We start from the raw sequence: 70,973 nt of genomic DNA on the forward strand, positions 1-70,973 counted from the left end.
CATGGCCTCAAACCATTTCGCGGAATCTGGGCTCATCATCGCTTCCTCATAGTTCGCAAGTTCGTCATGGTCTAGTAACATGACTTTCAGAACAGGATTACCGTACCACTCTGGTGCGGATCCCACTCTGGTTTACCTACGAGATTTGGTAGTAACTTGATCTGAAGTTACATGATCATCATCATTAGCTTCCTCACTAATTGGTGTAGTAGTCACAGGAACAGATTTCTGTGATGAACTACTTTCCAATAAGGGAGCAGGTACAATTACCTCATCAAGTTCTACTTTCCTCCCACTCACTTCTTTCGAGAGAAACTCCTTCTCGAGAAAAACTCCGAATTTAGCAACAAAAGTCTTGCCTTCGGATTTGTGATAGAAGGTGTACCCAACAGTCTCTTTTGGGTATCCTATGAAGACATATTTCTCCGATTTGGGTTTGAGCTTATTAGGATGAAACTTTTTCATATAAGCATCACAACCCCAAACTTTAAGAAACGACAACTTTGGTTTCTTGCCAAACCACAGTTCAGATTGTGTCGTCTCAACGGACTTAGATGGTGCCCTATTTAATCGTGAATACAGTTGTCTCTAATGCATAACCCCAAAACGATAGTGGTAGATCGGTAAGAGACATCATAGATCGCACTATATCTAATAAAGTATGGTTATGACGTTTGGACACACCATTACACTATGGTGTTCCAGGTGGCGTGAGTAGTGAAACTATTTCACATTGTTTTAATTGAAGACCAAACTCGTAACTCAAATATTTTACCTCTGCGATCATATCGTAGAAACTTTTATTTTCTTGTCACGATGATTTTCCACTTCACTCTGAAATTCTTTGAACTTTTCAAATGTTTCAGACTTATGTTTCATCAAGTAGATATACCCATATCTGCTCAAATCATCTGTAAAGTTCAGAAAATAATGATACTTGCCGTGAGCCTTAACACTCATCGGACCGCATACATCAATATGTATTATTTCCAATAAGTCAGTTGCTCGCTCCGGAGAACGGAGTCTTAGTCATCTTGCCCATGAGGCATGGTTCGCAAGCATCAAGTGATTCATAATCAAGTGATTCCAAAATCCCATCAGCATGGAGTTTCTTCATGCGCTTTACACCAATATGACCTAAACGGCAGTGCTACAAACAAGTTGCACTATCATTATTAACTTTGCATCTTTTGGTTTCAATATTATGATTATGTGTATCACTATGATCGAGATCCAATGAACTATTTTCATTGGGTGTGTAACCATATAAGGTTTTATTCATGTAAACAGAACAACAATTTATTCTCTTACTTAAATGAATAACCGTATTACAATAAACATGATCAAATCATATTCATGCTTAACGCAAACACCAAATAACACTTATTCAGGTTCAACACTAATCCCGAAAGTATAGGGAGTGTGCGATGATGATCATATCAATCTTGGAACCACTTCCAACACACATCATCACTTCACCCTTAACTAGTCTCTGTTTATTCTGCAACTCCTGTTTCGAGTTACTAATCTTAGCAACTGATCAAGTATCAAATACTGAGGGGTTGCTATAAACACTAGTAAAGTACACATCAATAACATGTATATCAAATATACTTTTGTTCACTTTGCCATCCTTCTTATCCGCCAATACTTGGGGTAGTTCCGCTTCCAGTGACCAGTCCCTTTGCAGTAGAAGCACTTAGTCTCAGGCTTAGGACCAGACTTGGGCTTCTTCACTTGAGCAGCAACTTGCTTGCCGTTCTTCTTGAAGTTCCCCTTCTTCCCTTTGCCCTTTTCTTGAAACTAGTGATCTTGTCAACCATCAACACTTGATGCTCTTTATTGATTTCTACCTTCATTGATTTCATCATCATGAAAAGCTTGGGATTCGTTTTCGTCATCCCTTGCATACTATAGTTCATCACGATTTCTACTAACTTGGTGATGGTGACTAGAGAATTCTGTCAATCACTATCTTATCTGGAAGATTAACTCCCACTTGATTCAAGCGATTGTAGTACCCAGACAATCTGAGCACATGCTCACTAGTTGAACGATTCTCCTCCATCTTTTAGCTATAGAACTTGTTGGAGACTTCATATCTCTCAACTCGGGTATTTGCTTGAAATATTAACTTCAACTCCTGGAACATCTCATATGGTCCATGACATTCAAAACGTCTTTGAAGTCCCGATTCTAAGCCGTTAAGCATGGTGCACTAAACTATCAAGTAGTCATCATATTTAGCTAGCCAAACGTTCATAACGTCAGCATCTGCTCCTGCAATAGGTCTATCACCTAGCGGTGCATCAAGGACATAATTCCTCTGTGCAGCAATGAGGATAAACCTCAGATCACGGATCCAATCCGCATCATTGCTACTAACATCTTTTCAACACAATTTTCTCTAGGAACATATCAAAATAAACACAGGGAAGCAACAACGCGAGCTATTGATCTACAACATAATTTGCAAAATACTACCAGGACTAAGTTCATGATAAATTTAAGTTCAATTAATCATATTACTTAAGAACTCCCACTTAGATAGACATCCCTCTAATCCTCTAAGTGATTACGTGATCCAAATCAACTAAACCATGTCCGATCATCACGTGAGATGGAGTAGTTTCATTAGTGTACATCATTATGTTAATCATATCTACTATATGATTCACGCTCGACCTTTCGGTCTCCGTGTTCCGAGGCCATATCTGTATATGCTTAGCTCGTCAAGTATAACCTGAGTATTCCGCGTGTGCAACTGTTTTGCACCCGTTGTATTTGAACGTAGAACCTATCACACCCGATCATCACGTGGTGTCTCAGCACGAAGAACTTTTGCAACGGTGCATACTCAGGGAGAACACTTCTTGATAATTAGTGAGAGATCATCTTATAATGCTACCGTCAATCAAAGCAAGATAAGATGCATAAAATATAAACATCACATGCAATCAATATAAGTGATATGATATGGCCATCATCATCTTGTGCTTGTGATCTCCATCTTCGAAGCACCGTCGTGATCACCATCGTCACCGGCGTGACACCTTGATCTCCATCGTAGCATCGTTGTCGTCTCGCCAAGCTTGTGCTTCCACGACTATCGCTACCGTTTAGTGATAAAGTAAAGCATTACATCGCGATTGCATTGCATACACTAAAGCGACAACTATATGGCTCCTGCCAGTTGCCGATAACTCAGTTACAAAACATGATCATCTCATACAATAAAAATCAGCATCATGTCTTGACCATATCACATCACAACATGCCCTGCAAAAACAAGTTAGACGTCCTCTACTTTGTTGTTGCAAGTTTTACGTGGCTGCTACGGGCTTAAGCAAGAACCAATCTTACCTACGCATCAAAACCACAACGATAGTTTGTCAAGTTGGTGCTGTTTTAACCTTCGCAAGGACCAGGCGTAGCCACACTCAGTTCAACTAAAGTTGGAGAAACTGTCACCCACAAGCCACCTCTGTGCAAGGCACGTCGGGAGAACCGGTCTCGCGTAAGCGTACGCGTAATGTCGGTCTGGGCCGCTTCATCCAACAATACCGCCGAACCAAAGTATGACATGCTGGTAAGCAGTATGACTTATATCGCCCACAACTCACTTGTGTTCTACTCGTGCATATAACATCAACATATAAAACTTAGGCTCGGATGACACTGTTGGGGAACGTAGTAATTTCAAAAAAATTCCTACGCACACGCAAGATCATGGTGATGTATAGCAACGAGAGGGTAGAGTATGATCTACGTACCTTGTAGATCGACAACGGAAGCGTTTGGTTGATGTAGTCGTACGTCTTCACGGCCCGACCGATCAAGCACCGAAACTACGGCACCTCCGAGTTTTAGCACACGTTCAGCTCGATGATGATCCCCGGACTCCGATCCAGCAAAGTGTCGGGGAAGAGTTCCGTCAGCACGACGGCGTGGTGACGATCTTGATGCACTACTGCTGCAGGGCTTCGCCTAAGCACCGGTACAATATAATCGAGGACTATGGTGGTAGGGGGTGCCGCACACGGCTAAGGAATATATCACGTGGATCAACTTGTGTTCATGGGGTGCCCCTTGCCTCAGTATATAAAGGATGGAGGAGGAGGAGGCCGGCCAAGCCCCCTTTTCCCTAGTCCAATTCGGACTAGAGGGGAGGGGGGGCGCAGCAGCCCCTTGGCCCTTTCTCCTCTTCCCACTAAAGCCCATCAAGGCCCATTGCTTCTCCCGTAACTACCCGGTACTCCGAAAAATACCCGAATCACTCGGAACCTTTCCGATGTCCGAATATAGTCGTCCAATATATCAATCTTTACGTCTCGACCATTTCGAGACTCCTCGTCATGTCCCCAATCTCATCCGGGACTCCGAACTCCTTCGGTACATCAGAACTCATAAACTCATAATATAACTGTCATCGAAACCGTAAGCGTGTGGACCCTACGGGTTCGAGAACAATGTAGACTTGACCGAGACACGTCTCCGGTCAATAACCAATAGCGGGACCTGGATGCCCATATTGGCTCCTACATATTCTACGAAGATCTTTATCGGTCAGACCGCATAACAACATACGTTGTTCCCTTTGTCATCGGTATGTTACTTTCCCGAGATTCGATCGTCGGTATCTTAATACCTAGTTCAATCTCGTTACCGGCAAGTCCCTTTACTCGTTCCGTAATACATCATCTCACAACTAATTCATTAGTTGCAATGCTTGCAAGGCTTATGTGATGTGCATTACCGAGAGGGCCCAGAGATACCTCTCCGACAATCGGAGTGACAAATCCTAATCTCGAAATACGCCAACCCAACATGTACCTTTGGAGACACCTGTAGAGCTCCTTTATAATCACCCAGTTACGTTGTGACGTTTGGTAGCACACAAAGTGTTCCTCCGGCAAACGGGAGTTGCATAATCTCATAGTCATAGGAACATGTATAAGTCATGAAGAAAGCAATAGCAACATACTAAACGATCGGGTGCTAAGCTAATGGAATGGGTCATGTCAATCACATCATTCTCCTAATGATGTGATCCCGTTAATCAAATAACAACTCTTTTGTTTATGGTTAGGAAACATAATCATCTTTGATTAACGAGCTAGTCAAGTAGAGGCATACTAGTGACACTTTGTTTGTCTATGTATTCACACAAGTATTATGTTTCCGGTTAATACAATTCTAGCATGAATAATAAACATTTATCATGATATAAGGAAATAAATAATAACTTTATTATTGCCTCTAGGGCATATTTCCTTCACAGATCCATTATGTTATTTAATACCCCTCTGGTCTTGAGCATGAATATTAATTGTGAGTAATTACATTTGTTCTTGAGGCCACAGGAGAAATCATGTTGCAAGTAATCATGTGAATTTGATATGTGTTCGACATTTTGATGATATGTATGTTGAGATTCTCTTAGTGGTGTCATGTGAACGTCGACTACATGACACTTAACCATCTTTGGGCCTAAGGGAATGCATTGTGGAGTAGTTATTAGATGATGGGTTGCTAGAGTGACAGAAGGTTAAACCCTAGTTTATGCGCTACTTCGTAAGGGACTGATTTGGATCCATACGTTTAATGCTATGGTTAGATTTTATCTTAATACTTTCCCGTAGTTACGGATGCTTGCGAGGGGGGGGGGGGGTTAATCATAATTGGGAGGTTTGTTCAAGTAAGAACAGCACCCAAGCACCGGTCCACCCACATACCAAATCATCAAAGTAGCGAACGTGAATCAAACCAACATGATGAAAGTGACTAGATGAAATTCCCGTGTGCCCTCAAGAACGCTTTGCTTATCATAAGAGACCGTTTGGCCTGTCATTTGCCAAAAAGGGATTGGGCTACCTTGCTGCACTTTATTTACCGTTATCGTTACTTGCTCGTTACAAATTATCTTGCTATCAAACTATCTGTTACTGACAATTTCAGTGCTTGAAGACATTACCTTGTTGAAAACCGCTTGTCATTCCTTCTACTCCTCGTTGGGTTCGCCAGTATTACTTATCGAAAGGACTATGATTAATCCCCTATACTTGTGGGTTATCAAGACTCTTTTTTGGAGGGGCGGAGCCTAGGAACGGCTGCTCACCGCATGTGGCGGCGGAGCTGCTAGATGGATAGCTCATAGGAGGAAGAAGAAAGGAGAGAGAAAATGGATCCGGTAGGGGGAGGAGGTGGATTTGGTGTGATTGGAGGTGGGGTAGGGCTATCGGGTGCGACGTGGCGGACGCGCCCAGACGCCCCATATCTGCCCCATATTTAGACTGGATATGAGGGGTGTTGGTCTGCCCAGACGTCTTTGGTTTAATTTTGGCGTAGCTTGTCCGAATGGGTTCGCGGCCATCACAAGTAGTTATCATAGTAGTAGGAGCTAGAAATGTACCTAACGAGTGATGCTTACTAATTAGTTAGGGAAGTAATTTTTTGACAATAGTTACGAAAGTAATTATCTAGCAATTAACTCAAAATAAATTAGAAAATAAGCTAGTAATTCTCAACTACAACAACAACAGCAATAAACTACGTGAGTACTATCAGGACTAGGTAGCTAGTGCTTGTACACAAAATCCACATAGAAAAAATAAAGTCCCAAACGCTATACTATTTAGTGATAATTAGCTAGCTGATGAATAGTGGGCAGAACGTGGTGTGTATATTCGTCTCATAAAAAAGTTAATAGCTTTTTTTTTTACAGTTAATAAAAAGACGAACAAAAAAATGTTGTGCTTTTTTAGTTGTGATAAAGTGTTGTTGATGTCATAACTTAGATGTGACATAATGTCTAGATGAGGATTAGACAAACCCTATATCCAATATTATGCTTGCCGTTAATGGACTAGCAATGAACACTCTATCCAATAACACATTTGTCTTTGTCAATTCACATGTGTTGCTAAAAAAAGGTCTACACGGCATAGATTTGTAGTGACACACTGAGTGCCCAGTTAATGCTATATTGATCTTTTTTACTTAATCACAACTAATGTTGCAACTATATCTTTGCTGTTTTTGTATTTACACATTATTATTTATACATGAGTATTTATGCATTATTTAATATACTATTTTTAAAATATGACATGCAAACTAGCAATGCAATCAAGACATTTTATTCAAATACACAAAAGAATTTTCATGTGCAGAATAAAAATAACATTTGTCGCAAAAATATGTGACTTTCACATTTGACTTAGGGTATTTAATTTTAAAAACTAAAGTTCTTCTATAGATTTTACCCCAAATATAAGACCATAAATAGTATCATATCGACCAACAAATAATTTCATGTGTCTTGATGTATTATAGTGTGTCTATATTTGTCTTCATCCATTGTCTCGTTAAATATATATATAAACTTAGTAGAGTATTTTAGTTTAATCTAGCAAATAAGTTGGTAGAGATTTCTAGAGAACTCCCTCCGTCCCAAAATAAGTGACTCAACTTTACACTAACTTTAGTACTTATTTTGGGCGGAGGGAGTAGTATATGGTTTACCTGCAAGAAGATAATTCAGAGTGTACAAAGTGTGAACCGAGTCACACATTAAAACAAAGTCTGTTACACGATATAAGAAATAAAGAGTGTTTATATGTACCTTTGATATGTCCTTCTCTAGAGACATTTGTTCGGAACAACCATATGACATACACCATCCCCGCTGCATTTAAGGGCGCTGTGATCCTTCCATCACTTCAGAACACAACTCATCCTTAGGCCTCACGAGCTCACTGCTGATGATCAATCGTCCATCGTGCTTTGTGACGTGTAGGCTTCAAGTTGGAAATACAAAGATTCATTTTGAAAAAATTACGTGGATACATGGTTGGTGACAAGGCCTGAATGTTGTGTTAGAAATTCTACGTGTAAGAGAAGACCACTCAAAATGAGTGGTTAGAAATTATCAAAAACAATGAACTGTAAGATAAGAGCTTTTGATGATAAAATACCTTGGGCAGATCAAGAGAAACAAGTTTGAACGTCTTTCTCTACAAAATTAAGCTGGAAGAGAGAAGCTATATAGAGAAATTCAGTTGACAACTCTAGTTGTGTAGACACGCCTGAATTGAACAACTGATATGAAAAAAAACTACTGCAGGGACGAGCTAGCAGCTGGTCTGTTTTTCATTTATGCTCCATAACAACAATTCAATTAGTACAATCCTTACATTCAAATTCAAATTTGACATGAACTGAAATAAAAAGACTATTTTTGTGCTATCTAAAGGACATCATCACAAACTATGATATATGCGCACGTATGACTCCTAGTCTCACTTATGGACAACTTATGCTAATTTACACTTACTATGCTTTACACCTATTACCACTGTACCCTAGCTGGTTATCAGACTATGGACAACTTGTGCTATTGCTTGGGAGGCCAATCAGATCTTCAGAGGTCGGCCTTCCCAGGGTACCTGGGGAAGGGGATGACATCTCTGATGTTGTCAAGGCCCGTGGCAAAGAGGAGCATCCTCTCCAAGCCCAGCCCGAACCCGCTGTGCTTCACGGATCCATAGCGTCGAAGGTCCAGATAGAACTCATAGGATGCCATCGGCAAACCGGCCTCCAGTATCCTACATACACAACATGTTGTTAATTAGTCCACTACAAGTGCCTTAATTTGTATTATTATATGCAGACATGGATTGGTTGTTACAAAGTTAATTTAACATTTGTAGTATCCTGCAATTTTGAAAAAAAAAACAATTATAAGAAGGTGATGGTACCGTTGTTTAAGGATACCGAAGCGCTCCTCCCTCTGACTACCACCAATCAATTCACCAACCTGAGAGGTACGCCACATCCAGTATCAGTTAAGGTATCATAGAAATTATCAATTCTAAATTAAATCAATGAACATTGTTCAATAATTCAACATATTGCTCCTCCCTTATACACCTTGGGAACAAGAACATCCATAGCAGCCACAGTCTTCTGGTCATCGTTGAGCCTCATATAAAACGCTTTTATCCCTCGCGGGTAGTTATAAACAATGACAGGCTTCTTGAATATCACCTCAGTCAAGTACCTTCAGGTTGCAAGAAATTCAGAATCACCACAAAAACCCAAACAACACGGCAAATAACAGAAATATCAATGCTTATAACTGTATCTGCACAGGTGTATACAACTATATATACCTCTCATGCTCGGACGCTAAATCGATTCCCCATTCAACTTTGGTCTGGAACTTCTTGCTACCAGCTGAGCCCATCAGTATCTCAACAGCCTTCGTATACGAGACACGTTCGAAAGGCGTCGACGAAACTAGCTCTAGACGCTCGATCGCAGCCTTATCATGGGTTTTAGCCATGAACTCCATGTCCTCCATGCAATGCTCCAGCAGCCACTTGCAGAGGTACTGCACGTAGCTCTCTGCATAGTTCATGATATCCTGTATATATGTGACAAAGTTCAGCATGGATATCAGTAGGCATCGCAGAAATAAACACGGTTTACACAAGTACAATGTATACTATGTAGAGAACATTGTGGATCAATATTACCTGCAGGTCTGCGAACGCGATCTCCGGCTCGACCATCCAGAACTCGGCGAGGTGCCGCGAGGTGTGCGAGTTCTCGGCACGGAACGTGGGGCCGAAGGTGTAGACGCCGCTGAGCGCGCAGGCGTAGGCCTCGGCCTGGAGCTGGCCGGAGACGGTGAGGAAAGCCTGACGCCTGAAGAAGTCGCTCTCGAAACCGACAGTTCCTTCTTCTTCTTCATCGTCGGCATCATGGTGAGGAGCAAGCTTCAGCCTGAGGTCCCTGTCCGCCTTCTGGGCCTGGCTGAACAGTGTTGTCACCTGGAACATGTCGCCGGCGCCCTCGCAGTCGTCGGTGGTGATAATCGGCGTGTGCACGCACACGAAACCCATCTCCCGGAAGAACGAGTGTGTGGCGAACGTGAGCTCGCTCCTCATCCTCGCAACCGCCGCGATGGTGTCGTTGCGGGGCCGGAGGTGGAGGAAGTCCCGGAGGCGGTCGAGCTTAATCCTACCCTTTGGCAGCGGGTAGGCGGCCGGGTCGTCGACCTCGCCGGCGTCGATGACGGCCTCGACGCCCAGCTCGATGCGCTCCTTGCTCTTCCCGGGCGGGACCCGGAGCACGCCGGAGACGAGCACGGAGGTCCCCGTGGCAGCGAGGCGGGCGAGCGGCGGGTGCGTCACCCAGGCCGCTTCGACGACGAGCTGCAGGCTGGCGTGGCAGGAGCCGTCGTTGACGGCGAGGAAGGCCACGGTGCCGCCGCACTGGACGCGGCCGGCCCGGACCCAACCGCCCACGACCACGCGCTCGCCGGCGAGGGCGTCCGTGGCGGCCAGGATCGCGCGGATGGGCGTGCGGGACGCGGCCATCGGAGGCTCCAGGTGGTCGGCGGCCGGGAGATCGGCCGGCGGTGCTGCCATCGTGGAGGCCGCCATGTTTGAATTCTGACTCTTTTCCTCCTCGGCGGCAACTAAAAAGGACTCCTTTTCTCTTGAAACGTCAGGACCAAGGCAGCTGGCAGCTCCATACGTCGGGGCCAAGGCAACTGCAGGATCGCCTCTACACTATCTACACCATTCAGTTTGCGTCAAGATTCGTGCTATCCTTATATAGAAATTTTCTTTTTCGTTTCTTCCAAACAAGAGAACATTTGGCCTTCAAAATTTTCATATAAACTATAGACAAGTGTCACACATGTGATAAGCAATCCAAACAATTCAAAAATATATGTGTATATAGACAAGTGTCACTCACTATATACAATATTTTTTTTAGAGTCAATTACACCATCGGTGCTTCAACTTGGTGTGGAAAGTCATTTTAGTGCTAAAACTTGCAGTGTACATCCGAACCGGTGCAACAAGTTGGCTTAGACGTGCAAATACGGTGCAAAAGGTAGCTGAATATGCCCACAAGGCTGACTAGGCGTGACAGCATGGCATGGATCCACTGTCAGCTACGAAAAGTTGGAGACTTGTGGCCCGCTTTTTTGTGAAAACACCCTCAACAGTTTTCTGCTCACAAAAAAGCCCCCGGCGTGGGTAAAAGTAATTAGTTGTCTCAGCATCCTAGATACATTATATGAGAAAAACAAAATCAGTCAACTGTGGACTCGAACCGAGGACCTGTTGGGACAGGGCGTGCGCAACTAGGCACTCAGCCTAAGGAATTCATTAGCTCATATGAATACATATCTTTTATAACATTTCCGTTAAATAATGTAAATTAAGATTTTTTATACAAGTTTAAACAGATGGCTTAGGGACTCGAACTAGCGACCACATAAACACCTGCAACCGATCCTTCCACTCCAATTAAAAAAATTCATATAATTTCATAAAATATTCAATTAAGAAATATACAAATATTTGTGTAAGTCATTAAAACAAGCTCGTATATATTCAGATAAATTCTCATATAAATTAAAAAAATCACAATTTGAATAAAATAGTAATCCTTTAGAAAAAATATGTTGCTTCAAGAAGTTGTTTTAATAAAGATTCTGTGTTTTCTAAAAAAACATGTATTATAACACATGAATAGAAACAAAAATTATACTGGTGTGTTATATCAGTGTGTTATCAATATTATACATACTAATGAAATAACTTACTTAAAAATGGTCATGTATTATTTTGAAATTTTCATGTACTTAGTTTATGAATTATAAAAATGTTTAATTAAAGTATACAAATATTTCTTAAATTATAATTCATAAATATTGTTTTTAATTATAGAAACGTTTAAATAATTATACACATAATTTTATAACTCATAAGTATGTCGTTTAAAATAATTTTTGTATACTAATAAAATATTCATAATTTAGAAAATAAAATCTTGATATGAATATTCAACAGTGGTAATACTTAAGTTATGTAAAAAAATGAATATAGGCCACAAGTGAAAATTATACATAAGTTGATGGTCATAAATATTTCATAAATGTTTGTATTCATTATTTTGTATAATTTAAATATGAGCCACGCCTGTACAAAAATGTTCGTATTCATTGAACATTTTGAATGCTTTTATTTACTAATCATAAGTTTTTATGTATAATATTTATAGCATACAAATATTTGAACATTGCTTTATTGCTTACTACATGTATTTTGCAAATATCTTAAGAAAATAGCGCGTACAATGGGCCGCACTAACTGCTGTCCATGCCCAGTGAGCGTACTTGTTATAACATATTTAGGCTAGCTACCAGTATGGCTTGTCTCAAAAAAAAAAAGCTATCCAGTATGGCAATGGTAAATGTTGGGGCTGATCGTGGCTAGTATCTTCAGCGTGCACACTCTAGTTCTCGCGTTCAAGACAGAGCATGACTAATTTTTATGATCATATACACTTTGTACTGATAGACGGGACCCACCTTGCTGCGGCTTTCTCGTGATAAAAAAATTTCTGAGGATATTTTCGCAAAATTTACAGGCCACATGCCCTGCATCTTCTGTCCTGACAGCGGCCCTATGCCAGGCTGGCATGCCTACTCAGCCTTGCAGCGTATTCAACTGTGATTTGCACCGTATTTGCACAAAGAAGCCAAGTTGTTGCACCGATTCAATGTACACCACAAGTTTTAGCACTAAAGTGATTTTTTGCGTCAAGTTCAAGTACCAGTGATGTAATTGACTCTTTTTTTTATGAAACAACAATTTGTCAAATTTCAAAATTAGAATGAATAGTATCATTTAAAAAAAATATGTTGCGAGTTTAAATGTTCTTTTATTTGGGATGCTGATCTGCAAAGTTTCGAGTTTAAATGTTCTTTTGTGATGTTAATCTGCAAAGTTTCGAGTTTGTCTGCAACTGATAGTATTTGTACAATTTGTTTCTACACCTGATAGTACTTGTGTGATGTTGATCTGCAAAGTTTCGAGTTTAAATGTTTTCTTTATTTGGGAGAAAAAAAGAAGAAGTTTTCTTACACGAACTTTATGCAACAATGGATGATGAGGATAGATGGTACACTAGTATGAGGATACAACCGGAACTTTCCCTACCCCTTTACTAATTCACCCCCTGGTTCCCTAAATCCACCATGCAAGTGCAAACAACTTGACGTTATTGAGATGACTACCCTCGGCGGCACGAAATATGTTAATCTAACAGCGATCGCCACAGGACAAGATAGATCGTAAAAAAACCTAGAGGTAAAAACACACCCTGAATAGCAAGAGGCTACGGTGAGAGGCTGCATTGCAAAGCAGCTAATTAATCAGTGATTTCGTGAGATTTATGCCCGCTACTGGAGTGAGCTTTCAGGCTCGCTATGGCCTAGCCCACTAATTACCAAGTCAAGTGCTCCTATTATGCGGGCATCTCTTTATCTCCACCGCATAGTATAAACAAATATATATTGAAGATTATGCTTCCCGTTAATGTACGGGAAACGACCAGTCTATCTGATAATGTAATACATTGGCAGCCTTTTTCAATCCACACATCTTAAAAATAAAATGGTTTACACACACGTATTACAAATAAAACCGTGTACACAACATATATTTGTAATGAGACATTGAGAACCCAGTTGGTGCTATAGAGCACATTCGGTCTTATATACTTATATTGATCTTTTTTACTTAATCAAAATTAATGTTGCAACTATACCTTTCCTGTTTTTGTATTACACATGATTATTTATACATGACTTTTTATGCATTATTTAACATACTATTTGTTCAATACAATATCCAAACTATCAATGCAATGAAGACATTTATATTCAAATACACAAAAGAATTTTCATGTGCGGAACTAAAAAAATTGTCGCCAAAATATTTTGACTTTCACATTTGACTTATGATATTTAATTAAAAAAACTAAAACTGCTTCTATAAACTTTACCCCAAATATAAGCCCATAAATAGTATCACATTGACCAACAAATAATTCCATGTGTCTTGATGTATTATTGTGTGTCTATATTTGTCTTTATCCATTGTTTTGTTAAATATATAAAAACATAGTAGAGTATTTTAGTATGAATCTAGCAAATAAGTTGGTAGAGATTTCTAGAGTATAATAGTATATGGTTTACGTGCAAGTAAAAGATAATTCTAAAGTGTACAAAGTGTGAACAAGTCACATAGTAATACACAGTCAGTTACGAGATATCTAGAAACAAATAGTGTTTATATGGGAAATAAATAATTTAGTGAGGTACTTCCTCCGTTCGGGTTTATTAGGCCTCCTCTTATTTTGGGCTAAAGTTTGACCTAAAGGATTAACTAACAAAAAATAAACTATATGTCACACAAAAATATATTGTCAGAAAGCTCCTTCAAATACAAATCCGACAATATAAATTTTTGTAGCATATATTATATATTTTTGTAGTCTATAAATGGTCAAACTCTGGCCCAAAATACGAAGGGGCACAATAAACCCGGATGGAGGTAGTACTATAAAGTATTTGCAGTCAGTCAGTCAAGTCAATCTATCAATAGTACTCCCTCCGGTCCATTTTACTTCGCATATAAGATTTGTCTGAAGTCATACTTCATCGACTTTGACCAAATTTATATGACGAACTATCAACATGTACAATATGAAAGTTATACGAGATGAAAACTACATTCATGATGCACCTAATGATATTGATTTTGCATTGAGAGTGTTGATATTTTTTTTCTATAAAGTTGGACAAATCTTATATGCAAAGTAAAGAGGACCGGAGGAAGTATCATGTGGATGCACCTATGAGTCACAGACAAAGGCAATCTTATTTTGTGCTTAAGGCGGAATAATTCCTTGCGGTAGAATACCCTATCCCTGGAGCTATGGGCCGCCCATGCATGATACAAGTATTGGTTTTCAGAAGGTTATCAAAGGTTCTGTGCTGTTTTTTTGTGTGTGTTTCGTTGTCAATTTTTCCAAGGTTTTTTCGGTTTTGTTTTGTTTTTTCCCTATTTATAGTTTCATTTAATTTTCTTTTCATTTATAATTCATAAAATTATGAAAAAATTAAACAATTTTGGAAATCCACGAGTAGTTTTTAAATAAGTGAACTTTAAAAATTTGTGAACATTATTTTTTGATTCATGAACTGTTTTGAAGTCTTTATCATTTTTTTCTGACTATTTTATCAAGTCCTTGAATATTTTTCGAATTTTGAAAAAAATTAAATTCTTGAATATCTTTTAAATTTGAGTATATTTGTCAAAATCCATGTATATTTTCCTAAATTCATAAATATTTTAAAATCGCAAACAAATTTTAAAAACCATGAACTTTTTTAATCCGTAGAAAATGGTAGAGTTTTTCCCTTAGCGAGGAAATGACTTTTTTGTATCTTTTTCCCAGCAGGGAGCGACAGAAAAGAAAAGAAATGAAAAGAAAAGAGAGAGATCAGCGAGCAAGGAGCAATGCTACACCTACGAAAATATTTTTACGTATCTTACGAATGAAATGAGTTGGCAGCCTTCAATTGGATATTAGTGGAGGCTGGGGCCCACCCTGAAAATCAGGGGGGAGGGCGTTTGGTTAGGGAAAAGAAGGATTACGTAGGATACGTAACAGCATTACGTAAGTCTAGCATTTTTGGGAGCAAGCGGGGCTGCGAGAAGAGGAGCGGGCTGCTTGAGTACCTCGTAGCTCGGACGAGGGTCGAAGCTACATCGGCCGTGTGTAAGACGCTGAGCAGTGCAACAAGCATTTCAAAAAGAAAAAGGGAAAACGTAGTGCACCATGAAGGTAAAATGCATCTTGACCCGGCCATGGGGTTATGCCAATTATTGACTTTACAAGATGGTGAACTCTGATATCCCACTTATATAGTACTTGCTTCGATCCATATTATTTGTCGCTGGTTTAGTACAAACTTTGAGGTAACTAGGTTCGGTCTACATACTTGTCTTGAGCAACCAACTACCCCTTATTTTTTGTGGCTGGTAGACTGGCGGAATAGACTAGTATTCCGATGAACCATACCACATGCATGACGTATATCAAACTCAAAGATAGAGATGAGCAGGTAGCTTGGGAGCGGCGACGACCTTCAGCGGGTACTTGCGGCTGGTGGTTAGCCCAAAAACCTCCTCCATGCTCAGCTCCTCCTTGGGCATCCCCACAGGCAGTGTCCAGGTGAACCCATGCAGTAGGTGCGCCAGGCTAAGGCGAACCTCCTTCAGCCCGAGGTTGTAGCCGGGGCACATCCGCCGGCCAGACCCGAATGGAAGAAGCTCCAGGTCTTGCCCTTTCACGTCGATCTTGCTCCCCATGAACCTCTCTGGCCTGAACTCCTCCGAGGCGTCCCGCAGCTCCGGGTCCTGGCCGATGGTCCACACGTTGATGAGCACGCGCGCACCCTTGGGCACGTCATACCCGCCGACGGCGGCGTCCTCACGGGCACGTCCACCATGTCCCTCGCCGCCTCGCCCTCACGACGGCGGTGCTCGCCTACGCTGTGCTCGTCGAGTACGTGCTCCATGAGCGCGTCAAACATCTTCCCCACCTTCTTCATCCGCCGCACGTACCCCTGCAAGTCCATCCAGGCCAGCCATGGGATCCAGTCGCCATCATCCACCTGAACACCTCTGTCGACGGCACCGGCCCCTCCGACGAGCCGTCGGCGAACAACCGCTTCCCCATCACCATTCGCGTGATCACGTTCAAGCTCAGTGTCGACATGTGGTCCCTATAAAGATGCACAACGCGCTTGGGCCCAGACGCCGCAAATATGTTGCGCACCATGGCGTGCACGTCGTCCACACGAATGTGCGCCATGAGTGCGAGGCGGCGTGGGCTGAAGAGCTTGGTGAGGCAGATGCGGCGCGCCTGGCACCAGTAGGCGCCGTAGGGCGACCATGTAATGTCAGCGTAGTTGTAGGTGGTGTACATGCCGGAGGCAAACTTAGGGCGGTCGACGTAGAGGATGTCCTTGGTCTTGAGGAAGAACCTGGCCATGTCGACCGACGAGAGGCAACAATGAGAGGGAAGGAGCCGAATCGAAGGTGCATGAGCGGGCCGTACTTCTTGGAGAGCTCGTGGATGGAGCGGTGTGGGAGCGCGCCGATGAGGTCGAAGTTGCCGATGATCGGCCAAGCTTTCGGGCCAGGCGGGAGGTTGTACTTCTGGCCGTGGCGGAAAGTGGCTTTGAGAAAGAGGAAGAGGAAGAGGGCGGCGAGCGCCATTGTAGGGAGGATGGTGTTCTCCATTATTGACTCGCCAAGGGGGGCTAGCTAGACTGATTTGGAGATCTATGCAAGTGTTATGCAGATGAGCCCGTGTACTTATAGGAGCGGGGCTAATTCAAACTCTTCGGACGTAACTTAAGTCAGGTCTCTAATAACAACTATGAAGCCAAGTCCGTCTAAGTTCTTATGTATATATATACGAGCCACTCTCAAGTAGCTATATATTTTTCTCCCACGGGCTTGTATATTTTCGAGCTTGGATGAGGAGGTGACCCGTCATTTTTTTTTCTTTGGTGGTTGTTGTAGTGGTGCCGAAGGCAGGTCACAGGTGGTGGTGTCAAGCTCAGTGAATTATTCAGTCTTGAGTGTAAAAAAAAAATTCTTCTTAGCTAGTGTTTCTTTGTGCAAAGACTAGTGTTTTGCTGTCTTTTTTATTTTGGCGGGTCGATGTTTACGTGGCTTGTACCATGATCATTATGTATAAATGAGACATATATTATCATGTAAAAACAAGTTGGCATGTGGCCGGTAATCAATCATCTCCTCTTCCTATTTCCTATTGTTTTGACGCTTGCAGTCTACCTAATATAACGTGACCAACATGACGCGTACATGTAGAAGAGTATTTTTTTTTCTATGCAGGATTAGTTACATGAGTACGTACATTAGGCGCTAAACGACATGCATCAACTCCATGAGTCAGATCTTAACGAGTGACGTATGGCAACCAGCATGCGACAAAAGTACAAGTGTGCACAATCAATCCGCAAGCAGTACACAGTAAAAGCAATAACTAAGCTAACAGTAAAACCCCAAGCTAGCTTTTACTCTGTTATACCCTTTCGAGTCTGCAATTTTTTAAAAGTTGAGAAGAAAATAGAGTAAATGGAGACGCTTGGCAGATGACACAAGTGGATTATTTATCAACGTTCTGAAGAAATAGCAGGAGCTCTGCCATAGCTAAAACCAGCAGGTACCAATGGACCAGGGTTATATGCAGAAAACAAATTGGCATACATACTCCCTCCGTTTGGAAATACTTTTCATGAAAATAAATGTATCTAGACGCATTTTAGTTTTAGATACATCCAATTTTATCTATTCATGTGACAAGTATTTCCGGACGAAGGAAGTATTACATTGCGTCTTACAGACACCGGTCTCTATATCCCCTACAAAAAAGGAAAAGAAAAAAAAAGACACCAGTCTCTATATAATCATGGAAGAAACAACAGTGCGCTGACTGAACGAGCATTATTAGTCAGGACCAGCAAGCTGGGATGACAATGGCAGCAGTTGCGGAGCTACGTGGTAAGCTGCAGGTGCCATGGCCCCCCAGCTTTGGTAAAAAATGCGAAGGATTTTTTTTTTTGAAAAGGAAGATTAGGAAAAGTAGAGTCTTTTGATATTGCCTAGCTCCGCCAGTGAATGGCAGTGTGGAGATAATCAGCATTATTAGCAGGTGATAACGGAAGTTCATCACGAGGAGTACCGTGGATCTCACCAACCGTGCACGATCTACGACGGGAGACTCCAAACTACGAGTATGGTCTCCTTATGTATGATTTTTCAGCTGACGTGTTACCTGCTACGGCTACAAAACTGCTGACCGAACACGAGTCATTAACACACTACGGATTACATTCATTAACCGGTGTTTATTCGAGTGTCTCGATCCTTAATGATGTATAAATACCAAAACGCGGAATAAGTTAATACATTATCATAATATAACACACTCAAGGCAAAATGAGTATACATGTATTTTATTTTGCGGGGGAAATAAGTCCACATCTAAATATATGAATGTTTGTATGACATTACACATATGTTATAACACACTATGAAGATATTAATATGGACTAGTTGCATATGTATGTTATATTCTCCTAAAAAAAACATATGTATGGACCATGTGACACGTATGATAAGCAATCCAAGCTATTAAAAAAAAACACATATGTATGGGTCTTAGAGTTTCTCAGCCCGAGCTCAAATGAGCTAGGGTGAACAGGATAATCGTAAGAAATTCAGGAAAAATTCAAAAAAACCCTGATTTTTTGACAAACATTTACAAATGTTCTAAAAGCTTGTAAATTTTCATAATGGAATTACAATCCTGAAAGTTGTGGCAGAAAAATTTGATTTTCCGAAACAAGTTTTGAAATAAGTCTCTAAGGCATATTTTATATGGAGATTCACTCTGTAGCAATGCAGAGAAAATGAGGCCCCTTTGGGGAAGTAGCTTGAGCGGTCATTGCTTTACCCTTGCCTTGTGTCCATCTTCCAAGATATTGTTGTGGAAGAAAGTAGGCCCGCTCCGAGTCACTTATTGTTCGCTAGCATACGTTTGTTATTTGGTCTTATCTATACAAACAATACATATACGATGTAATGACAGTTGCGAGAGAGAAGGGGTAGGTTACGCGGCACGCAATTTTCTGTCAATATATAATCATTGTATATTCTTATATTCATGCACCATGGCTTGAGCGACGAAACATTAGCAAGAAGTGTGATGTGGGTCGGAAATCTAATTCGCCCCCTGTGTGCATGTGCTCCTGCGCGTGAAAGTAATTTTTGAAATGTCAAAAAGAAATTTCCCAACAGAAATTTGATCTATACATAGTCACAAGCTACGTGCAAATTTGTAGGCAAAAAAGTTAAGTAGTTTGGCCTGTGCAAAAAAAAGAGAAAAAACTAAACACCAAATGTCACCTGAAATTTGTTTTTTTGACTTATGAAATACCGCTGCTCTGTTTCACATGAAAATTATCAAGCATGCTTGTCACAATAACATGAACATTTATAGAAAAACACATATTTTTTATTTTTTGAATTTACTTTTCATGCGGAGCGAATGCTCCTCGGAGCCAATACGCCTTCCTGATGCGCGTGATATATTTTATAAAGTACTTCATCTGTAAAGAAACATAAGAGCGTTTGGATCACTAAAGTAGTGCTCTAAATGCTTTTATATTTCTTTGCACAAAAATCAAATATGTTGGGTGTGTAAAAGAACAAAAGATTTCAAAGTAGGCATTCATTCCTTTTTTTTTTGCGGGAAAGTAGGCATTCATTCCAAAGTCAAAAATTTCAGCTAAGAAATCAGGAAGGCTAAAAACTCAAATCCAAATCTAAAGCGAGAATTTAGTGGTTGACCAACCAGACCCAAATGACCGCCGGCTCCCGACGGAGGCCCCCGCCGCCCCGCCGCCGCGCCTCCCCCATGGCGCCTTCCCCCCTCTCCGTATCCTCCACCAACCCCTCCCCGCCGTCCTCGCGCCGCGTCCGCCGCACGGCCGTCGCGGCCGCGGGCGCCGCGCTCGCGACGCTCCTCCTCCTCGCCGCGGCTGCCGCCGTCTGGCGCCCGGCCTACCTCCCCGCGGCGCTCCTCCGCCGGCCGCCGCTCGCCGCCGCCCGGTTCTACTCCTTCGACCTGGTCCGCGAGTACCCGCACGACCCCGCGGCCTTCACCCAGGTCCCCACGCTCCGCTCCGTTCCCTCCCGATCTGGTTCCCTCCCTGACCGATTTCTCAGATCGCGTGGTCTCTTCTTGGCAGGGCCTCCTGTACGGGGGAAACGACACTCTCTACGAGTCCACTGGCCTTTACCACCAGGTAGGTAATGCCAATGTGGACCAAGAATCTGCTGCTCCAATTTAGCTTGGCAACAAAAATCTGTGCTTCACTTGAGTAATTATTCTTGGCATGCTAAGGAGTGAATACTTCCTTGGTTTTCTTCTCACAATTAATAACCTGTTGTGGAAAGAAACAAGTAGTAGCAGACTTGGTGTCACTGTTATGGATTTATTATTATGAGTTTGCAAGCTGTATTTGTTTTATTCACTTGCTTTTCTGGAACCAGTTATGTAAAGCACTAACTAAATGCTTCTCATTTTGTTTCTGGGCAGTCGTCGGTCCGGAAGGTTGATCTTCAAACAGGAAAAGTACGTTAATTCCTTTGCTTTCCATATATAAACATTGCATGTTTTATGTCTGCAGCAATGGTTAACCTACCCGACACCAAATCAGTAGTCATTGTTTTGTCATTTTTCAGGTTTTAGAGCAGCACCAAATGGATGGATGGATGTTTGGAGAAGGCCTAACACTTCTAGGCGACAGGTAGATATACCTCAACTATACCTGACGATAGAGATCGCTTTCTTGAATATGAATATGATGGCTCTGTTTGCTTCTGTGGTCCTGTGAAGTCACATTTCATTTGTTTTAAATAAAATTCTCTTTTGTAGATTGTTTCAAGTTACTTGGCGGAAGAATGATGGATTCATATATGACCGGCATAACTTTAGCAAAGTAATGCTGCTGCCCCTGTTTCTATTTTAGCGCATTTACAGATGATTCAGCTGTTTTTGTTTTAAAGGCTCAGCTAATTATCCCCAACCCCACCTATCAATATCTGTTGTTTGGTGATCTTCTGAAATATGGGTTACAATCACCCCCCTTGCATTTTACTGGTCTTATTTCAAGTTTTTCGGCCAGTTTACTTCCAAATAGAAGGTGCAATAGTATTTGTTAAGCTTGTTTAGTACGTACTCCAACCTTGATTAGGTTCTCATGGTGCATGGTGTAGCTGTCTTCTAGGTTTGAGCTATGCACATGGTATTTAAATATAAGTCGTCAATTTCGGTACATACACTTTGTTACACATTGTGTTTTATTTCCACCTGCATGGTTAGAGCAACAGACGCACAAATTTGTTAGTAATATATAGCCTTCCACTCTATTTAATCATAATTTGATGTAGCAAATATTTGGTATTTAGATTATTCATTTTTCACCTATCGTGGCTTCTTGCTTATGTCGAGGTAACAAGTTAGTGTGTTCTATGCTGCAGCGTGAGAGTTTTACCCATAAAATGCGTGACGGGTGGGGGTTGGCTACTGATGGAAAAATTCTATTTGGCAGTGATGGTACCTCAAGGTTGTACCAGCTGGATCCAATATCACTTGAAGGTATATTCATTAATTCCCATGTTTGATTCTATATAGCTTTGAGACTTCATTTGTTTTGCTTGACATCTCCGTTGATACAGTGACAAAGACAGTAACTGTGAAATATCAAGACAAGGAAGTTTCCTTTATTAATGAACTGGAGTATATAAATGGTGAAGTATGGGCAAATGTCTGGCAGGTTAGAGCAATTTCACAGTTGCTGTCTAACCATATTGCTTTCACGTATCGATATGCTGGTCAAGATCTCGATGAAAATAATAGCGTTTCTCATTAGTATAGCTTAGTGCTGTTATGTCGCTCCCTGGTGTTGCTTTTAAATGCTTCATCTAGGCAAAATGTGATTCAGGTTTAACAAACTAACTATGGAGTGTGGCTCAATTTGTACTGAGGTGTATCCAAGTTTTCTCCTGTGTTGTCCTTTGTCACACTTGATACTCCCAAATAGGCCATTGATGTACAAAGAACTGGTCCTGATTTTTTTATACCCTACAACACAATGGGTTCAGATTTGACACGGGGATTAGGTAACTGAGATATTTGCATGTCTAGCTAATGCCATTTTTTAGCTGTGTTTTCGTTGTGAAGTCTGATCAAACTCAAGTAATATATGATCCAACAATACAAATTGAACTGCCTATGAATATCCTAGAATATTGTGAAGTGCAACTCTTACTTTTCAAAGCTATGATGTGTAGACAGATTGCATAGCTAGAGTTTCCCATGAAGATGGCCAAGTGGTGAGCTGGATCTTTCTTCACGAGCTGAGGTATGCCCCGAGTAGAAATGACTGCTGTTCTCTTACCCGCTGAGTTCCTTCATGAAACTGCTCTGTTTTTTGTGTAGTGTCTGCATTTGAAATATTAATTGATGCTTGTGTCCTTGTAATTTCGCAGGCAGCAATTGTGGAATTCTGGAAACACGGTGAGCAGTCTATGGTGGTCCATTTCCTAACTGCAGTTCTACACTCACACAAAACGTATTCCAAATCCAGTATCACAAGTGGCATGCTGCTAAAAATCTGTTCCATGTTCCAGGCCATTGATGTTCTAAACGGTATAGCTTGGGACGAAGAAAATAACAGATTGTTTGGTGAGTTATTTTCTCCTTTTTCTTTTTGCACCCGTCCTATAGATTGGAGCCTGTGATCTTCTTCTCGAGTTAACCCTTGGACTCTGCTCATAGTGACCGGGAAATTGTGGCCGAAGCTCTACGAGATCAAGCTGCGCCCGGTCGATGGGCCACCAGACGGGTCTGTGGAGAGGCTGTGCCCAAGGGCAAGCTTTTATTGATGACAAGTGTCGACGAGAATGCCGAGGCAAGATTATTTTTTTGCCTAGGCGAGGATATGTACATGTATTATGCCTCCTGATCGATTCGAGGTGATCGGCAGTTGGAAGATAGATTTTTTTGCTGTGACTTGGTAGTGGCGTGGCGGGAGCTAGCTGCTCGTGAGTTTCATGTTGGAGCCAGTGTAGTTATGTGTATGATCATGTATGTGTTTTCCCCTGATGTAAAAGTTGTAAAGATGATGATTCTGTTGTGAAGAAATCTAATACGAAAAGAACAATTCATTCATGACAGCCCAAATCTGTTCCATTGTCCTTTAAAGACGTCCTTGGTTGCTTTTAGAGAGAAAACAAGTACATTTAAAAGAAATAAATATTTTTTGTCAGCATATTGCAAGTATATTATACTATATATCAGAGCAGTAAATGTATGTTTAGGTACAAAATGTGCAAACATGCTCCACAACTTGCCAAGTTATCTTCATCTCTTGGGCGTTTGTTACTTGATCTCTATGTTTCATGAGCAATATATTTATGGATGCGTCTGGGTGGTCGCAGTTGGCTCGTTGGCAGCTTAGAACAAATGCTCAAAACAAGAGATTATTGACCTATTGACCCCCTCTTGACAAAAAAGAAAGCCCAATGAACATCTCCAACAATTCCGGTATCCATAATGGTTTCGGAAAAGTTAGGCCAAAAAAACTCAGTTCCGGTAAACGTACAATTTTTTTATGGGATCCTGTAAATTCTCCCAAACTTTCCTTCCATCTACCAGAAGGAAGTCCCTTCCCGTAAAATTGGCGGGAGACAACCTCTGAAGATTCAGGGCCCTATAAACAATCTTATATCATATCATACAAAAAAGTGCCTCATTTCTATCTATGCCCTATGTATGATAAACTACAAACAAAAAAATAAACACTAAGTTGAACCGTCCTTAAGGAACCAAAGGGAATATAACAGAGCTAGTGGCACCGATTAACAATTATCCGGTATCGGCATTGACATGCTTTATTTTCACTCTTCAGCACTAAAAAGAACATGCATCATATAGGGGTAGGAAATAGCCGAATAATAAAGAAATGAACTATGCTACAGAATCATTGTAGATGTAGAAGCACATAAAACATTAAACTGAATTTAACCAAACCAAACTAGTCGAATTTGAAAGTTCGGAAAGTCCAGCAGAGGCCGGCTGGGAGGCACCTAGCATTTATTATCAGATTAACTGTCGATTAACAGTAGCGCGGTAATGCAGTACAAACAAAACCAAAAAAGGAGCTAAATAATGGCAGCATGACTAATTATTCCGGGGAGGCCGCAAACGACTTGTTGGCAACCCAAGCCCTCTTTTCCTTGCGAGTCCTGCCATTGGTCTTTGTTCTCTGGCCACGTACCGGGAGAGCATCCGCATGCCGGATGCCCCTGTAGCATCTAATCCCTTCCAATCTCTCGACCGCCGCACTCTTAAACCGTCTCTGTAAAGCATGCCAAAGAGCAAAACTCAGTATTTCCATTTCTTTTGTGTGAACAAACTAAAATGACAGATACACCTAGGATTAGGTAGGTTTAGATGAACCAGACAGGTCCTACGAAATGAGTTATAATCATCTCATGACAGCATTTCCATAACGACATGCACGGGACAAATCAGATTGGCAAAAGGACCGGGGGAATTACTTACTAGGTCTGTTTCAATCATGTACTTTGCGATCCCCTCACGGAGGGTGATGATCTCCTCCTTGGAGAGGTCTTTGGTGACCTTGTTCTCCAAATTGAGCTCTGAAAGGATCTGACGGGCGCGTGCCCGGCCAATGCCGTGGATGGATTGAAGTGCGTACTCCACCCTCTTGTGGTTAGGTATCACAACACCACCAATACGAATGGAATCCATGAACCCACCATGAACAAAACCTCCGTCCTGTCAAGTCCACGACAAAAACAAGAATTAAGTTACCAGCATGCAACTATTGGTACTAATCTTATTATAAAACGAAAGAGGCAAATTGGTTTTAATTACCCAAAGTGCATAGAAAGAAAAGCTGTGTGTCAGCTGAGGACACTAGGGGAATGAAAGCAGTCCGTTTGTGACTGTCGCCAAGCTGTGTCTGACCAGTTTGACAGTGAACTTGCTGAGGCAGTTCATCGAAGGGTCGGTTAGTTAGCCTATAAATGTAATGGCAGTCCCATCTTGTAATTCTATCCATCTGTTGCATCCTAGCATTCGCTGCTGGTAAGAGAGCAAGTATGTAAGCATTTGTTGCTTGACAGCATCGGTTGCTGATTAGAGAAGCATCCATTGCTTGTAAGCATGTGTTGCTAAGTAATGAAAGAAAGGGCATGTGACTTGTGACATATCTGGTGTCTCTCTACTACTCTGTTTGCTCTGTTTTGTCTCGGCTCTTTGTGAAACCAGGAGACAACATGTGCCTGTTTGTGTGAGCGTGTGTCCACTAGAGGAAGCGAGACGTCGGGAGAGGGGAAGGGGCATTTTTATTTGCAGGATTAAAAGCATGGCATTTACAATGCTGTGCAAAAAGAAAAGAAAAAAAATCACTGTCAGGTAACGTGCTAGGGACAGGGGGTTCATAGTTCAGAAGCAAATATCCACACGAACACTAATTATGCAAAGCATTCCCATGCCACAGGAAGCCCCCTCTTCTCTCTAACACCTGGACTGGGCACAGAAGCAGCAAGCATCTTACACACCCAAAGCCAGTGGAACACTGCACTAGAACTAGCCATTTCCCAATATCATAACTAACATTGCGCGAGAAGATTGTAATAGGATGAGATACACTTGGTATTTATCCACCTCGCTTATCCAAGTGGCTAGCTAGTCCTGGAAGCAACTCTCAAAGAATATAGTTCATGAGCCGATTCTATCCCATCACTGTGATGCTGAGGATTGATGAGTTGCACGATCAGCTTGAAGCAATCTAAGGAGGCCACATCCTAGAACAGAGTCTACAAAGTGCTAGGAAAATCCAAAAAAAGAAAATAAAACGGACAGACACCCGAGGAAGGAAGCTCGGTCAGTTAGGAATAAAGACAAGCACCTGGCGAGCAAGCAGGCAGGCTGACCCGGTGGAGATTGCCGCGGACTGGAGAGGAGAAATCGGAGCTGACGGCGCTCCCCCGGCGAGGCGGCGCGCTATGCCGCGCGCAAGGGACGACCATGCACGTGACTGCTGCATGCTCTCGCCGTCGTCCGCCGGCCGCCGGGATGGTGGGGATGAACGAAGTCGTGGGGAAGCAGTTGGGCCAGTAGTTGCGAGAGCCCCTCTTCAGCGTCTTAAGCGCTACTTCGCGACCTGGGCCGGCCCAGCAACAGGTACGCTCCCTCTCTCGCTCGCTAACTTATCAAAAAAAAAAAAAAACTAACCGTTGACCAGATTCTCAAAACAAAAAACTTACCGTTGAGCTTTTTTTAAAAAGTTCATGAGTTTTAAAAATTTGATTTTTTTAAAAAAAAATTCATGAATTTGAGAAAAAGTTCGCGTGTTCCACAGATTTGAAAAATAGTTCACGAACTCAAAAAAGTTCATGAGTTTGAAAAACAATACGCGGGATTAAAAAAAGTTCATGAGTTCAATTTTTTTCGCGCATTTGGATGACAAAACACGTCCGGACCATGCGATCCAGACTGTTACGGGTGGTTTGAGGGTCGGAGTTGGAGATGCCCTAACTGTTGAAAATATGCCCTAGAGGCAATAATAAAATGATTATTATATTTCCTTGTTCATCATAATTGTCTATTATTCATGCTATAATTGTGTTATCCGGAAATCGTAATACATGTGTGAATACATAGACCACAATGTGTCCCTAGTGAGCCTCTAGTTGACTAGCTCGTTGATCAACAGATAGTCATGGTTTCCTGACTATGGACATGGGATGTCATTGATAACGGGATCACATCATTAGAAGAATGACGTGATGGATAAGACCCAAACCTAAGCATAGCACAAAGATCGTGTAGTTCGTTTGCTAGAGCTTTTCCAATGTCAAGTATCATTTCCTTAGACCATGAGGTTGTGCAACTCCCGGATACCGTAGGAGTGCTTTGGGTGTGCCAAACGTCACAACGTAACTGGGTGGCTATAAAGGTGCACTACGGGTATCTCCGAAAGTGTCTGTTGGGTTGGCACGAATCGAGATTGGGATTTCTCACTCCGTATGACGGAGAGGTATCTCTGGGCCCACTCGGTAATGCATCATCATAATGAGCTCAATGTGACCAAGGGGTTGGTCACGGGATCATGCATTACGGTACGAGTAAAGTGACTTGCCGGTAACGAGATTGAACAAGGTATTGGGATACCGACGATCGAGTCTCGGGCAAGTAACGTACCGATTGACAAAGTGAATTGTATACGGGATTGATTGAATCATCGACATCGTGGTTCATACGATGAGATCATCATGGAGCATGTGGGAGCCAACATGGGTATTCAGATCCCGCTGTTGGTTATTGACCGGAGAGTCGTCTCGGTCATGTCTCCTTGTCTCCCGAACCCGTAGGGTCTACACACTTATGGTTCGGTGACGCTAGGGTTGTAGAGATATTAGTATGTAGTAACCCAAAAGTTGTTCGGAGTCACGGATGAGATCCCGGACGTCACGAGGAGTTCCGGAATGGTCCGGAGGTAAAGATTTATATACAGGAAGTCCAGTTTCGGCCATCGGGAAGGTTTCGGGGGTCATTGGTATTGTACCGGGACCACCGGAAGGGTCCCGGGGGTCCACCGGATGGGGCCACCTATCCTGGAGGGCCCCATGGGTTGAAGTGGGAGGGGAACCAGCCCCAGGTGGGCTGGTGCACCCCCCTTGGGCCTCCCCTGCGAGGGTTGGGAAACCCTAGGGGTGGGGGCGCCCCCCACTTGGCTTCGGGGGGAAGCCACCCCTTGGCCGCCGCCCCCCTTGGAGATTGCATCTCCTAGCGCCGGCGCCCCCCCAAGGCCCCTATATAAAGAGGGGGGAGGGAGAGCAGCCGCACCCTTGCTCTTGGCGCCTCCCTCTCCCTCCGTAACACCTCTCCTCCCCGCTTGCGCTTGGCGAAGCCCTGCCGGGATCCTATTGCATCCACCACCACGCCGTCGTGCTGCTGGATCTTCATTAACCTCTCCTTCCCCCTTGCTGGATCAAGAAGGAGGAGACATCTTCCCAACCGTATGTGTGTTGAACGCGGAGGTGCTGTCCATTCAGCACTTGGTCATCGATGATTTGGATCACGACGAATACGACTCCATCAACCCCGTTCACTTGAACGCTTCCGCTCACGATCTACAAGGGTATGTAGATGCACTCCTATTCCCCTCGTTGCTAGAATACTCCATAGATTGATCTTGGTGTGATGCGTAGAAAATTTTAAATTATGCTACGATCCCCAACGGTGGCATCATAAGCTTGGTCTATGCGTAGTTTCTATGCACGAGTAGATCACAAAGTAGTTGTGGGCATCGATATTGTCAATTATCTTGCCGTTACTAGTCTTATCTTGATTCGGCAGCATTGTGGGATGAAGCGGCCCGGACCAACCTTACACGTACGCTTACGTGAGACCGGTTCCACCGACTGACATGCACTAGTTGCATAAGGTGGCTAGCGGGTGTCTGTCTCTCCCACTTTAGTCGGATCGGATTCGATGAACAGGGTCCTTATGAAGGGTAAATAGAAATTGGCAATTCACGTTGTGGTTTTGGCGTAGGTAAGAAACATTCTTGCTAGAAACCTATAGCAGCCACGTAAAAACTTGCAACAACAATTAGAGGACGTCTAACTTGTTTTTGCAGCAAGTGCTTTGTGATGTGATATGGCCAAAGGATATGATGAATGATATATGTGATGTATGAGATGATCATGTTCTTGTAATAGGAATCACGACTTGCATGTCGATGAGTATGACAACCGGCAGGAGCCATAGGAGTTGTCTTTATTTATTTATGACCTGCGTGTCAACATACAACGTCATGTAATTACTTTACTTTATTGCTAAACCGTTAGCCATAGTAGTAGAAGTAATAGATGACGAGAAAACTTCATGAAGACACGATGATGGAGATCATGATGATGGAGATCATGGTGTCATGCCGGTGACGAAGATGATCATGGCGCCCCGAAGATGGAGATCAAAGGAGCGAAATGATATTGGCCATATCATGTCACTATTTGATTGCATGTGATGTTTATCATGTTTTACATCTTATTTTCTTAGAACGACGGTAGCTTAAATAAGATGATCCCTCGCAATAATTTCAAGAAAGTGTTCTCCCTAACTGTGCACCATTGCGAAGGTTCATTGTTTCGAAGCACCACGTGATGATCGGGTGTGATAGATTCTAACGTTCAAATACAACGGGTGTAAGCCAGATTTACACACGCAATACACTTAGGTTGACTTGACGAGCCTAGCATGTATAGACATGGCCTCGGAACACGGAGGACCGAAAGGTCGAGCATGAGTCGTATAGAAGATACGATCAACATGTAGATGTTCACCGATGTTGACTAGTCCGTCTCACGTGATGATCAGACACGGCCTAGTTGCCTCGGATCATGTTTCACTTAAGATGACTAGAGGGATGTCTATTTGAGTGGGAGTTCATTGAATAATTTGATTAGATGAACTTAATTATCATGAACTTAGTCTAAAATCTTTACAATATGTCTTGTAGATCAAATGGCCCACGCTAATGTTGCCCTCAACTTCAACGCGTTCCTAGAGAAAACCAATCTGAAAGATGATGGCAGCAACTATACGGACTGGGTCCGGAACCTGAGGATCATCCTCATAGCTGCCAAGAAAGATTATGTCCTAGAAGCACAGCTAGGTGAAGCACCATTCCCAGCAACCAAGACATTATGAACGCTTATCAGTCACGTGCTGATGATTACTCCCTCGTTCAGTGCGGCATACTTTACAGCTTAGAACCGGGCTCCAAAAGCGTTTTGAGCAACACGAAGCATATGAGATGTTCGAGGAGCTGAAAATGGTTTTCCAAGCTCATGCCCGGGTCGAGAGATATGAAGTCTCCGACAAGTTCTTCAGTTATAAGATGGAGGAAAATAGCTCTGTCAGTGAACACATACTCAAAATGTCTGGGTTGCACAACCGCTTAACTCAGCTGGGAGTTAATCTCCCGGATGATGCGGTCATTAACAGAATCCTTCAGTCGCTTCCACCGAGCTACAAGAGCTTTGTGATGAACTTCAATATGCAGGGGATGGAAAAGACCATTCCTGAAGTATATTTAATGCTGAAATCAGCGGAGGTGGAGATCAAAAAGGAACATCAAGTGTTGATGGTGAATAAAACCACTAAGTTCAAGAAAGGCAAGGGTAAGAAGAACTTCAAGAAGGACGGCAAGGGAGTTGCCGCGCCCGGTAAGCCAATTGCCGGGAAGAAGCCAAAGAATGGACCCAAGCCTGAAACTGAGTGCTTTTATTGCAAGGGAAGTGGTCACTAGAAGCGGAACTGCCCCAAATACTTAGCGGACAAGAAGGCCGGCAATACTAAAGGTATATGTGATATACATGTAATTGATGTGTACCTTACCAGTACTCGTAGTAGCTCCTGGGTATTTGATACCTGTGCGGTTGCTCATATTTGTAACTCAAAGCAGGAGCTGCGGAATAAGCGGAGACTGGCGAAGGACGAGGTGACGATGCGCGTCGAGAATGGTTCCAAGGTCGATATGATCGCCGTCGGCACGCTACCTCTATATTTACCTACGGGATTAGTTTTAAACCTTAATAATTGTTATTTAGTTCCAGCTTTGAGCATGAACATTGTATCAGGATCTCGTTTAATTCGAGATGGCTACTCATTTAAATCCGAGAATAATAGTTGTTCTATTTATATGAGAGATATGTTTTATGGTCATGCCCCGCTGGTGAATGGTTTATTCTTAATGAATCTCGAGCATAATGTTACACATGTTCATAGTGTGAATACCAAAAGATGTAAGGTTGATAATGATAGTCCCACATACTTGTGGCACTGCCGTCTTGGTCACATAGGTGTCAAACGCATGAAGAAGCTCCATGCAGATGGACTTTTAGAGTCTCTTGATTACGAATCATTTGACACATGCGAAGCATGCCTCATGGGTAAAATGACCAAGACTCCGTTCTCCGAAACAATGGAGCGAGCAACCTACTTATTGGAAATCATACATACTGATGTGTGCGGTCCAATGAGTGTTGAAGCTCGCGGTGGCTATCGTTATGTTCTCACTCTCACTGATGACTTGAGTAGATATGGGTATGTCTACTTAATGAAACACAAGTCTGAAACCTTTGAAAAGTTCAAGGAATTTCAGAGTGAGGTTGAGAATCAACGTGACAGAAAAATAAAGTTCTTACGATCAGATCGTGGGGGAGAATATTTAAGTCACGAATTTGGTACGCACTTAAGGAAATATGGAATCATTTCACAACCCACACCGCCTGGAACACCTCAGTGAAATGGTGTGTCCGAACGTCGTAATCACACTCTATTGGATATGGTGCGATCTATGATGTCTCTTACCAATCTACCGCTCTCATTTTGGGGCTATGCTTTAGAGACTGCCGCATTCACTTTAAATAGGGCTCCGTCGAAATCCGTTGAGACGACACCGTATGAATTATGGTTTGGGAAGAAACCTAAGCTGTCGTTTCTAAAAGTTTGGGGATGCGATGCTTATGTCAAGAAACTTCAACCTGAAAAGCTCGAACCCAAGTCGGAAAAATGCGTCTTCATAGGGTACCCAAAGGAAACCATTGGGTATACCTTCTACCTCAGATCCAAAGGCAAGATCTTTGTTGCCAAGAATGGATCCTTTCTAGAGAAAGAGTTTCTCTCGAAAGAAGTAAGTGGGAGGAAAGTAGAGCTTGATGAAGTACTGCCTCTTGAAGCGGAGAGTAGCGCAGCTCAAGAAAATGTTCCTGTGGTGCCTGCACCGATTAGAGAGGAAGTTAATGATGATGATCAAGATACTTCGGATCAAGCTCCTACTGAACTTCGTAGGTCCACAAGGACACGTTCCGCACCAGAGTGGTACGGCAACCCTGTCTTGGAAATCATGTTTAGACAACGGTGAACCTTTGAACTATGAAGAAGCAATGGCGGGCCCCGATTCTGATAAATGGCTAGAAGCCATGAAATCCGAGATAGAATCCATGTATGAAAATGAAGTATGGACTTTGACTGACTTGCCCGATGATCGGCGAGCCGTAGAAAATAAATGGATCTTTAAGAAGAAGACAGACGCGGATGGTAATGTGACCATCTATAAGGCTCGACTTGTCGCTAAGGGTTATCGACAAGTTCAAGGGGTTGACTACGATGAGACTTTCTCACCCGTAGCAAAGCTGAAGTCCGTCCGAATCATGTTACCAATTGCCGCATTCTATGATTATGAGATATGGCAAATGGATGTCAAAACGGCATTCCTTAACGGCTTTCTTAAGGAAGAATTGTATATGATGCAGTTGGAAGGTTTTGTCGATCCTAAGAATGCTAACAAGGTGTGCAAGCTGCAGCGCTCAATCCATGAGCTGGTGCAAGCATCTCGGAGTTGGAACATTCACTTTGATGAGATGATCAAAGCGTTTGGGTTTATGCAGACTTATGGAGAAGCCTGCGTTTACAAGAAAGTGAGTGGGAGCTCTATAGCATTTCTCATATTATATGTGGATGACATATTGTTGATGGGAAATGATATAGAATTCTTGGAAAGCATAAAGGCCTACTTGAACAAGTGTTTTTCAATAAAGGACCTTGGAGAAGCTGCTTATATATTAGGCATCAAGATCTATAGAGATAGATCGAGACGCCTCATCGGTCTTTCACAAAGTACGTACCTTGACAAGATATTGAAGAAGTTCAATATGGATCAGTCCAAGAAGGGGTTCTTGCCTGTATTGCAAGGTGTGCGATTGAGCACGGCTCAATGCCCGACCATGGCAGAAGATATAGAAGAGATGAGTGTCATCCCCTATGCCTCAGCCATAGGGTCTATTATGTATGCCATGCTGTGTACCAGACCTGATGTAAACCTTGCCGTAAGTTTGGTAGGTAGGTACCAATGTAATCCCGGCAAGGAACACTGGACAGCGGTCAAAAACATCCTGAAGTACCTGAAAAGGACCAAGGATATGTTTATCGTTTATGAAGGTGGCGAAGAGCTCGTCGTAAAGGGTTACGTCGACGCTAGCTTCGACACAGATCTGGATGACTCTAAGTCACAAACCGGATATGTGTATATTTTGAATGGTGGGGCAGTAAGCTGGTGCAGTTGCAAGCAAAGCGTCGTGGCGGGATCTACATGTGAAGCAGAGTACATGGCAGCCTCGGAGGCAGCACAAGAAGCAGTCTGGGTGAAGGAGTTCATTACCGACCTAGGAGTCATACCCAATGCGTCGGACCCGATGACTCTCTTCTGTGACAACACTGGAGCTATTGCCCTTGCAAAGGAGCCCAGGTTTCACAGGAAGACCAGGCATATCAAGCGTCGCTTCAACTCCATTCGTGAAAGTGTTCAAAATGGAGACATAGAAATTTGTAAAGTACATACGGACCTGAATGTAGCAGATCCGTTGACTAAACCTCTCCCTAGAGCAAAACATGATCAACACCAGAATTCCATGGGTGTTCGATTCATCACAATGTAACTAGACTATTGACTCTAGTGCAAGTGGGATACTGTTGGAAATATGCCCTAGAGGCAATAATAAAATGATTATTATATTTCCTTGTTCATCATAATTGTCTATTATTCATGCTATAATTGTGTTATCCGGAAATCGTAACACATGTGTGAATACATAGACCACAATGTGTCCCTAGTGAGCCTCTAGTTGACTAGCTCATTGATCAACAGATAGTCATGGTTTCCTGACTATGGACATGGGATGTCATTGATAACGGGATCACATAATTAGAAGAATGACGTGATGGATAAGACCCAAACCTAAGCATAGCACAAAGATCGTGTAGTTCGTTTGCTAGAGCTTTTCCAATGTCAAGTATCATTTCCTTAGACCATGAGGTTGTGCAACTCCCGGATACCGTAGGAGTGCTTTGGGTGTGCCAAACGTCACAACGTAACTGGGTGGCTATAAAGGTGCACTACGGGTATCTCCGAAAGTGTCTGTTGGGTTGGCACGAATCGAGACTGGGATTTCTCACTCCGTATGACGGAGAGGTATCTCTGGGCCCACTCGGTAATGCATCATCATAATGAGCTCAATGTGACCAAGGGGTTGGTCACGGGATCATGCATTACGGTACGAGTAAAGTGACTTGCCGGTAACGAGATTGAACAAGGTATTGGGATACCGACGATCGAGTCTCGGGCAAGTAACGTACCGATTGACAAAGGGAATTGTATACGGGATTGATTGAATCCTCGACATCGTGGTTCATCCGATGAGATCATCGTGGAGCATGTGGGAGCCAACATGGGTATCCAGATCCCGCTGTTGGTTATTGACCGGAGAGGCGTCTCGGTCATGTCTGCTTGTCTCCCAAACCCGTAGGGTCTACACACTTAAGGTTTGGTGACGCTAGGGTTGTAGAGATATTAGTATGCAGTAACCCGAAAGTTGTTCGGAGTCCCGGATGAGATCCCGGACGTCACAAGGAGTTCCGGAATGGTCCGGAGGTAAAGATTTATATATAGGAAGTCCAGTTTCGGCCATCGGGAAGGTTTCGGGGGTCATCGGTATTGTACCCGGACCACCGGAAAGGTTCCGGGGGTCCACCGGATGGGGCCACCTATCCCGAAGGGCCCCATGGGCTGAAGTGGGAGGGGAACCAGCCCCAGGTGGGCTGGTGCGCCCCCCCCTTGGGCCTCCCCTGCGCCTAGGGTTGGGGGCGCCCCCCACTTGGCTTGGGGGGGGGGGGGGGGGGGGGAAGCCACCCCTTGGCCGCCCCCCCCCTTGGAGATTGCATCTCCTAGGGCGCTGTCTCTAATGATCACCGTGCCTTGCCGAAAAAGAGTTTTTCCCGCTTTATATTATATAAAGCAACTATCACCGATTACAACCGCGAGACCCATACAAACACACACCATCACTGCACACAACAGACATATCCAGGGCAAGATACAAAGGTGTCCGGCACCGTCACACCACCCACCGACAACCAAGCAAATTACGGATGAGCGAGGAAGACCGCTTGGAGCCAGCGGAGACCTCCATCATGAGCATCCAGAACAGAGAGGTGAGTCGGACAACAACGAAGCTCCAAAGTGGTGCCTTGTAGAAGGGTACGACAATGGATAGCCGCCGCCCGGTCCCGCAGATCAGATTTTCACCAGGGACAAGACGACATGAGTGGGAACGCCGCGACGGAGCCTTCAGAAAGGATACGACGTCAACGGCCAGCGCCACCGTCGGCTAGTCAAAGGACTGGGCAAGTGGTGTACCCGGCGCTCGCACCCCTCCGACACACCCTAACTCTGTCAACCACCCGCAACCACACCACCCATGTGGCCATGGTTGCCCGCCCGCAACTACGACAATCACCGTGCCTTCAGGCCTCGGAATCTGGTCCATCACCAGGAGGATGTATGTTACGTCACACCGACAACCATTGTTCAAATTTAGTTCAACGGAAGTCCATGGCTTAGCAGAAAAGAATGCACCACGTCATTAGTCAATTCATCGGTTATTTCCATTACCTATATATCGTGACAAAAGCTGAACCCTTTTATCGGTGTAGATGAGGTCATACGTCCCAGATATGTTGACAAAGCCTCGAACCAGTCCTGTGACATTCCGATGAACCCCCGCTCGTAGATAACACCGAGGGCATCAGGAGCAGTGCCCGCAGGCACCACGATCATCACCCCAGAGCGGATACTTCATTAGTGCAGCCGCGAAATCATCCATCCCTGCGTCCATGTCCATCACGTTTCCTGTATCGCCCCTTGGCCAGTGGTGAAAATCAATTTATTGTAGTACTCCGCTCTGTCCGCCCACAACTCATTGGCTAGTGCTCTTTTGACCATTTCTCGATATCTCCATAGTGATGCGTGGCAATCAGGGAGGGCCGCAGATGCCGTTAAGATTTTAGCCGCACGATTCTAATTGTTTCTCAAAAATAAAAAGGGCTTCCTGGCTGTCCAAGATTATTAGTCCAACAGCCCACGAGCCGGCCGATCGCACATGTGATCTGCCGGCTGACGGCTAAGCACGCCCTCTTAGATATACTCCACTAGAGCACATTCGATGCCCCATACTCCTTCCCCTTCCGCCGTCCTCCTCTCGCCTCATCACCTCTTCCCTCCGCCTCGTTGGCACCATCATGGAGTTCACTGCCCTCATGTGGTTCTCCAGGCCATCTCCGTCGCTGATCAGCAGTGTCGTTGTCAGTTGGAGGCAGGACACCATGACCTACCAGTACTTGCCTACGAGAAACAATGCTAACCTACTACTAGAAAATCCTAGGTAATTCCGAAAGTAATAGACACCAGTGATTTTTGATAAAATTGTCCAAAAATAATATCTTCGTCTACAACAAAGCTTCATACGAAGATTTATAAAATTTTGACATGGTCAACAATATTTTTTGTTGTTTGACAGACTATAGGCCGAATAACGTTAATATAGTTGCTGCAGAAAGAGGCATTTGTCATTGCCAATATAGTCTCGAGTTTAATAATGGGTACCCTATGGGCTGCTCTATTGTGTATCAAATCTCAATCAATTTAAATTTAATATGTTCAAATTAATGAAGTTGTAGTGGATATTTAATACATTATTATTATTGAGAAACACTTCATAATGATATATTTCGTGCGGGTGGACTAACATAAAAATCATGGATGTATCATCTTGATGCCATGCCAAATATAGCAACTCTATAATTTTTAAGGTTCCTTAAATAACATACACTGGAATACCCGTGTATGGTCTCATTGATCCAAAGTCTACTGGTGCTGAACTCATGTAAGTTTATGCAATAGTACCTATATTTTTCTCAAATAATAATTTCAATATTTTTGTACCATCTATTCAATTTAATTGTTTATCCACAAGTGATATTGATGATAATGAGTTGAAGCTACCTGAGTTTAGTTTCTCCGCTCTGATAAAAAGTGACATGAAAATAATGTTAAGTGTTTCTAGTGATAATCAATCAAATGAATGTCATTATATGATACATCATATGGAGAATTTCAAAAACAAAATGTAATTTGAGAAATTTGAGTGATTTGGTACTCGTCATTTTGCTCCATAAGAAAATAAAAAATACTAAAATAAATAAAACTAGATCCACATAAGGGGTATTTATCGAAGGTGCACATGTCACTGTACTTGTAGGGGATTAACTAAATATAATTTGTACTAAATTTTTGTACCTATTTAGAAGTTATATGTAACATATGTTATGGTCTTAATGAGTACTTTAATTACTTATTTGGCATTTGTTAACCAGATAACAATGTTTATAAATATTAGGTGTTGTGTTTTTATTAGAGAATTGTAATGTATATGTATATGATTGCAAAATCACTTGCGTCGTGCAAAATTAAATTGTGTTATGTAATAAATATTCATTGTTGAATTATTTTTTGATAGTTTAGTATATGTATATTTATTGTAGAGATCTCTGAAGCATTGTTGTCTAAAAAATATCTTAATATCTGTAATAGTGTATGATCATGGAAGTATAGAAACTTCTAGAGTATAAATTGTGTCGCCGCCTTGATTTTTATTCCTTATTTCGTGGTCAAATGAATCTTGCAAGCTATAGTGGGTTTAGCAATAAGTTGAAAAATGTGCATGCTTTGTGCTTGCTATTGATAACCGCTAAATATAAATTATAGTGGACTCCATTGTCCTGCATGACTTAGTATTTGATATGCTCACCGGTAGTGCACATGGTATCTAGTGCTCCTTCCTGTTCTGAAATAAAGATTTGTAGACGAAATTGAACATGAAAACTTTGTTAACATGGCTTTCAACACAACATATAAGACTTCCATTGGAGTAGACTAGCAATCGAACTGAATTTGCCAACACTAACAATTTGGTTTTTTCATATGTGTGGTATACACGTGCTATTGGTCCGTAATGTGGATTTGCTCTTGTAAGCTATTTTTTTAATATTAGTATTTACGGGCCTCCTCCTCTTTGGATTTGGGTTAGTCTTCTTTGAGATGGAGGGAGGCAACCACAACCCCATTGACTCTGACCTTCCTCCCACCGTACTTCAATACGCAGACATATCACATTTGAGATGGAGGGAAGCAACCACTCAGAGAGTTGTGTGATAACAAAGATTTCTGGACTTCCACGATATGTACTTATGTAGAGTTACATCGTAGCATGTTCCTGACAATATGTCTATCACAACTATCATTCTAGGGACATAAAGATTGGTGTCATCTCGAGAGGTGCCCGAAACTACACACTCTCTTGTCTAGGGTGACGGGGAATGAAGCATTAAATCAAAAAATTTACTACAAACACCCAAGATCTATCTAGAAGAAGCATAGCAACGAGGGGGGAGAGTGTGTCTACGTACCCTCGTAGACCGAAAGCGGAAGCGTATCGCAATTGATGTAGTTGCACTCTTCGTGATCCGATCACAATCCAACCGATCTAGTGTCGAACGGACGGCATCTCCGAGTTTAGCACACGTGCAGCTCGATGACGTCCCCTCCTCCTTGATCCAGCAATAGAAGGCGGAGAAGTAGATGGGATCACAACCAGCACGACGACATGGTGGTGATGGTGGTGGTGGAGCTAGTTCAGCAGGGCTTCGCCAAGCGCTACTAGAATGAGGATGGAGGAACTACGGAGTAATGGGAGAGAGAGGGGCGCCAAGGGCTTAATGTGTCCTCTTGGGGTGCCCCCTCTACATATAGGTGGAGGATCGTGGGAAACAAGCCCTCCAAGTCCTAGGGTGCAGCCAAGAGGGAGAGGAATTGGACTCCAAGTCCAATCCTGTTCCTGCTAGGACTCCTCCTTTCTTTTCGCAGCCACATGGGCTTTTGAGGACTTGGTGCGCCTCCCCTCAGCCCATGCTAGCCCTTGGGTTGTGGTGGACCCACTTGTGGACTTCCGGGCCCTCCGGAATCCTCCGAAACCTTCTAGAAGCTTCACGGTACAATACCGAAAAAACTGCACTTTTTCCGGAACCCAAAATATGATTTCCCATATATAATTTTTTACCTCTCGACCATTTCGAGACTTCTCGTGACATCCTAGATCTCATTCGGGACTCTGAACAACATTCCGTTACCAATCATCAAATATCCCAATACTACTCTAGCGTCAACGAACGTTAAGCGTACGACCCTACTGGTTCGGGAATCATGTAGTCATGACCGAGACACCTCTTCGGTCAATAACCAATAGCTGGATCTGGATGCCCGTATTGATTCCTATATATTCCACGGTGATATTTTATCGGTTGGACCACAATCTCAAGAATTCGGTTAATCCCGTATGCAATTCCCTTTGTCCAGCTATATGTTACTTGCCTGAGATTCGATCGTCGATGTCTTCATACCTAGTTCAATCTCGTTATCAGCAAGTCTCTTTACTCGTTCCGTAATACAATATCCCGTGGATAACTCATTATTCACATTGCTTTCAAACTCTTTAAGATGTTGTATTACCGAGAGGTCCCAGAGATATCTCTCCATTATACGAAGTGACAAATACCAGTCTCGATCCATGTCAACCCAACAGACACCTTTGGAGATACCTGTAGAGCACCTTTATGACCACCTAGTTACAAAGTGACGTTTGGATACACACTAAGTATTCCTCCAGTGTCAGGGAGTTACACGATCTCATGGTCTAAGGAACGGATACTTGACATGAAGAAAGTTATGGCAAATAAACTAAATGATCTGATGCTAAGCTTACGGTTGGGTCTTGTCCATCACATCATTCTCCTAACGATGTGATTCCGTTATGAAATGACAACTCATGTCTATTGTTAGGATACCTTAACCATCTTTGATCAATGAGCTAGTCTAGCAGAGGCTTACTAGGGACACTGTGTTTTCTATGTATTCACACATGTATTTAAGTTTCTGGTCAATACAATTCTAGCATGAGTAATAAAATTTTATCATGAACAAGGAAATATGATAATAACCAATTTATTATTGCCTCTAAGGCATATTTCCAATAGTCTCCCACTTGCGCCAAAGCCAATAATCTAGTTTACATAGTTATGAATCTAACACCATGGAGTCTTGGTGCTGATCATGTTTTGCCCGAAGAAGAGGTTTAGTCAACGGGCCTGCCACATTCAGATCCGTATGTACTTTGCAAAGCTCTATGTCTCCATCCTTAACATAACTACGAATGGAGTTGAAGTGGCACTTGCTGTGCTTGGTTCTCTTGTGAAACCTGAGCTCCTTGGCAATGACAATAGCTCCAGTGTTGTCACAAAAGACAGTCATTGGATCCGATGCACTAGGTATTACGCCCAGATCGGATATCAACTCCTTCATCCGGACTCCTTCTTGCACTGCTTTCGAAGCAGCTATATACTCCTCTTCACATGTAGATCCCGCAACGACGCTCTGCTTGGAACTACACCAACTGGCCGCTCCACCATTTAATATAAATATGTATCCGGTTTGAGACTTAGAGTCATCTGGATCTGTGTCGAAACTAGCATCGATGTAACCCTTTACGATGAGCTCTTTGTCACCTCCATAGACGATAAACATGTCGTTAGTCCTTTTCAGGTACTTCAGGATATTCTTGACCGTTGTCCACTAATCTACTTCTGGATCACTTTGGTACCTCCCACCAGACTTATGGCAAGCACACATCAGGTCTGGTACAGAACATGTCATACATTATAGAGCCTATGGCTGAGGCATAGTGAATGACTTTCATCCTTTCTCTTTCTTCTGCCGTGGTCGGGCTTTGAGTCTTACTCAACTTCACACCTTGCAATACAAGCAAGAACCCTTTCTTTGACTGATCCATTTTGAACTTCTTCAAAACTTTGTCAAGGTATGTACTTTGTGAAAGTCTTATTAGGCGTCTTGATCTATCTCTATAGATTTTGATGCCCAATATGTAAGCAGCTTCACCGAGGTCTTTCATTGAAAAACTCTTGTTCAAATATCCTTTCATGCTTTCAAGAAATTCTATATCATTTCCAATCAACAATATCTTATCCACATATAATATTAGAAATGCTATAGATCTCCCACTCACTTTCTTGTAAATACAAACTTCTCTGTAAGTTTGTATAAAACCAAAAGCTTTATCACCTCATCAAAGCTTTGATCACCAGTCCATAGATGGATCGCTGGAGCTATTTAGTGAATAATTGAAGGCGCATTTCGTGCCATGGAAAAACCCCACACACTCTCTCCATGGGCCCACAAGATACATGATAATCCTCCAACAGCAAGCAAAAAAAGATATGGCGAGATTGGGTCTCCTTGCCGCACACCACCAGTTGGCCTAAAAGCATCAAGAATTCCACCATTAAAAAGCATCAAGATGGAGACCGAAGACACCGGCCTCATAATAGTATCAGTGAACCTAGGGCTAATCCCTAGTTTAATTATAAAAGATCTCAAATAAGGCCACTCCAGACGATCATATGCCTTCATCATATCAAGCTTGAGCGCGCAAAATCTATTTCCATTGACTCTTCTTGTTTTCAGAACCCTCCAATGAAGAAATAAGAGGACAGCAAAGCGCCAATGGTGCGCGAAGCGCATGTGGAGGGGGCGCCGAGAAATAAAGAAGTGTGAGGGAGAAGCAGCCGAGCTCATTCCCTTCTCTTCTTGGGACCAAAGCAGTGCTTTTTTTCCTGGCCAAATCAAGGATTTGGGGTTGGTTGCAAAATATATCTGAATAGAAAGATAGATCCATCCATCTAGAATCTAAAAAAGTATCGATTTCGATTTCATGAAACCTTTGATTCAAAGAACTACGCTTAGCGCCCCTCCCCCCCCCCCCCCCCCCCCCCCCGCGCACGCGCGCGCGTGTTCCCCCCTTTGTCTTACCAAGGATTGAGTTCCCACTTGTGGAAAAAAAATAGTCTACCATCCCACCCACCCTAACCCAGGGGGTTAAGGTTCCTCTCGGAGATTGCCAGTCTACAAGAAGCTGGCAGAGCTTTAGCCATTGGACCACATCCATCCATATTCCTACCTCAAGACGCCCTTTCTTGTTTGTTCTTTGATGTAATGCAAGCATCCATAGGCTGTAATAAAATTATCGATGATAAGGCGTCCGGGAACAAACGCGGATTACTCTTTGGAGATGACATTAGGGAGAATAATCTTCAGCCTGTTTGCTAAGACCTTCGAAGCGATTTTGTATATCACATTACAAAGGCTTATAGGCCGAAATTATCTTAAAACTTTTGGATTAGCTATCTTGGGAATCAAAACAATGAATGTTTTGTTGATATCCTCCAGGGAGTCCTCTCCGCTTAGCACCCTGATTATCATTCTAGTTACGTCATCACCAATAGATCCCAATGCCTTTGGAAAAAAGCACGGGGAAACCGCCAGGGCCGGGTGCCTTTGTAGGAAACATCTGAAAAAAGAGCCTCTTTGATTTCTTATTTATTGTATTCTGCATTCAATCGGGCGTTCATTAGTGCATCAACGTGTACAGGTATATGTGACAACACCTCCTCCATCCCAATTGTACCCTCTGATGTGTACAGATTGGCATAAAACTCCTTTGTCATGTCAGCTAACTCGGTTGGATCAGTGCACACAGAACCATCAGGGCGGTCCAATTGAGTAACTTTATTTTTTGCTCACCTAGGGCTTGCCTTTCGCTGAAAGAATTGTGTGTCATTGTCTCCCTCAGGCAGCCATGTGAGGCATGATCGCTGCCTCAGCATAATTTTTTTTTAAACTAGCGCCTCAGCATAATTTCTTCTGTGTAGCAAAGATTGATCATGCGCTCTTCTATTCTTCTCTCTTCTTCTCCTGGTCCAGTTCTCAAAGGATCGGCTCTAAGCGTTGCCACCTGGGTTCGTACTGCCGAAGGTCCTGTTTGACTGACCCAAAAGTCGTTTTTCCCCAGCGAGATAATGTTGCAGCTACAGAGTTCAGCTTGCCGGCGATTGTCAGCTACAGATACAACATCTCCATCCCCGCGCCAAGCGTTCTCGACTACTGTTTGAAACCTGCTGTCAGTTTCCCATGCACACTCATATCGAAAAGGTCTCTTGAGTGCAATCCGTAGATTGTTGGCTTCAAGTTCGTTGATTAACAGAATGGGATTGTGATCACTCTTAAATGCAGTTAGGTGTTCCACACTTGCAAAGGGAAACAAACTTGATCAACTTGGGGTGGCCAAAGCTCTATCCAAACGCACCCTGCAAAACTGACCTCCAACAACTCTTTTCTCAAAGGTCCAATCCAAACCCTTATATCCTAGATCAGATAATCCACAGATATCAACCGCGTCATGCGAACCTGCAATCTGAGAGCTGTCCCGTGGGTTAGGACCCATTTGTTCTTTCGACCTGAGGATCTCATTGAAGTCACCTATACACACCCGTGGCAATGTGCTTTCCCCTCTCAGTCTTTTCATCATGTCCCAAGTTTTGTATCTCAAACTTCTGTTAGCTCCACCATAGAAACAAGTGAGCCGCCATTGATCCTTCCCTACCTATGAAATCAAAGAATCAATATGGTACTGTGAATTTTTTTATTTTAGATTGACTCCATCCTTGAAAAAAATACATAAGCCACCACTACGACTTGAACTAGGAACTGCAAATCTATTATTATAGCCTAAAACAACAGCCTAGCCCTCCAGTCGTTCTTTTACCAGCTGGGTTTTGACAATGCAAAGAACCGACAGAGCACAAGCCTCCAGGAGATCGCGGAGCTCTCGGACCGTCGCAGGGTCACCGATCCACGATAGTTCCAAACCAAGGTCCACATCATTACAACCTCCGAACCACCCTTCAAAGGTACCACCAAAAACCCCAGTACGTCGCTGCATCCAATCTGAGACAATTGGAGCACAATTTCCTACACAGGACCTTCAGAACCTCATGTGAGATGCTCATCCGATCCAAAAAAATAGAGCTGACAAACTAATCTACCACGGTATTCCTGCAGCAATGGTGGCCAATACTCGTAGTAGAGAGGGGAAACTGACGACAACACCTTCAGGCAACGTCCTGGGACAAGAAAACCAGCGACCGCACCATAAGGCACTGTCCTGGGACAAGAGAACCAGCCCCCACGCCGCCTCCGGGGAGGCGGCCGACGGCGGACCGGCAGAACCCTAGGTCGCGCTGGGAATCGCCTCCCTGTTTTTAGCAGAACTACTTTTAATCAGTACGGTATTAGCAAGCTAGCTAGTGTCCTTGATTTTGATTCGCTACCTGTTCAATCAATCTTTTTCATTTCCATTCTTCGTTTCCTAGGTAATCTGGATCATGTGAAGGTGGCCCATCAGCTTATGTGGACCGCGCACCTGGCTCACGGATCCGGCTATTGGATGCAGCAACTTCATTTACTGTATCTGTCGGTGCCAAACCTGAACGTAGCGCCTTCGGCCGTCAGTTACTTAGAGATGTCCCAGGTTCAGTCTTTTTGTGCGCTGAATATTGTTTATAACCCTATCATGAAGAAATAAGGCAACATAATGAACACCTATTGTTTTCTTAACAGAGTACAAATGTAGATGCTCACATATTATAATGACATAGTACGGAGAGACACATCTCACGCTCACTGGCTCACGATTAGTATGCATATCAAAGTACCACGCCTAATTAATTAATACCTCATATTAATCACTAGTATGCTCAATCTTCGTTGCAGTCTTCTACTTTCTTTAAAAGAAAATTATACATAAGTAGGAATGGCAGTGCTCTTAATTTTTTATCACATGAATAAAAGGGATTTATCCCACTAGAGCAGAGCCACGTGGAAACAATTTGTAACAAAAACCCAGTCGAACTTCCTGGCCGTCCGATGTGCGCCGCGATTGGTGCCGACATAGACTGCTGGGCGTCGGGCGTCGCAACTCGGAGCTCCGAACAGAGCAGCAGCACAGGAGCAGAGCAGGGGAGCGAGGCTTGAGAGAGAGAAGCAGAGCACAGGCCGCCAAATGGTGCCCGCAGGCGGGAGAGGGAGAGGCGGATGGTTCTGCCGGTGGGAGGCCGCCCGCCGCTCCCCGGGCCTCATCGTTCTATCTCAGGCGGAGATCGTGTCATGGCGGCTAGATCTGTTTGTAAGTGCTCTATTCTGTCTGTACCCAGCTAGGCTAGGGTTTCTTTCTTTCTGACGCTTTCTGAATCGGGCCGGCGAGGATGGAGAGCGGGGTGGCAAATGTTCCTTGATCCACCAGAAAAATGGCGGGATCTGCCATTAACGCAATGGGAGTCTCAGCTCGCCATTAATGAGAGATGTTCGTAGCAGAAAATAAAAATAACGGGAAGGGATTGGGGGATACTTGCTTTCTGCTACTGAACATCCTGTAGCTTGTGTTTTCATCTATAATTAAATCAGCCCTTCTCTTCGTGGCCATTATCTCCCATTAGCAAACAGGGGAACGACGAACCTCCATCCCAAACTCCCCATGTGTAATCCCCATCTATTTGTTTTACAACAAAAAAAATGACCAAGTGTTTGGAGCACAACACAACATCCTGTTACTTTTTCATGCCAAGGTTCGCACCCATGATTTAGGACAAACATCATCAAGTTGTTTTTCTTCTTCTGAAGAAGAAGAACAGGCTGATTTCATGATTACATTCATGAAACCAATGGTTCGTTACACAACCACCACAAACAAACAAAGATTCGGCATGCCGCTTATTGACAGAGTTCATGCTAATGATCGTAAACTAGCATGTGGAATTAAATTATTAAAAAGGGAAGCTGATTTTGTGACTGAATGAAGGACCATGTTAAAGTTCTGCCAAATAGATGTCAAAGTCGAATGGGACCAAATATATATCCAGTGACATACATGGCTGACCTTGTTATAGGACAACAGAAAGCCGCCAAATTGGAATTTACGAAAACTAACTCATGTGCATTCAGGACAAACTTATCAGAAGCACTTCATCTTCTTCAGGAGATGAGTCCCCATATCTGTAGGCTGTAGCTGTCTGGCACACACAGCACCTGAGAATCCACAGCACCTGAGAATCCACCATTAGCACATCAGAAATTGATAACACAATGTCCAAAGCGTCAACAAGACAGCCTAGCTGTCGAAGCAACAGAAGTTACAACTAGTTACAACGCCAACCTGATACTCAAAGCACACTCCACCCTGTCCTGAGCAACATTAACCCAGTCAAGGCACCAACATCCCTCGTCGACTTCTTTGGCGAAAGACACCAATTCCCACCAGTGACGACAAGATCGCGCGCAGACGCTGTTTGTTCTGTAGGCCTCGTTTCTGCAAACCAGTCCAGAAGACAACCAAGGTAACAACTGAGAAATCATACTGGTAATAGGAAACAGATAGTCCAAACTAAAGCAACTGCTCCAATAGCCATCTATTTTCTAACATCTTCAGTAAACTTCAGAAATCCAACTACACAAATCATTAAAAGGAACAGGAACAACCTGAATATATATAGTATCCACACTGTCAGACTTCTCCTTGCTAGCTCTAAAAGCATTTTACCTGTAGCAGCTTCCATATCTCTAATCACTTGAATAGGTTTATTTATCTCAAGAATAGTACTTCCTAACTTCACTCCAATTCTACTAGCTACATCACTAACAGAAGCATTGGAATAATTTAGAGAAATTGGGATGCATAAATTACCTGGGTGCCATCTTCCACCTGAAGTTTTTCTAAACCAGTCACTCCTTCCATCTCCTCTTTAGAACTTTCCTTGTTCATCTGATCTACCATGGGAATGCTCAGACCATTTTTGTTAGCAAACTCTTTCGGGTCCTCTATGTTATCCAGATCTTTCCCATCAGCATCATGTTGATCACCACCATCAAGTTGTACTGCACAATAAAAAATGTAACATATGTGCATGAAGAGGGACTATATAACTCAAGACGACAACACAAATAATTAACCAAAGTACTAGTAAATAAACAAAATAAGAAGCACGTCTCTTAGTTACTAGGCTCTCTAGCAGAAATGACAACGGGTGGCATTGTCATTGATAACATCATATCAGCCGGTGGTGCCATAGGGCTCTCATAATTCTCCGCAGGCTCACCTTCCACATCATCCTTTTCAGCCATCATATCAGTGGCTGTTGCCACAGGGATAATTTCTGCAGCAGGTTCACCTCCCATCAGTTCCTGATGATCAACCATTTCAGAAGTAACAACTTGTGCTGCACAAACATGAGAAATGGCACATGAATGCATGAAGAGAGTATATACAACTCAACACACCCCTAGAATTAACCAAAGTAAGCAAAATAAGAGGCACATCACTTAATTACCAGTCTCTTGAGTGGAAATCACATTGGGCGGCGCTATCACCGATAACTTCATACCAGTAGGTGGTGTCGCAGGTTCACTCTCCGCATCAACCTCTTTGACCATTGTATGAGTAGCTGTTTCTGCAGAAATAGTGTTCGGAGCAGGCTCACTTGCCATCAGCTTTGTCTCAACAAACAAGAGCTTGGGACGTCTAGGGTGACTCTTTGCCGCTCCTTTCCACTCCTGTTTTGCTTCATCGCTCACTCCATCATGGAGGGCGACCTCCTTAAGACGTGGTAGTGACTGGATTGTGTCACTAATGCCATTTAGATCTTTACATAGCAGCTGGATCAACTCGAGGCGAGGCAGAGCTCCCTCTTGTATTTCCAGCTCAGTTACGACTTCCACCACGATGCATAATCGTAGCAGGCTTTGGAGTGCATGGCCTTGCTCGATGACGAGCTTATCCAGTTGAGTTGCAATCAGCTTCAGGTACTCAAGGCCACGCACTTTGCTCAGCACATTAAGAATGTTACCACTCAGCTTATGATCACCAGGGAATGACAGGCACAGCTTAGTGAGACCACCCAGCATGGTAACAAACAGAGGCAGCTGGCTGCATTTTCTGCTCCCTTGTAGCTTGAGTGAGCTAAGGTAGTAGGAGTAATCCTTTTCTAGGGAGAAATCCAGCAAGTCTGGAGAACGTTCATTGTTGATGGTCAGCGAGAGTGCACGAGCTTCGTTCAGATTGGTGCCTCTCTGGATGAACTCCTTGATGGACTTTGAGAGATGTATTGAGTTGCTGCTGTCATGTGCAGTGAACTCGCACAATATTTTCACCTTGGTCAGGTGCTTCATATGCTCCATGATCTGTGTGAATCTTTGGCAATTGTTGTGCACATCAAATCCGGCTAGAGTTTCCAGTTTACTTTTCTCCGACAGCCAAGTCTGTAGCTTACTCATTCTCCGGCTTCCTACATTTTGTTGGAACTTGAACTTTCCAAACAAATGAATTAAGGATGGAAGTTTCATGACTTGTATGGGAAGAATCTCTATACTGGTTCCTCTTAAATCTAGTGTTTCCAAAAGTTGAAGCTTCTTGATCTGTTTTGGAAGAACCGTAACTCTAGCAGCGCCTCTGAGGCTTAGGTACCTGAGCAGTGACATGTTGTTGCATATCTCCTTGAGATGCTTGTCTCCCAAGTGTTCATCGCACTCTTCTAAATCCAAAACTCTAATCAGTTTATACTTGGAGAAGTCCAACACTGAATTGTGCGCCTCACCGAAGATCGTGAGAGAACGGACAAGGCTTAGATCCTTTGGATCCATTTTGGATCTTGCATCAGTTTTATGCTGCAGAGAAAGCCAACGAATTTTACTCCCGGGTGGGGGATCCTTATCATATAACAAGGTAACAAAGTTCTCAGACATGGATCTGTGCAGGATGAACTCGAGCATTATGCCATGTGTTTTGCATGTCTTCACCTCTGCACTGCTGCTGCTGCTGGCATCAATAGGCTGGATGATGCTCTGGTCGACCAGCTCATTGAAATTTGCAAGAGCAACCTCAAGGGCACTGCGTTTAGGCTCTGTTGTGATGAAACCTTCGGCTGACCACCGCCTTATCAGGCTTCCTCTCCTGATTGGGCGACCACTTGGGTAAATACCCAGATAAAGCAAACATGTCTTGATATCTTGCTTACTTAGGCTAGTGAAGCTACGGACAAGCACACGCTTCATATTTGCTAACATATGATGTGTCTCAAGATGGCTGCCAAGGTTATTTCCCAGGTCTGCCCATTGTCGCTGTCTGTGATCACCGTGCAACAACCGTGCTGTGGTAACAAGAGCAAGGGGCAGACCATCACATTTTTTTATTACTTCTGAACTCAGTTCCGTATCTTGGACTGTTGGCGGATACACCAGAGAAGCTTTCTCACAGAACAATTGTTTTGAGTGTTGCTCAGTGAGTGTTCTCATTATGTACACATGACCATCATGACAACTGCTTTTGATTGCTATGGTGCGAGAGGCCGTCGTGACAATAATTCTACTGTTGACGCCCGGAACCACAGGGAAAGCATCTTTTATATCAACCCAAAAGTCTCTCCGCATGTCATCGATTACAATGGAAAACCTATAAAGGATAGAAAGGAGTCAGAATAGAACACATTCGCTTTTCAGACAAAGCAAGTTTCAAATAGCATGCATTATAACAAGGAAATCGGCCACCCACACTAGTAGAAAAAGGGTCAATCGTGAAGCACATTAGTGCCGGTTTGTATTTGAGCCGGCACTAATGTATACATTAGTGCCGGTTCCAACGGCTAGCCGGACCGCTTTCATTAGTACCGGTTCGTGGCGAACCTTTAGCACCGGTTCGTGCCACGAACCGGTACTAATGAGAGTGGTGGCAGGATGTTGTCAGACAGGTGCCCCTCCAGCCCCTTTAGTATCGGTTCTTGGCACGAACCGGTACTAAAGGTCGTCCTACATAAACCCTTCGTCCATCCGAGCTCGCTCTGTTCTTCCCCTTTCCCCTCTCCTCTCTGTTCTTCCCCTCTTCCTCTCGAGTTCATCACAAAATTTGCCCAAAATTTGTCAAGATTTGAAGGCCCTCATCCATTTAAATGATCACAAAGGTTAGCAACTTTGTCCTTTCATCTCTCATTGTTAGATTAGCTCTTGCATTGGTTTATATAGTGATTAATTTGTGAGTTTAGTAATTTGGGAGGATAGATATATATATATATATATATATATATATATATATATATATATGTGCTAGTATTTGATTTATATGCAACAGGTTTTCTATGTGAAGGACATGTCTACCAAGCCAAGAAAAAGAAAAAATAAGGAAGCGAATGCATCATACGATGAGTCAAAGCGGCACATAGTTCTTTCTGGGAAGAGAAACATCGTGGGAGTGGATGACAAGACAGACAAGTCAGAAGATTATGAAAAGTTTGATGAAATTGCTCCATTCACAGTGAATATTGACCCGAGCATCCCGTTAAATGATGAAGATTTTCCATGGCTACGACGCAAAGGGACACACGCGAAGAAAAAGTTTCACACCCAAAGATCTGGGATGTGATCGGCTTAGCTATCATCACTTTCTTCTGTGTTTCACACTCAGAAGGGAATCTCTGTAATAGTTAGGGTAGCTAGTTATGTGTTTTGGCATTTGAAACGCGAAGAAATTTTATGTGCAAGCAAATTCTTTCATGCATTTATTGATTTTTTCAGCTAAATGACCCTGAAATTGAAAAGCATTTCAAATGAACTCAGAAAAGGATGAAAGTTGGCATGGTATCATAATTTCACCCACATAGCATGTGCAAAAAAGTAGAGAGGGTTACCGCAAAAACTGGATACACTTCGTGTACAAAATGGACAATCTGTTTCGAAGTATCAGGGTTTCGGACGAAAACTCATCCGTTACAAAGGCATTTCATTTTTAAATAACTTAAGCATTACCAAATTGAATATAATGATAAAACACACTAATATTAAACATAATAAAAAAGAATCACTGGAAAATGTATTTTTAAAGTTAAGTTATTCACAAACTAGTGATTCACACAAATTTCAAATAATTCAAAATTTAAACTATTCAAATTTAAAAACTACCGGCACTAACTAAAAGTTTCTAAAAACTATCAAAAATATTCACAAAGAAACTCTAAATACAGCAAAAAACAACTAAAAATAAATAAAACAAAATAAATAAAGCAGAAAAGAAAAAACTAAATGAAAAAAGCCCACCTACCGGGCCACAGCGGCCTGCATACAACTAGAAACCCAACCTGTTGTTGGGCCAGGATGCAGGCCCGCAAGCCCAATAGGCCCCACAGGGCAGAGTAGCAGAGGTAGGCCCAGAAGGCCTGCTTTAGAGAGGAGCTCGAGACAGCAGCGACGGTGGGGCTTATAAGCAGGTGTGAGCGCCCTTCGGCTAGCGAGGTGGGACTAAATTTCTGCGCCCCTCGCCTGGCAGCGCACCCCCTTTAGTACCGGGTCGTGACACCAACCGGTACTAAAGGGGGGGCCTTTAGTACCGGTTGGAGCCAGGAACCGGTACTAAAGGGGGGTGCTCCCCCCCGCTTGGCCTGGCCAAAACAGGCCTTTAGTACCGGTTGGTGGCTCCAACCGGTACTAAAGGTGTCCCCTATATAAGAAACACTTCGAAAATTTTCAGTTTCTCATCTCCCACTTCTCTCTGCCGCCGCCCCGTCCCGCGCCGTCGCCGCCCCCGTCGCGCCGTCCCCGTCGACTCCGCGACGCCCCCGTCCTCGTCGCGTCGTCCCCGTCGACTCCGCGGCACCCCCGTCGCCGTCCCGGTCGCCGATCCCCTCCCTTCGCCGTCGCCGTCGCCTTTGGATCGACCTCGCCCTCGCCGTCGCCGTCGCCTCAACCTTGCCCGCGCGCGCTGTGAGCCCCTCCCCCGGCCCCTCCCCTCCCTCCAATCGATCGTAGCGCACACCGGCGCCGGCGCCGGCGCCGACCATAGCGCACACACGCGCGCGCGCGCGCACACACACACACACACTACACACACACTAGACGCGCACACACAATTTTTCTGTTTTTAGCTTTTAGTTTTTTCTGTTTTTCTGTTTTTCATACAAAGTTTTAGATGAATTAATTAATTAGATTAGATTAATGTCAAATAGTATGTAGAAATGTTAGTTATAATATATATAATGTCAAATGTTATAGAAATGTTAGTTATATAGAAATGTTAGAAACTTTGGAAATGTTAGTTTTAGCTAGCTAGATGAATTAGATTAATTTCAAATTGTTAGACGATGATCGATGTTTTTTTAGTTTCTTATATTTTTAGTTATAAAATTTAGAATTTGCATATATGAAATCATCACAATCCATCATTTAAAAAATGTTACTTTACTTTTGCGGCATATAGTATTTTGTTGTCGACGATGCCCGGCCCGCATCCTCGCCGTCGACACGTCCGCGACGACGTCCTGCTTCAGAGGACCCATGTCCGGGACTGGGCTCCGCCGGGCTGGCACTGGGAGGTGCTACCTTCAGGGGCACGACGCTTGGTGAGGAACCCGGCCCCGGGTCCCGTCGTCGACCCTCATCTCCTTTGGTGGCATTCACGTGGGCCACTTTCGGTGCGGAGGGAGCCGGCCCCGCCGGAGGTGGTACGTCACCGTGTCAGGGAGGAGGACGAGCACGTCCATCGCTACATGGCTGCTATGGACGTCAGGTTCTCCAATACCTGGCAGGTTCTTTGGGGAGATCACCCGAGCTATGATCCAGTGATGGTTCCTTCTCTTTGGGTGTCCACCGCCCGCACCTTAGGAACCGCGAGTGGCCTAGATTACTCTGTACTATTCAATCTTTATTAGCTTGCTAGCTAGCTAGCTAGTGATGTATTCAATATTATATCTATTATTCGAGATGATGTATTCGAGATTATATCTATTATTAGAGACGATGTATTCGAGATTATATCTATTATTCGAGATTATACTAAATTGTTTTATATTTCTTTTGGCATAGTTAAATAAAAGCTATGGTGGACAATAACGACAGAGAGAGAGAACAGACCATGCTCGATATCATACGCGGGCCAGATGATGATCAGAATGAAGAAGATTTTGACGGCTCCGAATTTCTAAACAACACCGGAGAGGGTGATATGATATTCGATCGCGACGACCGAGAAGATGAAGTCATGAACTACGACGAAGAACATGTTGATGCTGAAACAACAAACACCGGCGAGGTATATATATTTATATAAGCAGGAATCTGGTGATCATCGCATGTTTTAAATGAGTTGAAGATATATTAACGAATCGATCTTTCTTCTTTCAGCCATCCGGATCGAGCAAATCTTCAGGCAAAAGGACGAAACGAGGCCCGAACAAAAAGTTGAAGGAGGGCGTAAAGTACAATATCGAGGCAATCAGACCTAATGGCGAACCATTAGCGCCTAAGAAGATTGCGGACAAGTTCGTTCATCAGTGCGGAGTTATTGTGAAGGACCAACTCCCGATCTCCCTTCAAGAATGGAGAAAGCCAGCAAATCCACGTCCAGATGTTACTTCTGTCGACGAGAAGCAAAAACATCTGCTTTGGGATACTCTCATGGAACATTTCACCTTACCAGATAATTTCACAGAAGCAGACGTGCGGAAAATCAAGGACGCTGCTTTTAGGAAGATGGCGGTTGCATTCAAGAACCACAAGAGAATGACGTGGGAGAAGTACGTCAAGTGAGGAAGGAAGACTCCAGCATTCGAGGGGATACTAGAGAATCAAAGTGCTCATCGGGACGATTTCGTGAAATTCAAGGATTCAGAATTAGCTAAGGAACGGTCGAGAATAAACAAGAAGAATGCCGAAAAAAAGATAAGTTCCATAAGCTGGGGCCAGGTGGCTACGTGGTGGCAATGCCTAAGTGGGATAAGTCTGAGAAAGAGATGGAGGATGCAGGTGTCACTCCGGTTAGTAAGAGCTGGCCCCCCAGGTGCAGGACTTGGTTCTATGCGCATGGGGGGGAGTTGGACCCGAAGACAGGCAATGTTTCGACGAAGGCATGTCTGAACGGAGCCGACGATGCGCTACTTGTTGCAATAGAAGAGGCTCGATCGGGGGTGTTCCAACCCAACAGAGAGAACGACGAGCTTACGCGTGCCCTGGGAAATCCTGAACACCCGGGAAGAACACGAGGCAAGGGCGCTATTCCGTGGTATGAGGGGTTTTCGGACTGGAACGCCGACTACAGAACCCGTGCGAGAAAGAAGATTGCGGAGGAGAAGAAGAGGAAGATGGAGGAGGAGCAAAGGAAGCTCGACTATGAACGCCTTCAAGGCCTAGAAGCAAGTCAAGCGGAATTGGCAGCTAAATTCCAGCGGCAGCAGGAGCAGATCGACTCACTTAGCCAGCAAAGGGGGTCTCAGCAGCTGCAACAGCTAGCGGATGATCCAGCATTGGATAGCACCGCCCCATCCATGCCGAGAAGCAGCGTGGGTTCCGCCCCGGGAGACGCAGTAGTGCTGGATAGATACCCCGTGGATGACATCACGGAGAACACTAACTGCGAGCTACACTTCAAAATGAAGAACATATCCATGAAGGTGGCGGACGCCGTTGCTTTTTCAAATTCCCCCGAGGCAACCTTCCATTGCAACCCGATTCCAGCGGGCTATGCTTGTGTCTTGGTTGATGAGGTGGTGGACCAATATTCGGGGCTAGATCTTGACATTCCTGGAGGTGATGAGGAGCACACACTCGGAGATGCCAAACATCGTATCATCCTATGAAGAAAGGATTGCATCATTTTTTGAAGGCCACCGACACCGCGTCACCCGACTCCTCGTCGAAGTCCGCCACCGAGTCAGCAGACTCCTGCTCCTCCAAGTCCACCAACGCGTGAGGCCACTCCTCCTCCTCCAAGTCCGGCAAAGTGTCAAGCCACTCCTCCTCCAAGTCCGACACAGCGCCGGACGTCCACTCCTCCTCCAAGTCCGGCACAACCTTAGGCCACTCCTCCTCCAAGTCCGGCACAGCTTCAGGCCACTCCTCCTCGTCCAACTCAGCCCCGTCAGCCGTCTCCGCCGGCTCAGCAATCGCGGAAGAGACACCCCGCAGCTATGGTGCGTAGCGGTACCAGTCGAGGTCATAGTACAGGAAGTACAGGCGGAGGCAAGCGATATAAATATGGTCAAAACCTCACTACTCCTCTTCCTGTGAGGGCTTATGACAGGACCGAGGAGCAAACCAATGCCATAGTGCGGGCAGAAGTCGACGCCCATTTTGGACCGAAACCGCCACCGCCGCCAAGGGAGAAAGTGCCTGTGGAAGTAGTTGACCACTTCATTCGTATGGCTCAACCACCAGCTCCTAAGCCTGTTGACACAGACTATGAGCGCCACATCAGGAAGTTACATCGACAACGTCTACAGAAGGAGGCGAGCTCGAGCTCGAGCAAACAACAAGCAGCTGTCGAAAAATGCGGGAAAACCGTTGCCCAGCTGGGAGAACAGGCGGCGCAATCGACCCCCCCCCCCCCGCTTGTTGTGCCGACAACACGTGACAGTACGCGCGCCCAATATTATTGTGGCCAAACAGTTTACGTTCCCGAGGTGGGCGATGTGGTAATAACCCAGGAGCATATAATGCAGGCTGAAGAACTCAAGATCACTGTTGGACAACTCCTCGAGATCGAGGACATGCCTGTGATTACAGAGGAGGAAATAAAACGGAAATATGTCCGGAGCCAACCTTTGGTCAAGCCAGAAGATGTCAAGAAGCTCCCAACGAGAATGTATGAATTGCATCAATGGTACATGGACATTACCAAGAGATCCGATCGAGAGTCCCTCATGGTGTATGTCAAGAAGGATCATTACTACCATGAGAAAGCTGTGGCCGTTGAGTATTCTGAACTGTTTCAGTTATACAATCAAGACACACTCGACAAATTTATCATCAGTTGCTATTGTCTTTAGTGATTTCTTTCTGTAATTTAAGTCTCAAGCTAGCTGTAGTGATCCTTTTGATCAATCATTACCTGTAATTATCCTCACTATATTCTTTTCTGTGGTATTATGCAGGATGAAGATGTATGAAATGAGAAAAGGTGGACGCTATGGCATTGGGTTCATTGACCCAAACACCGTTAATCAATACACATGGAAAATGAGCAAGTATTATGAAAAGCAGGTAAAGGACAACATGCTAGAGTTCTTGAAGCGCCTCAAATACAATGAAGATATACTACTTCCTTACAACTTCGAGTGAGTCACACTTTCTTGTACTACAAATTCTCTGTTTTTGCCTACTAGCTAGCTACATGTTTTTGCTTACATATGCCCGCTTATTAAGACATGCAAACGTGTGTGCATGCAGATTTTACTGGATCTTGTGTATCATTAAAGTTGACGCCGGAACAGTTGAAATACTGGACTCGCTACTCAAAGCAAATAGTGACTACAACATCTTGTATGGGATAGTCAACAGGTAATTTCAATCATTATTAACTGTATATCTCGGCCTATTTAGTTCTTCATTTCATGATATGAACTATTTAATAACCCCTTTATTCATTTTCTTTGTCGACGGGCAGGGCTTGGTCAAGGTTCATCAGCGTCACGGAAGGCGAATGGAAACCACAGCTGAAATGGTTTCGATCCAAGGTAAGTAATTAAGTAGTACTAGCTAGCTAGCTAGCTGCCATCTCTTTAATTATCATGCTTGATTAATTATTATCTAATCAAATTAAATTCCATTCTCGTAATAAAGGCCCTGAAGCAGGCGCAGGGGACTAATCTGTGTGCATACTGCGTTTGCGAGAACATTCGCATGATGACGTTCGAAAGGAGCAGATCTCAAAGAAAGGAATGGGTACGCTTGTCAGAACACTATTCACAATTTTTACACCATTATCGATATCTAGTCACACAACTAATACACATGCATATTGATCTCCTTCTTAACAGTTCAAAGAGGTGCGGGACAAGCTCCTAGAAACGGAGCGCGTAGAAGCACTTCAAGAGGAAATAGCGGGATTTTTGCTCGACCAGGTCATAAATCCGAAGGGAGAATACTATTACCCGCTACTGCCCCCATCGAACATGTCATGAACCACTTCCAATTGTCATCGTGCTCCGAAGGCACCAATTAGACTAATGCCATTGGCTTCGAAGGCAACATGCATATGTAGGAGAAATTGTATATAGCTATACATGTGTGTATGTGTAAATTAATATGGTGGTTTGTGAGACATTGATGATATATATATATATGATTGGTTCTACTAGAAATTATATATATATATATATATATATATATATATATATATATATATATATATATATATATGTACAATGTGTAGTACCGTAAAATACCAGCAAATGAAAAAGAATAAAAATGGAAAACACAAAATTAAATGAAAAGAAATCATAAAACCAAAAATCCCCCAAACATTTTAGTACCGGTTGGTGTTACCAACCGGTACTAAAGGGCTCCCGGCCCCCGGAGCTGGCTCGTGCCACGTGGTTGCCGTTTAGCACCGGTTCGTGCTGAACCGGTACTAAAGGGGGGGGGGGGGCTTAGTGCCGAAATGTTAGTGCCGGTTCCGAAACCGGCACTAAAGGGCCTTACGAACCGGTGCTATTGCCCTGTTCTGCACTAGTGCCAAGGGATTGTAGCACTATTGTAATGCTCTCAAATCAATAGGAACCTAGAGATGGAGAAACATTACACTATTCGTCATGATTGTACCTTGCTTTTGATTGGATACCTATGGTAGGATTTATTTTTCTAGTTGGATTTCTTGTAGCACAAGCCTTGTGAGTCCTAGTCACCATGTTTGAAGTCCTTAATTTGCAATTGATCTGATCATGATTATATTGTGAGTTTTGTTGCTGTGTGCATAAAGTCTGTCTTGTACTAATTGGCCTATTATGCCTCCGGCTTGTGTACTTTGTTTTCCATTATGAAACGAACACATACGGATGGAAGAACATACAAGAGAAGAAATTGCTAACTTAGCAACTTAGCAATCTTAACCATAGATATGGCTTACTACTGTTACATTTACATGAGCTTGTGCAATCTGAATTCCTAAGGCATGCATGCCAATATGGCCTAATTATTGTGTGCATGTATGCCAATATGGCCTAATTGTCTACATAGGAATCTTAACCTTTAAAAAAAATAGTAATCAAAACCTTAATGGCTGGCAGAATCAAACTGAATGTGCTAAAATATAAAAGATGCATTTGATTAACTATATATGTCGCAGAATCAGAGAGTAAAACGAGCTAAGAAAACGCATGGAAACGACATAAAAATCTAGGGTAGTAAATATCTTGTATACCTCTTGGTCCCAAGGCACTCTCTGAGGCTTGCACAGAGCTTGGTATTGCTGAGACGGCAGGGGTTGCCTGCACTTCCACTACTACTAGTAATGGTGGAATGTATTCTAAGTTGCCGGAGTATCTCCTTGAGAACATCCCACGAGCCTTTCTCCGCAGCACAAACCCAAGCCCGTGCTTCGTATTCACTCTCAGTTGTGTCGTACAAATGCTTGGCAAGGAGAGTCTTGCCTATACCACCGAATCCGACAAGGGAGATCACCTTGAGCTTGTTCTCCTCGTGTTGTTGGTCTTCCCTTATCAGCTCCATGAGCTCATCCTGGGGCATGTCCATACCCACGGTGACCATGGGCATGGAGGTGTCCGTCTCATCATCAAATGCCCCTGCTGACTCCAAGGTGCCATAGTTGGTGGTGTAGCTTGTTCTCTGCTTGGATGCATCCTCTGATCTCTTCCTGAGACGCCGGATGGCTGCGGCAAATTTGTTACGGGCTCTCACCGTCTTCACCCGGTGGTATCGCCGATGAATCCACGATGCACTGGGGTCGAGCGCCATGCGATGCATGAAGCGGTCGAGGCAGTCCTCAATATCGTGCGCTAGTTGGCGCGCCATCTTGATCCAGGCCTTATGCACCTGGTTGCCACTCCATGGGGGGTGATCACCATCCTCCTCAACGGCGGCGGAAATCATCGCAAACTCATTTTTGATGTACTCGATGTCATGCTCCAGCTCCCGACGTAGCTTGTGATTTGTTTCTAACAAATCGAAGAGCTTAGGCACGGTCTTACCGGCCATGGTGCCAACCGCAGCTTCCATCTCCACACTCCCTCCCCCTCTTGATTGATCAGATCACTACAGAGTACCGATGCTGATTCCTCCCTAACCTTGCCTCTCCTCCCATGGATTTAGTTTGTGAATGGTCCAGGAACTCAATGGCTGGATCAAGACCTGGAGAGCTAGCAAGTGGAGTAAAGTTTAAAATGCAATCGCATCATGGAACAGCATATCACATCACATCACACCAACCACTTATAGATTAATATAAGAAAGAACGCCAGCTAGGTGTACCTTACAGTTTAGTTTTACATCCCTGAGTCAGTCATGGCATTTGATAATTATTTGTCCTCGTGGCACCTCTCATTTTTTGTCTCTACTGTCGACCACACCCTCTGCAGCGGTGCTGTTTGCATTCTAGCTTTGCTGCACCTGCGGTAGGTGGTGACATGTACACCGGGGATTTAGTGATAGAAAACTGTTTACGAAGAAGATAATTAGTTAGGTAAACATATCACATCACACCAACTACTTAGATTAATAGAAGAAAGAACGCTAGCTAGGTTCTTTCTTATAGTTTAGTTTTACATCCCTGAATGAGTCATGGCATTTGCTAATTATTTGTGCTCATGACCGCTCATTTTTTGTCCGTACTGTCAACCACACCCTCTGCAGCGGGGTTGTTCACATGGTAGCTTCCCTGCACCTGCGGTAGGTGGTGACATGTACACCAGGGATTTAGGAATAGAAAACGGTTAACGAAGAAGAGGATAAACAAGAGCACTTTATTAGGTGGTTCTTGGTCTTGGAATAAATAGTATTGATTGGACAAACTCTGAAATGAATCCACGGGTTCAACCCGTACGTCTAGCCGTCCAGTACAGTCCAGCATTTTGTATATGCATGATCCTATTCCTATTTCCCTAAGCACAGTAATTAATGTATGTGGAGCTTCTCTTGTAATCTTCATACCATTATTGAAGGGAATCTGAATCACTTTGGTAATACAAGGCACCAGCATTAATTACCGCCGTTGTCGCTGCTAGTTGCAAGTTCATTTGGGTGTCTCTGAAGCTTAATTATCCCCAGTCCAGACTAATTACCGATGCTTGATTAATTATGCCATGCATCCCTATGTACTTCCCCTTCCTTCCTAAATATAGGTCTTTTTAGAGATTCCAATATGGATGGTAGAAACTAGGGTTCTACCCGGTCTAGGGCGTAGCCTGTAAGGGAAGGAGGGAGGAGGTCGGAGGAGATTGCGCGGCGGCCGGCGGCTGGGCGCCGTCCTTGCGGCTGGTGCAACGGCGGCGAACGCAAAAGGCGGCTAGGGTTTAGGTCTCCCGGTTCCCTAAGGGAAGCTGAGCAAATATTGATTGCTTCTTGCTTGATTAGATTGATACATCTCCTCTCCTTATATAGAGAGGTTTACTTGACTCCTAAACAAACGATCCTAATATGATAAGATAATTGGGCTAAGCCCCTAATTAAGATACTTGGGCCATAACCCACTGGGCTAAGCCCCTATGCCGGTCATAACACTTCTCCTTGCCTGCACAAATAGCTCGTCCTCGAGCTGTAAGGTGGGGAAGCGCTTGCTGAACTCCTCGAGGTGATCAACCAGCGTCAAACACCTTCGCGACAGCTGGGGCGGCAAGGTCGGCGGCGACGGCGTCCTCCGGAATGTAGTCTGCAACCTCCAGGTAGAAGAGTCGCGGGCAGGCGTGGCCGGGCGTGTAGGGCTCGTCGCAGTTGAAGCACAACCCTTGGCGGCGACGCTCGAGTATCTCGGCCGAGGTGAGCCGGCGGAACGGGCGCGCCACGCTCGCGCCGAGGGGTGCCGCAGAAGCTTGAACAGGCTGACCCGAAGCGGGATCTGGCCAGGGTAGCGACCCAGTGGCCCGGGACGGTGACTCCTGCTGGACGGCCACCGCGCGGCGCTCGAACGCGCGGGCGTAGTACATGGCTGTCTGGATATCTTGGGGTCCCTGAAGCTCCACGTCCACGCGGATGTGATCCGGAAGTCCATCGACAAAGAGGTCGGCCCGCTGCTGCGCCGTCACGCCCGATGCGTGGCATGCCAGGGCCTGGAAACGGTCGGTAAAGTCCTGAACCGTGGAGGTGAAGGGAAGGCGGCCTAGCTTCGCCAGGCGGCTCCGGCGGATCGGGGGCCCAAAACGAAGGAGGCAGAGCTCGCGAAAGCGCTCCCAAAGGGACATGCTGCCCTCGTCCTGCTCGAGGGCGTAGTACCAGGTCTGGGCTGCACCACGGAGGTGGTAGGATGCCAGCCAAGTGCGCTCCGACGCGAGCGTGCGTTGTCCACGGAAAAACTGCTCACACTGGTTGAGCCAGTTAAGCGGGTCCTCCGTGCCGTCATAAGTGGCGAAGTCGATCTTGGCGAACCATGGCGGCGTCTGGGTCGGCGCGCCATGGCCGACCGGCTCGGCGGTGCGGAGCAGTGATGATGACGGCGCCCGGTCAACGGTGGGGAGACCGTCATAGGCCCCCGCGGAGTCGGACGAGGCCCCAGACTGCAGCGTGGGTACCGGTGGGTCCCCGGCCTCCGTGTAAACTGGCGGTGGCAACGTCCCGGTTAGCCAGGCCGGGATCTGGGACGGTGACGACGGAAACCGGACCTGCTGGATTGGGAGGCCTCCCGGTGTGGACTGGCCTGGTCCGGAGCTGGACGGCAACGGTGGGAGCTGGACCGGCGCGGGCGGCGCGGTTGGCGCGGCTGGGGCCGGCGCGGGCCAGTGCGGCCACTGTGGCGCTGGGGCGGGCGAGGATGGCGCCGCGAGAACCGGCGTGGGCCACTGCGGCCAGGACGGCACTGGGGCGGGCGGCGGCTGGAATGGCGGATGGGCTCCGGCGATCGCCGTGGGTACCGAGTACCAGGGCAGGTGCAGCAGCGGCGGAGGCGGCCCGTTGGGGTGCCCCGCCTGGAACGGCGGCAGCGGTGGCCCGCCCATTGCAGGCGCGCCCTGGGACGGCCACGGCAGCGTGGGGTGGCCGTAGACGGCGATAGTCGCAGCCAGCGGAGGTGCGGGCGGCCCGGCCAGGTACAGATGGATGCCCTGGACGGCCGTCACGAGATCCCACAAGATGCTGGTGGCTTCTTCTGGCATGAAAACGGCGGTTGTCGGCGCAGCGGAGGTGACCGGGGCCGGCGGCGTGGGGGAACCGGCGGTGGTGACAGTGACCGGGGCCGGCGGCGGTGGGGAACCAGCGGTGGTCAGCGGTACGGTGGTGATGATTGGCAGCGGCAGCGTTGGCGTTGACGAAGACATGATCGGGCCCGAGTCTCTGGATACCAAATTGGTAGAAACTAGGGTTCTACCCGGTCTAGGGCGTAGCCTGTAAGGGAAGGAGGGAGGAGGTCGGAAGAGATTTCGCGGCGGCTGGCGGCTGGGCGCCGTCCTTGCGGCTGGTGCGACGGCGGCGAACGCAAAAGGCGGCTAGGGTTTAGGTCTCCCGGCTCCCTAAGGGAAGCCGAGCAAATATTGATTGCTTCTTGCTTGATTAGATTGATACATCTCCTCTTCTTATATAGAGAGGTTTACTTGACTCCTAAGCAAACGATCCTAATACGAAAAGATAATTGGGCTAAGCCCCTAATTAAGATACCTGGGCCATAACCCACTGGGCTAAGCCCCTATGCCGGTCATAACAATGGACTACGTAAGGAGCAAAATGAGTGAATATACATCCTAAAATATGTCTATAACTCTATATACATCCGTATGTAGTCCGTATTGAAATCTCTAAAAAGACTTATATTTAGAAACGGAGGGAGTAGATGAAATGGAAGCAGGGCTGAACGAGCGCGGGGGACAGCTTTTGGACATGGAAGGGTTCAGAATTTCAGATTGCTGAAAAGCAATTCGACACCACAAATAAGATTTATTTATTATTTTGCAATTCTGATTGCTGCAATTATGGACACTCTAGTAGGCTTGGATTGCTGAATGTGTATTACTGCATAAGGTGCAGAGGATAAAAGTGGTTAGCGAAGAAGGAAAAGACGAGGTGCTGGTGGCCGTGTTAGGTGGTTCTGCATCAGGGTATTATATTGTTATGCACAAGTTGTTTTTCGTAAGGAGCAATGGTGTCATATGTGCTTATTTAATTTCAGTACGGATGGTGATGTCTAAACAGACAGATGCAGAGGGGAGAGGTAGTTAGATCTGCCCTGATGCAGGCTGCAGATGCAGGGAAGGGGTATTGAGATTATTACCTCTCTTTGCTAACAGTTTTGAAGAGCACATATGTTGTTGTCCAAGAGGTAGCTGCAGATTGGTAGCCATCATGGAGCGAGAGATCGTAGAAGCTGATGAATCACCTGAGCACGAGCAGGCGCGGATAGAATTAGTGGGGAGAGCAATCGGTGATCAGCCCCCCACACCCTTCCCCACAGGTAGCAATACTACGATCCAAATACTACCAGAGGTGACAACTTAGCTGTTCTTTTTTCTTTCCTTATCACATCGGAGCAACCTGCATTACCACCCGAAAGTACAAGAGGTGAGCTTAGATCTGTAGCGAAGCCAGCATAGGGCGGTTGTCGCCAGAGTTGACGACGGTTTTGGTGCCGCCATATTGGTTAAGTAATGATTAATATGCTGCTGAACTGTGCTGTTCAATTTCGAGTTTTGTTCATGTCGCTCAATTTGGTTTCTTCAACAAAGCATAAATGACTCAACGTAGCTCGAGAACCCCCTTTTCTTTGTACGTGCAAAGTTTCATGAAGATGAACGAAATACTTTGTGTCCTGAGCAACAGATCAAAACCCAGCCCTTAAAAACATAATTTTTGAAGCACATGTCACGGAACTTGTTCTTTCCTCATGAAAATTTGGGTATACACCTATACATGACCTTTTTTTCTGGAGAAACATATACATGTCCATCGGAAATTTACCTTTTGCGCTTTGCCGTAAGATTATCGTTCCGGTTCATTTGACGCGAGGACCAGGGAAAGTTCCCCTTGTTCCTTTGTTTAGCGAGATCGAGAAGCGGTGGGCGGCTTACGGCGGGAGCAGCAGATCTGACGATGGAGATTGCCGCGGCCCGCGGGGGTGGCTTGTCCACCGCGCATGGGTTGTGGTGACAGAGTTGCTCAAGTGCGCCGGAGGATTCAATCTCACCTGACCTGATGCAGTGAATATACATCCTAAAATATGTCTATAACTCTATATACATCCGTATGTAGTCCGTATTGAAATCTCTAAAAAGACTTATATTTAGAAACGGAGGGAGTAGATGAAATGGAAGCAGGGCTGAACGAGCGCGGGGGACAACTTTTGGACATGGAAGGGTTCAGAATTTCAGATTGCTGAAAAGCAATTCGACACCACAAATAAGATTTATTTATTATTTTGCAATTCTGATTGCTGCAATTATGGACACTCTAGTAGGCTTGGATTGCTGAATGTGTATTACTGCATAAGGTGCAGAGGATAAAAGTGGTTAGCGAAGAAGGAAAAGACGAGGTGCTGGTGGCCGTGTTAGGTGGTTCTGCATCAGGGTATTATATTGTTATGCACAAGTTGTCTTTCGTAAGGAGCAATGGTGTCATATGTGCTTATTTAATTTCAGTACGGATGGTGATGTCTAAACAGACAGATGCAGAGGGGAGGGGTAGTTAGATCTGCCCTGATGCAGGCTGCAGATGCAGGGAAGGGGTATTGAGATTATTACCTCTCTTTGCTAACAGTTTTGAAGAGCACATATGTTGTTGTCCAAGAGGTAGCTGCAGATTGGTAGCCATCATGGAGCGAGAGATCGTAGAAGCTGATGAATCACCTGAGCACGAGCAGGCGCGGATAGAATTAGTGGGGAGAGCAATCGGTGATCAGCCCCCCACACCCTTCCCCACAGGTAACAATACTACGATCCAAATACTACCAGAGGTGACAACTTAGCTGTTCTTTTTTCTTTCCTTATCACATCGGAGCAACCTGCATTACCACCCGAAAGTACAAGAGGTGAGCTTAGATCTGTAGCGAAGCCAGCATAGGGCGGTTGTCGCCAGAGTTGACGACGGTTTTGGTGCCGCCATATTGGTTAAGTAATGATTAATATGCTGCTGAACTGTGCTGTTCAATTTCGAGTTTTGTTCATGTCGCTCAATTTGGTTTCTTCAACAAAGCATAAATGACTCAACGTAGCTCGAGAACCCCCTTTTCTTTGTACGTGCAAAGTTTCATGAAGATGAACGAAATACTTTGTGTCCTGAGCAACAGATCAAAACCCAGCCCTTAAAAACATAATTTTTGAAGCACATGTCACGGAACTTGTTCTTTCCTCATGAAAATTTGGGTATACACCTATACATGACCTTTTTTTCTGGAGAAACATATACATGTCCATCGGAAATTTACCTTTTGCGCTTTGCCGTAAGATTATCGTTCCGGTTCATTTGACGCGAGGACCAGGGAAAGTTCCCCTTGTTCCTTCGTTTAGCGAGATCGAGAAGCGGTGGGCGGCTTACGGCGGGAGCAGCAGATCTGACGATGGAGATTGCCGCGGCCCGCGGGGGTGGCTTGTCCACCGCGCATGGGTTGTGGTGACAGAGTTGCTCAAGTGCGCCGGAGGATTCAATCTCACCTGACCTGATGCAGTGAATATACATCCTAAAATATGTCTATAACTCTATATACATCCGTATGTAGTCCGTATTGAAATCTCTAAAAAGACTTATATTTAGAAACGGAGGGAGTAGATGAAATGGAAGCAGGGCTGAACGAGCGCGGGGGACAGCTTTTGGACATGGAAGGGTTCAGAATTTCAGATTGCTGAAAAGCAATTCGACACCACAAATAAGATTTATTTATTATTTTGCAATTCTGATTGCTGCAATTATGGACACTCTAGTAGGCTTGGATTGCTGAATGTGTATTACTGCATAAGGTGCAGAGGATAAAAAGTGGTTAGCGAAGAAGGAAAAGACGAGGTGCTGGTGGCCGTGTTAGGTGGTTCTGCATCAGGGTATTATATTGTTATGCACAAGTTGTCTTTCGTAAGGAGCAATGGTGTCATATGTGCTTATTTAATTTCAGTACGGATGGTGATGTCTAAACAGACAGATGCAGAGGGGAGGGGTAGTTAGATCTGCCCTGATGCAGGCTGCAGATGCAGGGAAGGGGTATTGAGATTATTACCTCTCTTTGCTAACAGTTTTGAAGAGCACATATGTTGTTGTCCAAGAGGTAGCTGCAGATTGGTAGCCATCATGGAGCGAGAGATCGTAGAAGCTGATGAATCACCTGAGCACGAGCAGGCGCGGATAGAATTAGTGGGGAGAGCAATCGGTGATCAGCCCCCCACACCCTTCCCCACAGGTAACAATACTACGATCCAAATACTACCAGAGGTGACAACTTAGCTGTTCTTTTTTCTTTCCTTATCACATCGGAGCAACCTGCATTACCACCCGAAAGTACAAGAGGTGAGCTTAGATCTGTAGCGAAGCCAGCATAGGGCGGTTGTCGCCAGAGTTGACGACGGTTTTGGTGCCGCCATATTGGTTAAGTAATGATTAATATGCTGCTGAACTGTGCTGTTCAATTTCGAGTTTTGTTCATGTCGCTCAATTTGGTTTCTTCAACAAAGCATAAATGACTCAACGTAGCTCGAGAACCCCCTTTTCTTTGTACGTGCAAAGTTTCATGAAGATGAACGAAATACTTTGTGTCCTGAGCAACAGATCAAAACCCAGCCCTTAAAAACATAATTTTTGAAGCACATGTCACGGAACTTGTTCTTTCCTCATGAAAATTTGGGTATACACCTATACATGACCTTTTTTTCTGGAGAAACATATACATGTCCATCGGAAATTTACCTTTTGCGCTTTGCCGTAAGATTATCGTTCCGGTTCATTTGACGCGAGGACCAGGGAAAGTTCCCCTTGTTCCTTCGTTTAGCGAGATCGAGAAGTGGTGGGCGGCTTACGGCGGGAGCAGCAGATCTGACGATGGAGATTGCCGCGGCCCGCGGGGGTGGCTTGTCCACCGCGCATGGGTTGTGGTGACAGAGTTGCTCAAGTGCGCCGGAGGATTCAATCTCACCTGACCTGATGCAGTGAATATACATCCTAAAATATGTCTATAACTCTATATACATCCGTATGTAGTCCGTATTGAAATCTCTAAAAAGACTTATATTTAGAAACGGAGGGAGTAGATGAAATGGAAGCAGGGCTGAACGAGCGCGGGGGACAGCTTTTGGACATGGAAGGGTTCAGAATTTCAGATTGCTGAAAAGCAATTCGACACCACAAATAAGATTTATTTATTATTTTGCAATTCTGATTGCTGCAATTATGGACACTCTAGTAGGCTTGGATTGCTGAATGTGTATTACTGCATAAGGTGCAGAGGATAAAAAGTGGTTAGCGAAGAAGGAAAAGACGAGGTGCTGGTGGCCGTGTTAGGTGGTTCTGCATCAGGGTATTATATTGTTATGCACAAGTTGTCTTTCGTAAGGAGCAATGGTGTCATATGTGCTTATTTAATTTCAGTACGGATGGTGATGTCTAAACAGACAGATGCAGAGGGGAGGGGTAGTTAGATCTGCCCTGATGCAGGCTGCAGATGCAGGGAAGGGGTATTGAGATTATTACCTCTCTTTGCTAACAGTTTTGAAGAGCACATATGTTGTTGTCCAAGAGGTAGCTGCAGATTGGTAGCCATCATGGAGCGAGAGATCGTAGAAGCTGATGAATCACCTGAGCACGAGCAGGCGCGGATAGAATTAGTGGGGAGAGCAATCGGTGATCAGCCCCCCACACCCTTCCCCACAGGTAACAATACTACGATCCAAATACTACCAGAGGTGACAACTTAGCTGTTCTTTTTTCTTTCCTTATCACATCGGAGCAACCTGCATTACCACCCGAAAGTACAAGAGGTGAGCTTAGATCTGTAGCGAAGCCAGCATAGGGCGGTTGTCGCCAGAGTTGACGACGGTTTTGGTGCCGCCATATTGGTTAAGTAATGATTAATATGCTGCTGAACTGTGCTGTTCAATTTCGAGTTTTGTTCATGTCGCTCAATTTGGTTTCTTCAACAAAGCATAAATGACTCAACGTAGCTCGAGAACCCCCTTTTCTTTGTACGTGCAAAGTTTCATGAAGATGAACGAAATACTTTGTGTCCTGAGCAACAGATCAAAACCCAGCCCTTAAAAACATAATTTTTGAAGCACATGTCACGGAACTTGTTCTTTCCTCATGAAAATTTGGGTATACACCTATACATGACCTTTTTTTCTGGAGAAACATATACATGTCCATCGGAAATTTACCTTTTGCGCTTTGCCGTAAGATTATCGTTCCGGTTCATTTGACGCGAGGACCAGGGAAAGTTCCCCTTGTTCCTTCGTTTAGCGAGATCGAGAAGCGGTGGGCGGCTTACGGCGGGAGCAGCAGATCTGACGATGGAGATTGCCGCGGCCCGCGGGGGTGGCTTGTCCACCGCGCATGGGTTGTGGTGACAGAGTTGCTCAAGTGCGCCGGAGGATTCAATCTCACCTGACCTGATGCAGTTCCCCGCCATGAAGTGAGGATTCAATCTGGCATCTTTTCAAGGGTTCTAGTTGATGCATCTTCTTTTTCTTGAATTACAGCCAGGTGCTGAGCTATCATTATTAGCTGTTCTACTTCCCAGACAAACAAGTAAATAAAATTGAATATATATTTTATTTTAATATAAAAGCTACAGTAGGGGATTACCCTGTTCATCAGAAAAAAGAAAGGGAAAATGAGATTGCTTCATGTAAAACAAGGGTAGCATGAAGTTACTGAAATTGTTAGTGGAAATATGAGCGTTACATTGTGGTATGATAAATAAATTAGTTGCAAAGGCTTATACAGGGTAGATGTGCACACATAGCAGCATCTGTTGATTAATTGTACTCCGTACTTCTGTTTATGTGTGTCTGTGTTTAGATGTTTCAGCGCGAGATAAAGGCAGAGGCATACTTAGAGAAACAGAGGGGCCGATCAGTGCTTCGCTGGGCACCATGAGACCACTCATTGGGAAGCTGGACATGCTGCTGCTAGCTCCTCCTCGGGGATGTTCCTCCAAGAAGGTCATGGACATGATGCGCCTCCTCAGAGATGACGTTGAAAAAATAAACTCCTGCCTCAGTGAACTGTCAGAGGTGGAGGACCCTCCCCTGACAGCCAAGTGTTGGATGAATGAGGCGCGCAACCTGTCTTACGGCATGGAGGATTACATCAACAGCTTATTATTCGTGCAGCCTGAAGATCCCTCCAAGCTTGTTGCCAGCAACATCAAGACGACCAGATCACTCCGCAAATCATCCAGTAATGTCAAGGCTCCCAAGAATCAGCTTATTATAGCAGAAACGCTATCAGAATTCAGGATGTATATCCAGGAGGCGATTGAACGGCACCAGAGGCACAATCTCCAAACGTGCAGCACCTTGAGGCATAGGTTTGTGTCCCCTGGCCCTATGCTCCTTCCAACGCCATATGAAGAGACTGCCGATGTAGTAATCGATGGACGGATGAACGAATTCATCAACTCACTGGCTAACGATGGGGACCAGCAGCTCAAGGTGCTATCTGTTCTCGGACCTGCATGCCTCGGTAAAACTACACTTGCTAGAGTGTTGTACAGTAGACTTGGAAAGCAATACCATTGTCGAGTTTTCGTTCGGGTCTCCAAGAAACCTGATATGAAGAGAATTTTCCGTGAGATGCTGTCGCAGCTCCAGCGTCAGCATTCCCTACAAGATTGTAAGGAGATTGACCTCATTGACAATATCAAGACATATTTGCAAAACAAAAGGTAGTATGTACTGTTTTTCTTCATACAAAATCAACTAAGACTTGCCTGCTCTCTAAACACTGATATCAGTTAATTATTGTCATGCAGGTATTTAATTATTGTTGATGATGTATGGGCTACATCAGTATGGGATATTATTAATCATGCTTTTCCAAAGGGTAATCATGGCAGCAGAATAATAACAACTACACAGATCGAAGACGTTGCATTAACATGTTGCTGTTATCAGTCAGAGTATGTTTTTGAGATGAAACACCTAGATGATGATCACTCTAGAAAACTTTTCTTTAACAGACTTTTTGGCTCTGAAAGTGATTGTCCTGAGCAGTTCAAAGAGATTCTAAATGAAATTATTGAAATATGTGATGGTTTGCCGCTAGCCATAATCAGCATAGCTAGTCTTTTAGCAAGCCAGCCTGTCATATCAATTGATCTATTGAAGTATATCCATCAGACATTAATATCTTGTTTCTCAGCATCAGAAAGAATGAGACAAGCACTGAACCTGGGCTTCAATAATCTTCCTCATTATTTGAAGACATGCTTGTTGTATCTTATTATGTATCCAGAGGGCTACACATTCTACAATGATGATTTTGTGAAGCAATGGATGGCTGAAAGTTTTATCCATAGAACGGAAGGGCAAGACATGGTGAAAGTTGCACAGAGCTATCTCGATCAACTTATTGCCAGAGGATTCATCCAGCCTATACG

General features: G+C 44.3%; 5 protein-coding genes and 1 pseudogene across 12 annotated transcripts in view; 2 read left to right on the forward strand and 4 right to left on the reverse strand.

Annotated features, from left to right (window-relative positions):
• Positions 1 to 8,101: 8,101 nt before the first annotated feature.
• Positions 8,102 to 10,465, reverse strand: LOC123150462 (asparagine--tRNA ligase, cytoplasmic 1). Its single transcript, XM_044570313.1, has 5 exons — positions 9,540 to 10,465; positions 9,174 to 9,427; positions 8,932 to 9,061; positions 8,760 to 8,818; positions 8,102 to 8,606 (listed from the first exon to the last, which is right to left on the reverse strand). Exons 1-5 carry the CDS (start codon positions 10,449 to 10,451, stop codon positions 8,423 to 8,425), a joined length of 1,539 nt encoding a protein of 512 aa, XP_044426248.1. The 5' UTR covers positions 10,452 to 10,465; the 3' UTR covers positions 8,102 to 8,422.
• A 5,518-nt stretch (positions 10,466 to 15,983) lies between these two features.
• LOC123150463 (dimethylnonatriene synthase-like) lies at positions 15,984 to 17,186 on the reverse strand (annotated as a pseudogene).
• Positions 17,187 to 20,322: 3,136 nt separating this feature from the next.
• Positions 20,323 to 23,715, forward strand: LOC123151601 (glutaminyl-peptide cyclotransferase). The gene is made up of 11 exons (XM_044571284.1): positions 20,323 to 20,646; positions 20,729 to 20,785; positions 21,079 to 21,114; positions 21,225 to 21,289; positions 21,418 to 21,481; positions 22,023 to 22,140; positions 22,221 to 22,318; positions 22,836 to 22,906; positions 23,034 to 23,061; positions 23,175 to 23,229; positions 23,323 to 23,715. The coding sequence occupies exons 1-11, from the start codon at positions 20,341 to 20,343 to the stop codon at positions 23,427 to 23,429; spliced, it is 1,005 nt and encodes a 334-aa protein (XP_044427219.1). The 5' UTR covers positions 20,323 to 20,340; the 3' UTR covers positions 23,430 to 23,715.
• An 814-nt stretch (positions 23,716 to 24,529) lies between these two features.
• Positions 24,530 to 26,701, reverse strand: LOC123150284 (30S ribosomal protein S13, chloroplastic). The gene is made up of 3 exons (XM_044570116.1): positions 26,486 to 26,701; positions 25,111 to 25,347; positions 24,530 to 24,904 (listed from the first exon to the last, which is right to left on the reverse strand). Exons 1-3 carry the CDS (start codon positions 26,621 to 26,623, stop codon positions 24,731 to 24,733), a joined length of 549 nt encoding a protein of 182 aa, XP_044426051.1. The 5' UTR covers positions 26,624 to 26,701; the 3' UTR covers positions 24,530 to 24,730.
• Positions 26,702 to 46,000: 19,299 nt separating this feature from the next.
• On the reverse strand, positions 46,001 to 59,610 carry LOC123154565 (disease resistance protein RGA4). Of its 2 annotated transcripts, none has more exons than XM_044573262.1 (6): positions 58,671 to 59,610; positions 47,830 to 49,946; positions 47,599 to 47,718; positions 47,210 to 47,377; positions 46,675 to 46,808; positions 46,001 to 46,617 (listed from the first exon to the last, which is right to left on the reverse strand). In XM_044573262.1, exons 1-6 carry the CDS (start codon positions 59,483 to 59,485, stop codon positions 46,444 to 46,446), a joined length of 3,528 nt encoding a protein of 1,175 aa, XP_044429197.1. In that variant the 5' UTR covers positions 59,486 to 59,610; the 3' UTR covers positions 46,001 to 46,443. The 2 variants fall into 2 exon arrangements, with proteins under 2 accessions (XP_044429197.1, XP_044429196.1); XM_044573261.1 differs by having other exon boundaries at positions 46,001 to 46,548; positions 46,659 to 46,811; positions 47,187 to 47,377.
• A 5,277-nt stretch (positions 59,611 to 64,887) lies between these two features.
• Positions 64,888 to 70,973, forward strand: part of LOC123154120 (disease resistance protein RGA5) — an 11,303-nt gene continuing 5,217 nt past the window's right edge. The window contains exons 1-5 of one of the 7 annotated variants that reach the window (XM_044572915.1): positions 64,888 to 66,782; positions 67,815 to 67,892; positions 67,964 to 68,245; positions 69,392 to 70,259; positions 70,347 to 70,973. The exon at positions 70,347 to 70,973 is cut by the window's right edge and continues 1,413 nt beyond it. In XM_044572915.1, coding sequence (XP_044428850.1) covers positions 68,137 to 68,245; positions 69,392 to 70,259; positions 70,347 to 70,973 — 1,604 coding nt within the window. In that variant the 5' untranslated portion in view covers positions 64,888 to 66,782; positions 67,815 to 67,892; positions 67,964 to 68,136. Of the gene's footprint in view, positions 69,003 to 69,391; positions 70,260 to 70,346 lie in introns of all 7 variants that reach the window. The other 6 variants (XM_044572917.1, XM_044572914.1, XM_044572916.1 and 3 more) reach the window with 6 other exon arrangements.

Source organism: Triticum aestivum, chromosome 7A (genome assembly GCF_018294505.1).
Source record: "Triticum aestivum cultivar Chinese Spring chromosome 7A, IWGSC CS RefSeq v2.1, whole genome shotgun sequence".
NCBI lineage: Eukaryota > Viridiplantae > Streptophyta > Magnoliopsida > Poales > Poaceae > Triticum > Triticum aestivum.

Excerpts from the sequence above, each read along its gene's own strand:
- LOC123150462 (XM_044570313.1), bottom strand. The coding sequence starts at position 10,451 with ATGGCGGCCTCCACGATGGCAGCACCGCCGGCCGATCTCCCGGCCGCC. Across the intron at positions 8,819-8,931 it reads TGGATGTTCTTGTTCCCAAG|GTTGGTGAATTGATTGGTGG; the intron begins GTGTATAAGGGA and ends CGTACCTCTCAG. Across the intron at positions 8,607-8,759 it reads TTCGGTATCCTTAAACAACG|GATACTGGAGGCCGGTTTGC; the intron begins GTACCATCACCT and ends TTGTGTATGTAG.
- LOC123151601 (XM_044571284.1), top strand. The coding sequence starts at position 20,341 with ATGACCGCCGGCTCCCGACGGAGGCCCCCGCCGCCCCGCCGCCGCGCC. Across the intron at positions 20,786-21,078 it reads CCACTGGCCTTTACCACCAG|TCGTCGGTCCGGAAGGTTGA; the intron begins GTAGGTAATGCC and ends GTTTCTGGGCAG. Across the intron at positions 22,907-23,033 it reads ATCTTTCTTCACGAGCTGAG|GCAGCAATTGTGGAATTCTG; the intron begins GTATGCCCCGAG and ends GTAATTTCGCAG.
- LOC123150284 (XM_044570116.1), bottom strand. The coding sequence starts at position 26,623 with ATGCAGCAGTCACGTGCATGGTCGTCCCTTGCGCGCGGCATAGCGCGC. Across the intron at positions 25,348-26,485 it reads CCTGCCTGCTTGCTCGCCAG|GACGGAGGTTTTGTTCATGG; the intron begins GTGCTTGTCTTT and ends TGGACTTGACAG. Across the intron at positions 24,905-25,110 it reads ACATGATTGAAACAGACCTA|AGACGGTTTAAGAGTGCGGC; the intron begins GTAAGTAATTCC and ends CATGCTTTACAG.
- LOC123154565 (XM_044573262.1), bottom strand. The coding sequence starts at position 59,485 with ATGGAAGCTGCGGTTGGCACCATGGCCGGTAAGACCGTGCCTAAGCTC. Across the intron at positions 47,378-47,598 it reads TGAAAAGGATGATGTGGAAG|TACAACTTGATGGTGGTGAT; the intron begins GTGAGCCTGCGG and ends TTTATTGTGCAG. Across the intron at positions 46,809-47,209 it reads AGTGACTGGTTTAGAAAAAC|CGAGGCCTACAGAACAAACA; the intron begins TTCAGGTGGAAG and ends GGTTTGCAGAAA.